General features: G+C 42.4%; 1 long non-coding RNA gene across 1 annotated transcript; it reads left to right on the top strand.

The window, feature by feature from the left end:
• The first annotated feature begins 38,642 nt into the window (after positions 1 to 38,642).
• Positions 38,643 to 40,524, top strand: LOC142708502 (uncharacterized). The gene is made up of 2 exons (XR_012868829.1): positions 38,643 to 38,887; positions 39,170 to 40,524. It is a non-coding gene; the product is annotated as an uncharacterized LOC142708502 (long non-coding RNA).
• The last annotated feature ends 31,565 nt before the right edge of the window (positions 40,525 to 72,089 follow it).

Raw genomic sequence — 72,089 nt, 5'->3', positions numbered from 1 at the left:
TGGTCCATCGTGACCGCAGCTTCTGAGGCGTTATAGAGTGGGGGTGGCGCCCTCTGACAGCTCATCGGCGTCCCCACAATGCGATCGTGGGGTGTCAATGGTTGTCATGGTTAATGAAGGCCCCCAGGACTGCCTTCACTATGCCTCTGTGGCAGGGCTTAACAGAAGCCGGTAAAAATGACTACACACTGCAGTGTTTTATACTAGCAATCCAACGATTGCTGGTTCAAGTCCCCTATGGGGACTAATAGATTGTGTAAAAAAAAGTTACGTTTTTAGCAGTGAATTTTAAAAAAAAAACAATTCAAAGTAAAATAAAAATAAACAAAATTGGCATATCTGCGTCCGTAAAAGTCTGTACTATTACAATATAGCATTATTTAATGTGCATGGTGAACGCCTGTAAAAGAAAAAATATATAAAACGCCAGAATCTCTGTTTTTTGGTCAACTTAGCAGTGAAAAAAATGTAAAAAAGATTGATCAAAAAGTAGTTTCTACTAAAAAAAACCAACAGCTTGTGCCACGAAAAATAAGTCCTCACACCGTTCAATTGACGAAAAAATTAAAAAGTTATGGCTTTCAGAATATGGAGGGAAACAAAATTCTTTCTAACAAATAGATTTTTCTTTGTAAAAGTAGGAAAACATAAAAAAAACAAACCCTATATAAATCTGGTATCACTGTAATCGTAATGACCAGCAGAATAAAGTAGATTTGTCATTTTTGCTGTACGGTGAAAGAAGTAAAAATGAAACCCAGAAGAAAATGGAGGAAACACAGTTTTTCCCAATTCCACTACACATAGAATTTTTTTTTTCATTTCCCAGTTCATTATATAGTACTTTAAATGGTATCAATAGAAACTAAAACTATAAAAAAATAAAAAAAGTTATCGCTCATAGAAGGCAGGGAGTGTAAAATAGAAAACCCCCAAAAACAATGACTTTGACTGTAAGGGGTTAAAGATCATCTTCTGCAATCCTCAGAGCTTGAACGCTTTTTCCTTAAACAGAAGTATTTCGATGAAGGAGAGGGTACCGGCCACTTGTTGGCAACCATCATTAAAGCGCAATAAGGTCTAACCTGTATGGCCTTATTCACACGACAGGGTCCGATTGTCGGCCGATAAAATCGGGCGTTTTGGTCCGTTTTTCACCGGCCAGTTTGCATCAGTTTTGCATCCGTTCCGATTCCGTTCCAGGCCGTGTTGCCGTTTTTAACGGCCGATTTTGACCCATTTTGCATCCGTTTTTTTCCCTGTCCGTTTTAAAATCGGATGAATTTCATTTGTACATTTTTGCCACACACTTCCCTCTGACGATAACGTCATACACTGCCCTCTGTAGATACTGCCACAGCCCCCCTGTAGGTAGTGCCACACAGCCCGCTGTAGGTAATGCCACACAGCCGCCTGTAGGTAATGCCACACAGCCCACTGTAGGTAGTGGCACACAGCCCCCTGTAGGTAGTGGCACACAGCCCCCTGTAGGTAATGCCACACAGCCCTCTGTAGGTAATGCCACACAGCCCCCCCCCACAGGTAATGCCACACAGCCCCCTGCCTAACTGTCTGTAGATAGCGCCACCATTCCAGGAGAGGTCCCTGATTTCAATGTCCTTCAGAAGTGCCGGCCGTCACTGTGTCCATATATGGACACAGCGACGTCAGGGACTTCTCCTGGAGCGGAACCCCCGGCCACATCGCCGGGGATTCCGCTTCAGAAGTCGCTGACGTCACTGTGTCCATATATGGACAATGAAGCCTGGGACTTGTCCTGGAGCGGAATCCCTGGCCACATCACCGGGGATTCCATTTCAGAAGTCGCTGACGTCACTGTGTCCATATATGGACAGTGAAGCCAGGGACTTCTCCTGTAGCGGAATCCCCAATACCCGGCCACAGCGTTGCCGAAGATCCTACAGGGAGCAAAAAACATACCCTCCTCCTCCTCACATGCACTTCGCACTGTGAGGAGGAGAAGGAGAGAGTGAGCGACGGAAGACACGGCCGTCACTTGGAGCACATTCAAGCGATGGCCGTGTATTACCCAGCCCCATAGACTTCTATGGGAGCCGGGCGGCCGGGAGAACGGCCGAAAATAGGGCATGTCCCATTTTTTAACAGCCGGATTTCCCGGGCCGTCAAAAAATCGTTTGTGTGAATAGCCCCATTGGGGGTCTATTGTCTCTACTGCAGCCGTGTGACCGACGTTTTTTGAACGGCCGTCACACGGCCGGGTAACCCTGTCGTGTGCATAAGGGCTCAAAGATACGGTGGGCAGGGAGGTAGAAGAAGACCGGAAGATTCTAACAATCCTCCATGACTTCTACAGAGACACATATTCGTCTCGCTTGACGAATGGAGATCCACAGATAAGGGGATTTCTAGACCAAGTTGCCCTTCCATCTTTAACAACAGCTCAACAGTCTGATCTAGACAAACCGATCTCCATTAAGGAACTAGAGGGCGCTTTAAAAATTGTTCCCATTGAAAAATCACCAGGGATAGATGGCCTCCCCGGGGAATTCTATAGGTTATAGCCGGGCTTATTACTGCTTGAACTACTGGAGGTTTTCAGGGTGGCAGAAAGGGTAGGGAAAGACCAGATTCTATGGGTGAAGAGGTAATAGTAGTTTTTGCGAATGGCAAGTTATCAGAATCCTTTGCTCTGGGGAGGGGGACCCGTCAGTACTGGCCCTTATCCCTATTTCTCTTTACCTTAGGGCTCATTCAGACCAGCATAATACTCGTCTGTGTGCTGTGCGTTGAAATCACTCAATTTAATGGGGCCATTCTCACATGCGTTGTTTTTCATGCAGCGTGTCTCCGTTGCGTGAAGCTCACTGCATGTCCTATATTGGTGCGTTTTCACACAACTTGTCGATCCATTGAAGTCTATGGGTGCATGAAAACCACGGACAGCACACGGGCGGACATCTGTGTGCTGCCTGGGCTTCACGCATAAGTTACATAGAAAAGCAGAGAAATCAATGTTTTAAAAAAATGAAGAAATGCTTGCACGGACGTAAAAAACGTATGCCACACCCAAAGCACACTGATGCCAATACGCAACGCACACGAACATGAAATGTAGAAAAAATGCTGCGTTTTTTTACACAAGCAAATCGGTCACGCTCGTCTGAATGTAGCCTTTGCCATAGAACCTTTGTCTTGCATAGTTAGAGATTACCGCCCTTCCCCCTCTCTACGGGGGTAACCGTCTTTCTCCCCGCCCTTCTCCCCCTTATTGTTTTCCTACTGTGGCTCCACATGTCTAACATTACGGTTGTTTCCCTGAATGCACAGGACCTGAACGTTCCAGAGAAGAGATCCTCCATCCTCCGTCTTCTATGGAAAAAGAAAGCGCATGTGGCATTCCTCCAGGAAACTCACTTCCGGGCGGACGGCATTCCACGGTTTACGGACTCTCACTACACGGAGGGGTATCACAGTACCTCACTGGACTCCAAGACCAAGGGGGTCTCTATCTTGATCTCTCGTTCTCTTCCGTGGGAGCACGTGGAGACTCGTACAGATGGAGCGGGACGGTATATCTTCGTGAAGGGTAGGTTGGCTTACACACTGTTCACATTGGCCACATGCTATCACCCTAACACCGGTCAGGTCGCCTTTTTTGAAGGGGTCTTGACGGAGTTGGATGGTTTTTTGGAAGGCACTCTCATACTAGGGGGGGACCTGAACCTTACATTGGACCCGACTATAGACTCCTCACGCGGACACCCAGGTCGGCACACCGCCGGGTGCGTCGGTTGTTACATGAACACCAATTGATAGATGCGTGGCGGCTTATGCACCCGACGACAAGAGGCTACACCTTCTTTTCGGCCCCCCATAACACATACACCAGACTAGACTACTTCTTCCTGCGCCACTCCCATCTCTCCAACCTCTCCTCAGTTTCAATAGATAACATAACCTTCTCGGACCACGCCCTCTTTACACTCCCTCTCTGTCTCCCTGCAGCCCACCCTCGCTCCTGGCAGTGGCGGTTAAATGATTCGCTCCTGCAGGACCCGACGGTAATTTCAGAAATACACAGGGACCTACGGGAGTATTTTGCTACGAATGTATCCCCAGATGTAAGTCTGCTTAGTGTTTGGGAGACACATAAGTGCGTGATTCGGGGTTCCTTCATCCGGATCGGATCTAAACTTAAAAGGGAGCGGACGGCTCACTTTAGTGAACTGTTATCTCGTATACACCTCCTCGAGCAGTCCCACAAGGCTTCCTTGGACCGGGTGGTGGGGGCGGAGTTGGGGCAATTGCGTGTTCAGGTCCGTTCTCTTTGTCTTGCTAAGGCTAGGGCCTCCCTAGTAAAGTGTAGACGACATTTCTACGAATTCAGTAACATACCAGGTAGGACTTTGGCACGGGCATTGCGGAAAACTAGGTCACGTACCTATGTCCCCCAGGTACAGGTCCCTGGAGCTGGGGATTTGCACCACCCCCAGGACATCTCGGAAGCCTTCCGGGCGTACTACCACTCACTCTACAATCTCCCGCGGACCACTCCTACCGCAGATGGGGAAACTAGACGGGAGCAGATGGAGCCATATCTCCGCTCCTTGGGGATGAAAAGTATCCCGCAGGAAGCTCTAGCGGCTCTGGAAGAGCCGATTTTGCCAGAGGAGTGGTCCTGGGGGGAAGGCGCCAGGCCCGGATGCGCTCCCTATTCAGTACTACAAGGTCTGTTCAGATCTTCTCGCGCCTCATTTCCTGCAGGCCTATAACTCTCTCACAGACGGGTGCTTCCTCCCTCAGGATGCCCTGCGGGCATACATTACGGTTATACCCAAAGAAGGAAAGGACCCCACCAGCTGCCAAAACTACCACCCCATTTCACTGCTTAATGTAGACCTCAAGCTGTTCGCAAAGATCTTGGCCCATAGGCTCACACCCCTTCTCCACAGTGTGATCCACTATGACTAGGTGGGCTTCATGCCCCTTAGGGAAGCTAGGGATAACACCACTAGGGCAATTAATCTGATTTATCACGCGGCTGCCTCGTCTCTGCCCACGCTACTGCTATCCACGGACGCGGAGAAGGCCTTTGACAGGGTAGACTGGGAATTCATGTTGGCCACTTTGCGGCACATCGGGCTGGGTTCCCACATGATGCAATGGATTTCGAGCCTCTACTCATCTCCTTCTGCCAGGGTTAAGGTTAACAGTACCTTATCTTCTCTGCTCTCTATCTCCAATGGTACGCGGCAGGGATGCCCCCTGTCGCCCTTGATTTTTATTTTGTGCCTGGAGCTCTTCCTTTGTCGGGTTCGCTCAAACCCAGACATAGCGGGTGTATCAGTGGGTGGAAGATCCCATAAAGTGGCTGCGTATGCGGACGACCTTCTGTTCTTCCTCACTGCGCCCAGGATCTCCCTGCCCAACCTCATGGCGGAGATGAGTAGATACTCGAAACTGTCAAATTTCAAAATTAACTACAGAAGTCCAAGGCTCTCAACATATCGCTGCCACAGTCCCTAGAGGATGACCTGTCGGGGTCCTCCTCCTTTAAGTGGGCCAGAGACTCGCTTCAATACTTGGGGGTCCAGCTCTCCAGGGATCTCTCTCGCCTTTATGCAGTTAACTATCCTCCTCTCCTTCAGCGTGTAAAGAGCGATTTGGATTCCTGGACGAAGGGTACCTTCACGTGGTTCGGAAGATGTGCAATCTTCCAAATGAACATTCTCCCACGGATACTGTACTTCTTCCAAGCCCTACCGATCCACATTCCCCGCACTTTCTTCCGAGCTCTGTTGTCCTTACTCCACCGCTTCATTTGGGTGGGGAAACCGGCCCGTATAGCCCGCTCCACGCTTTTTCGCTCTAAGAGTGAAGGGGGCGTGAGGCTCCCTGACTTCGTCTCCTACCATCAGGCCTCGCACTTGGCGCGTATCCTCGATTGGTTCCGCCACACGGAGATCAAACAATGGGTGTCGATGGAACAGTCTTCTATGGCTGTCCCCTTGCAGGCCCTGCCTTGGCTGGGCAGGGATACCCCTCTGCCACCAAGGATACACCCGACGATAGGGCCCTCACTGGCAGTGGCGTCGAAGGTCTTCCCTCGGACAGAGATCTCCCCTTCTCCGTCCCCCATGTTTCCAGTCCTGGGCAACCCGGCATTCCCTCCAGGGCGGGAGGGGGTCCATTTAGGAGCTGGTTGCAGGCAGGTAGGGGCCCCGCCTCTCATTACCTGCACGGGGAGTCATGGATGACTGGCCTGCAACTGATGTCTTTGACAGACCCTCCCCCCCTCACTCCCTGGCAGGTCATTCAGCTGAGACACTTCCTGGTGTCCTTGCCTAATCCTGCGGAACATGCTCAGGTCAAAACTCCGTTTGAACTCCTCTGTGTGGGCACTGGCTCGATGCGTCACACACTATCCAGACTATACTCCCTACTGATGTCCCCATCTACCCTCTCCACACCCACATATTTGTTACGGTGGGAAAGGGACTTGGGAATCACGCTCTCGGTGGAACAAATAGATAGGATATACACAACGACACATAAATCGTCCATGGCCAGCAGGTATCAGGAAGCGGGTTTTAAAATTTTAACGCGCTGGTATAGGGTGCCTTCCAGATTACATGCTATGATTCCAGCGGTCTCACCGCTGTTTTGGAAATGTGGTGACCAGGTGGGAACGATACTACATGTCTTTTGGGAGTCCCCGAGGCTGACTGCCTTTTGGTCAGAAGTGTGGCGTATCACCTCCAAATTCACGGACTTCCCACTCTCATGTACACCGGCCTTCTTCAAGCTCCATCTGTGCGAGGTCCCGTTGTTCTCATATCGTCGCTCTGTGGTCCGCCATCTGGTGAATGCTGCCAGGGCCTGCATACCAGCGCTGTGGAGACAATCTTGTGCGCCGTCGCTCAGCATGTGGTTCGATAAGATACAGGAGATCATGAGGATGGAGGATCTCACGGCATCCATGAGAGGTACTCACGCCAAGTTCATCAAGACTTGGTATCATTGGGTCAGGTTTCAATCATCTTTGGAATTCAGGAACATCGTAGCCTCTTGATTTGCACTTTCTACATGACACTTAACAACGGAACTCGTCCCTTCCTTTACCTCCTCTGTCGTTCCTCTTTTCTCCTTTCCTTTTTCATACTTCCTTCTAAGATATGTTTTGCTGTGGGCCTTAATGCATGTCTGCAGGTTCAGGATGCAGGGGATTAGCCCCAATTATTGCTTGACTATACTCTGTTTGTACATCTACCATACAGGATGACCACATATGCCGGCCTGCGTGCCGAAGTACTATATGGTTGCATATTCTTTTGCCATTAACGTGATATGTTTGTTTGTAAAAATTTATAAATAATAGAATTTATAAAAAAAAAAAGAGATTACCAATACATAGTTAAATTTAAATATGGTGGCTTGAAAGAATGTATTGCACTCTATGCAGATGATATGCTGCTTTGCGTAGCAGGTCTCTACAACTGGTTATGCAACGGATTGCAGAATACGGTTGCTAGTCTGGCTTATCCATAAACTGGGACAAATTGGTCATTATGCCACTAGATCCATTATCTAGGGATTTATCAGGGGAGGATACTCAGATCCAGTTGGTATTTAAATATCTGGATATACAAGTATCATCCTGCCCAAGGGAATTCATTACTCTCAATCAGAATCCTATGATGGAGCGAACAAGTGCTAAAGTTTGAGCCCGGTGTAAACTCCCACTCTCAGTGATTGTTACGGCTATGCTATTTTGACCAAAATGGTGATAATGCCCCAATTCTTATACTTACTGCACAACTCATCTGTATGGGTCCCTATGGAGTACGCCTGGAGAATTCAGAGACTCTCTATATCTCAACCAGCAAGAGAGCGTCTGGAGATCCTCCAAAGAGCCAAAGATCAGGGGGTTTGGCGGTACCCAATCCATGGCTTTATTTTTTTAGCAGCACAGGCCCAACAGATCAAGGGATGGGGACAGGCCCATAGCTCATATGTAGCAGAAAAACAGCTGGCTTAGCATAGGGGGAGACCTCCTCTATACCTAAGGCCGGATTCACCCGAGCGTGTTCGGTCCTTGATATGCGGACCGTATGCCGGTAGTATTTCCTGAACCGAACACCTTGCAGGGAGCCGATCTCCTATCGTCATAGTTATGTATGACGCTAGGAGTCGCTGCCTCGCTGCGGAAAACTGTCCCATATTGTAATCATGTTTTCAGTACGGGACAGTTTTCCGCAGTGAGGCAGGGACACATAGTTTCATAGATAACTATAATACTGGGAGCCTGGCTCCCTGCAGTGTGTTCGGTCTGGGAAATACTGCCGACATACGGTCCGTATATCATGGACCAAACACGCTCTTGTGAATCAGGCCTAATGGAGATCGGTGCTATGGGAAGACCACCAGATGAGCTTCCAACGTTATTAATTCTAATCAAAATGTGGGACAAGATTAAAGCCATGCAGGGTTTGGAAGGTTGTAACACATGGACTGGACACCTTTATGGAGAAACCCTAAACTATGTGAAATACAGGCACTGGAGGACTTTCCTCCATAGGAACGATTAGGCATCCATAAGGTGACAACGGTTTTCTGAGGAACACATTAAGAGCTTTGAGCAGCTATGGGAGGAACTTAATATACCACATCACATGTTCTACCAATAGCTCCAGTTGCGCCATGCCCTGGAGGTGCAGACTAGAACGACAAAACCTTACTATTTCCCCTCATCCTATACTTGATATCCTAGTCTCACAACAGACACAAAAGGAATTATTTTGGTAATATATAAACACCTTCTCGATTCTTATCACAAATGGGAAGCAGACGTAGGTCCTTTAACAGATGACCAATGGAATGATATTCCGGCAAATACGCCTGGGTTGTCATTGAGTGAGATATTCCCAAATGCTAATAATCCATAGAGTGTATAGAACACCTGTTTGGTTACACAGGATTGGATTTAGAGGGGATGCAAAATACCCCCGATGTGTTATTGATGGACCTCGCTTACTTTTATGTGGGGGGTTATTATTTGTATATGTTTTACATATGTAAAATGTTCAATAAAAATTATTTGATTTAAAAAACAACACAACTTTGTAGGAACTCTGAATGGTCATCCAAATGCATTTTCAAGCCCAACAAGGATTAGGGTTTGTGCACAAGATCGTATTACAGCTCTGTAAAAGCTCTGAGTCGTATAGAGCTGTAATAAAGCACCCATAGAAGCCTATAGGGCCATACTGTACCTCCCTATGCCTCTGATTTATTATGGAGATATATGGAGGTATTTTTCTCTTGGATTCACATAGACAACATACATTCAATTCTACATGATGGCACTATATGTCGGCACATGGAGCAACTACGGCCCTGTAGTACGCACCCGTAGGGACCTTGCGTGCCGATGTACATGCTCCACACCAATTGCTTTTTTACATAGGTCAATAATTGGGCAAACAGGCGTTCATATTAAAGCTCGTTTCCGATCATTGACCTGTGTAAACAGGGCAACGATCAGCCGATGAACAAGCAAACGCCCCTTCATCGGCTGATCGTATAGTTTATGAAGCATTAAATATTATCGTTGTCAGCAGTTCATCTCCCTGTGTAAACAGGGAGCCGCGCTCCTGACATGATAGAAATGTATGAGGATGAGTGATCGGAGTAACAAAAGCTTGTCCCCATCCATAACTGATCATAGCTCTTTGTGAAAGGAACATACGAGGGACGATCAACGAGCTGTCTCGATCAGCGCTCGTTTTTATGGCCCAAATTGGCCGGTGTAATATGATTTTTAAGGTGGTCTTACATGGCCTGACGGGGTCGTGTAAATAAGCGCCGATCAATGAGACAGCAGGTTGATCGGCGCTCGTTTGCTCCCTGTTTACCCAGGGAGATGTGCTACCGACAACAATATTTTCGGCATTTAAAATTATACAATCAGCCGAAGAACGAGGGTTTGTTCATTCATCGGCTGATCGCTGCCCTGTTTACACAGGGGAATGATCTGTGAACACTCGTTTGCCCGATAATTTGCCCGTGTAAAAGGGCCCTTAGTTGGCTAATCGTCTACCATTAGCTGGCATAGAATTGTACACAGACCTTTGGATTTGTATGTACACCTTGTCCATGTCAGGAGTCCTGGATGAAGATACAGAATAATCAGTATCATCGTATCTTGGTTGCTCACTGGAAGGTTTGCTACGTGGTCTGAAGATTGACTGTCATGGTAGATGACTATGGCTGACAGATCAGAATACAGTTTCTTCTACATTGTTACCGGAATTTTTGTTTGTATATCCCTGGCCATAGTTGGTAGAGAGAAGCAGACAAACTGCAGGTATTGTGCCAGCAAGTCTGATTTATTGTTCATCCTCGGAATGAGGTCTTCCCTTAGATGGACATCACAATGAAGTAAAGAGTTTATTTGATGACGTATAAGGAAGGATCAGATTCCTTTCACAGCAGGTTACGTTGGCAGAAACATAGTGATACTAACACAATCCAAATCATACCTACTGCCTCAGCACAAGCAGCAGGCTCTTCATGGACGGAGCGCACAACTTCTGCATTGTTTACATACAAGTGACAACCATCAATTGACCATGATCTGGATTGTGATGTCAATGTTTTCAGGTTAATTGATAGATTGCCAGGAATATCTCCCAGTATGGCTGCTTCTTTATACTGTAGGAGCGTGAACGCTACGGCTTCCGGCTCATACATGTTGATCTGTACTTACATGAGATTGTCTACTGGAGAGGGAGAAATACTCTGCAGATCTCTTTAGAGGTCATGGTCGATATTCTGCAAATTGTTATTAGAGAAAGTGTAGGGGAGGCTCTGCAAAACATAAAACTATGAGATGGGACAAGTTGACAGATCAATACATTCATTACTTCTGTGCTGGCTCATTGACTTGTGGTTTTACACTTCTAACCCTCTGCACTTATTACGTAAACAGGGATCCATAGAACAGAGTGCTGCTGATAACATAATTCAGCTGTCTGACAGTTACTTTCAGGGTAGCACTAGTAAAGGTTTTATCTCTTGACATCCATATACTCTCCCAGGGGCGTAACTAGGAAAGACTGGGCCCTATAACAAACTCTTGACTGGGCCGTCCCCCAGGTGCCACACGCAGCCCACCTTAAAGATAGTGCCCCCTGTAGATTGTGCTATATAGCCCCCCTGTAGACAGTGCTATACAGCCCCCCTGTAGACAGTGCTATACAGCCCTGCCTGTAGACAGTGCTATACAGCCCGCCTGTAGACAGTGTCACACCTCACCTGTAGATAGCGCCCCCACTTCCCCCTTGTAGATAGTGCCATACAGCCCCCCTGTAGATATCGCCATAAAGCCCCCCTCTATATAGTGTCATACAGCTCCCCCTGTATATAGTGTCACACATCCCCCCCAGTAAATGTGCTACACAGCCCCCCTTAGTAGATAGTGCCACACACAGCCCCGTGTAGATAGAGCCAAAGCCCCCCTTGTAAATAGTGCCATACAGCCCCCCTAGTAGATAGTGCCACACATACCCCCCTTAGTAGTGCCACACAGCCCCATGTGTATAGTGATACACAGCTCCCCCATGTGTATAGTGCCACACAGCCCCCCTTGTGTATAGTGCCACACAGCCCCCCAAGTAGTAGTACAAGGCAATGGCGCATCCGAGAAAGTTAGATCAGCCAGGGGGATGTCACTCAAACATGGAATGGTGGGTTTAGAGGCAGGACTATGCGACTCTTCAGGGTAGCGGCACCAACCCATGACCCTTTAATGAGTAATTAGCATATAGTGTGCACCGTTTTAAAAGTTGATTTTATAGATTTTGCTGCATCTGAAAAAAACATACATTTGGAAATATTGTCAGGTCATGTATTACCGCATGGTGGCGGTTCAAGGGGTTAAATCTACCAGACAGGTTCCCATTAAATATGCAATGAAATGAAAACTATTCCATCTGCCCTGCAATTTTGTTATTTTAAATATATCCTATATAATTACAGCTCGAGAACCAAACTCAGTGTATATATACAGCTCCAGAACCAACCTCATACATATATACAGTACCACAACCGAGCTGAGTACATAAATACAGCACTAGAGTCAAGCTCTGACATATATACACTACCAGAACCGAGCTCAGTACATAAATACAACACTAGAACAAAGCTCATACATATATACTGCACGAGAGCCAAGCTCAATACATAAATAAAGCACCAGAACCAACCTCAGTACATCAATACAGGCCCAGAACCAAGCTCAGTACATATATACAGCACCAGAACGAAGCTCAGTACATAAATACAGCACCAGAACAAAGCTCAATACATAAATACAGCCCCAGAACCAAGCTCAGTACATACATACAGTACCAGAACCGAGCTCATACATATATACAGCACCAGAACAAAGCTCAGTACAAATATACAACACCAGAACAAATACAGCTTAATTTAGTGCAACACCTGTCATATAGGTCTGTACTGCGTAAAACTACAGCTCCCAGCATGGCCTGAACAATGGTAAGGACATGCTGGGAGATGCTGTTTCACAAAATAAACCAAAAACAATCATACCACCCATCATCTCGCTGCAGATCATACAGTGATTACAGTACTGATTGGAGGCAGAATAAATATTTACATTAAGTGACTCACCGGTGACGTCTCAGATTCTAGTTCTTTTTCTCTTTTCTTCTCCCTCCTGTCCAGACCTCTATGATGGATTTCTCCCGGCCACGACCCATTTTTGCAGTTTTCTGCTCAGATGTCTTCAGATTCTCACTTTTAAAACATTTCTGCACCTATAAACAAAGATAAAATTCTCAACACCTCTAAATATAGCGCCATACACGGTGTCCCTGATTATAATAGTACCACACACTGTCCCACACACACACCGTACCCCCTGTAGATAGTGCCCCCATAGCCCCCTTGTAGATAGTGACCCCCATAGATAGTTCCCTCTCTAGATAGTGCCCACATATGGACTCCAGAGCTGAAAGGCAATAGTGCTAACCACTGAGCCACCGTGCTGCCCTACATATAGCTTCCGCTATAGATAGTGCTCCACATATAGCCCACCTCTGTATATAGTGTCCCACATATAGCCCACCCCTGTAGACAGTGCCCTACATATAGCCCCCCTGTGGATAGTGCCCCACAGGTAACACACCCATGTATATAGTGTCCCACATATAGCTCACCCCTATATATAGTGCCCTACAAATAGCTCCCCCTATAGATAGTGCTCTACATATAGCCCACCCCTGTATATTGTTTCCCACATATAGCCCACCGCTGTAGATAGTGCCCTACATATAGCTTCCCCTGTATATAGTGCTCCACATCCCCATATATAGACCTGCCCATGTAGATAGAGCCCCCACTGTAGATAATGCCACTCACAGTTTTAGTAGAAAAAAACCAAAAACTTTACATACTCACCCTGATCCTGTTCTCACACCGTCTGGTGGCAATGCAGATCTGCTCTCTTCTGAGCAGGTCTGCTGGAGCTGAACGATGCAAGCGTGGTGTCGTTGAAAGGCGCTGATTGGCAGGGCAGAATGACTTGCCCCGTCAATCAGCGCCTTACAACCACGCAAGTGGCGCTATGACGTGCCTGTGCTGCCCAGGCCCATAAATGTTATAGACTCGGCGGCGCGGGCCCCGTAATAGCGTCGCTATCTCCGTAGCAGCCATAACGCCTGCTAGCGGCGTCACCGAGCATATGTGGGGGGGCGTGTCGGCTGGCGGCACGGGCACCCTCATGCCACTCTACTGTCCTCTTCTCTAGTGTCTTGTCTTTCCATGTCATCCTAAATCACTTATGGGATCCACCTACTTTTCAAACATTCCAAAACTGCCGTGATTTGCAGTAAAATGATGATTTTTTTTTTGCTCACATGACCGGGGCACTTTAGCTGCTATGTGTGATTTACACTAAAACTGTATAAATATATTGATAGATAATAATAATGTTTATATAGGACTAAAAAAACAAAAAACTGCATTTTTGTAGATAGATATGAGATAGATAGATAGATAGATAGATAGATACGTAGATACATTTTGTCGATAGATAGATAGATAGATAGATACGGATAGATCTATCTTCGGAAACAATAGCGCAGTCGACTACGCTATTGATTCCGTCAAAATGACGGAACCCTTGCACAACGCAGACAAACGGAAACCATTGGCACCGGATTTATCACCATTAAAATCAATGGTGATGGAAAGGCGTCTGTGAGGGCTCCGTTCCGATGGAGGCTGAGATGGAACGTCAGAACGGAGCAATAGTGCAGATGTGAACGAAGCCAAACATAGACCAAATGGATGCTATTTTGGACTATTTTGACCCAGTCTATGTATACGCCGAGCTATACTTTTCAATACTTTTTTGTGTTTAAAAATATATACGCCGAGCGGATAGCACAATTGTGATGTGAATGGGGTCTAACAATCGCAAAATGTTGGAACTAAAAATGATAGGGTGTTTGTATTGCTCAGATGATTTAATTTAGTAATATTGGGTCAGTGTTCACAGGCTACAGCTTAGATAACCAGTGAAACATGATAATTTTTGCGCCATTCCCCATAGCCGCGGCATAACCGGTCTTGATGGTCGGTATGGATTTGAATTCTTTTTTTCCTGGAGTTATATAATGAATACTAACTTTCTTATAAGATGGTATGTGGAGTTGTGTATCTCTAACTTTTAGGCTACCGGATTACGTTTCTATGACATCTGCTCTTCCTCAGGAAGCACAGGTCATTATCTGCAGCCGGCCGATTCCTGCCCTGTTACATCCATTTTCATACTACTATTGTAGCTGAACTAATTTTAAGAATAATTTAATTACGTTTGAGGATTTTGTTACTGTTCTGCAGCCTGTGGGCTTCAAATAACTTATACCGTGATTGAACGTATCTATGGTCCATGTGTTAAGCTCTTTACTTCCAATAGATTGATGTGGGTCATTTTAGTTAGGACACTGGTAATAAGGGCATTGAGACACCCTGGCATTGTATTAATACTAACATATGGGATAGATTAGAATGAAATGACCATCGTGACCATTTGCACAGTGTATTTTATAAAAAATCTCACTGCTTTGTATCCTGTGTTTTATTATATTTGAGATATTTTAGAGACTTTATAATCTGCTATTATCAGTATCTTGGGCAGGCCTCAGCAACCTTCAGCACTCCAGCTGTTGAGAAACTACAACTCCCAGCATGTCTTGACAGCCAAAGACTTTATTATGCCAGCCAAAGGCTGTCAGGGCATGCTGGGAATTGTATTTCACAACACCTGGAGTGCCAAAGGTTGCTGACCCCTGGGGGTTTTCCATTTTATACTTAAGGCTTAAAATGAATGTCCACTTTTGAAAACATTGTGTTTTTTGGTTTGTTTTTTTTACTTTAAATAGGCTCAACATCCAGTGGCGATTCATTTCTCATTATATCTTTATAGTGGTCAGAGCTCCTTTCTTAGACAAAGCTAAATGATAAAATTTGGACTACCTGCAGCCATCACTAGGGGGAGCTTATGAGCTTACTGCATACTGTTTATACAATGAAGCCACTAAAAAAAACCAAAAAAAAACAGTAGCTCCCCCTAGTGGCTGCTGCAGCAGACAGAATTCTATCATTTGAAGTGACTTTATGGAATGGAAGCACCCACCTTAGCCCAAAGTTATACTAGCCTTATCACTGCCTATCTAGAGTTCTATGGGATTCTGGCTGCACGCTCAAGTCCCCGGGAGAGGTTGTCATGAATCTGACTCGCTCAGGAACTTGTGTGGATAAGAAATAAGCATTTGCTGATTATCTTTATTATTTATATTTCTTCGGATCTTAGATTATCAAAGAGAGCCCAGATTAGAAAAACACACAAACTCCATGTTAATCGTGGTTTGGTTGAAGCATTTCTAACAAACACCCCTGTCCTGCCCCAAAGCTTCTTCTACATCTTCTTAGTTCTTGATATTTAGACAATCTTACATAGCATTCACTTTTTAAGAACATTTAAGAGGAAAGAAGAAAAATTCAACCTCAAAACTACTCAACCTAGTCAACACCCCTGACTGTTGGGGAAGGGGGGGGGGGGTAGAAGAGAGGACTAAATTAAAATAAATCGAGTCTCTTACTAGTATCAGCTCATGACACCACATCCCTCCACTCCATCCTGGGATAGAAGGACCTCCTTCCCATAATTTGTTTTACCCCCATTATTCCATCCCTTGTTGAGGACAAGTTTGTATAACCCTGATGGTAGTTCCCTTCCTTCATGTTTCCTAATGTTGCAATGCCTGTGGAGAAACTGTCCATGGTGACAACCTAGTCTGGGCTCCCCTTTAATAGACCTCATAGAAGCCACAGATTCTTCATATATATCTGTAACTACCGTGTTTCCCCGATAGTAAGACACCCCCGATTGTAAGACGTATCGGGGGTTTCAGGGGGGTCGGCTAATATAAGCCGTACCCCGAAAGTAAGACATATGTCTTACTTTCGGGGAAACACAGGGGTATTGCCGCCTCCTGCCCACTTCCGCGCCGCCCCCCTCTCCATACGTCACCGCGCCGTCCCCTGCACTTGTCAATGCCGCCTCCTGCTTAAAATACGGTAATGCACACAGTATTAACTCCTTAACGCCGAAGGACGGATATATCCGTCCTCAGCAGCTGCTAGTTCGCGCAGGAGGACGGATATATCCGTCCTGTGATGGCGCGGGTACTGAGACTGTACCCACGCGATCAGCGGCAGGAGCACGGCTGTTATACACAGCCTGGCTCCTGCTGCAACTGCCGGAATCGAAGCGCGCGCCGATTCCGGCAGTTTAACCCATTTAATGTGTTTGACAGAGGGGGGAGCTCCCTCTATCACCCGATCGGCGCCCCCGCAAACAAATCGCGGGTCGCCGTCGGGTTTCCATGACAGCCGGGGGTCTAACAAAGACCCCCAGGTCTGCCTTCAGCATCTGCCTGTTAGGCGATGCCGGAGGCATGACCTAATAGGTTGCCTGTCAGTTTTACACTGACAGGCAATAATGCTTCGGTATACTAAGTATACCAAAGCATTATATATGCGATCGGCACATCGCATAGTGAAGTCCCCTGGTGGGACTAAAAAAAAAAATGTAAAACAGTTAAATAAAGTTTGTGAAAAAAAAATAAATAATAATTCGACAATTTTTTTCCAATATAAGACATACCCCGAAAGTAAGACATAGTGGGGCTTTTGGGGATAAAAAGAAAGTAAGACACTGTCTTACTTTCGGGGAAACACGGGTAAGAAGTGATACAAATACTTGGTAAAATACAACTTTTTGTCTCCATAGACTTCCCAGCTCCACCCTTACTTGTGTCCCACATTACAAGCATCTTTTTCATAGCCTCCAGTAATATTTTACAAGTCTGCGATTACCACTCCTCTCATTAACAAAACTCCTTTCAGTAATTTAATTTGACACGCATATATTTCCACAATACAAACCGTAGTCAGGTTTATGTAATTCTTGCTTTTTTCATTAGCGAATTAGCCTAATTCATTTAAACTAACCACATACACACTTTTATGGTCAGGAAATACAATTTTCAGTGGAATGCACTTAATCTTCGACCTTGAGGTATTTTCCAGCTGGTTGAAGAAATCTAAGCTAATTTTTGGGGATTTATTTCAATGTAGGTAGCCAGAATTTAGCATTTATTAAGCCTAGGCAACCTATGGAAGTCATCGATAGGAGTAGACTAGAAGGTTTTGAAGAACCCAACACGTGTGTTAATAGTGGTCAACCATATAAAAGGTTTCCTTTCATGGTGTATACAGCCTGTGACATGTAAGATATTATTTTTGGGCTCGATACAGTAAATTATTTTATAGTCCATGAATCCTGATCATCTTAAAGTCTGCAAGACAATCTAGAATCTCAGAAAGTCCAGCAGGAGAAGACTGAGAAGAGGTTAGCAATTATGAGATTTCGGTTATCAAGGGTCTAGTAGCTATAGGGGGTGCATAGGCCGCAGTCGCACGCGGGCCTTGATACCTGAAGGGGTGCAAAGGCGTCTTTGCCATATAAGAAGACACCAGTGTTATAAATGGTACATGGTAGGTACAGGACCCTGTTACAGTTTTTGCAATGGAGCCGTTATGACTAGGATATTTTGTTGTCTATTTTGGCCTGTCTTCTTGAAAAAAGGAAGAGAACACGTCTCAAAAACAACCCATTACGAGTTGTAATAGAGGCCATATTAAGCAACATACAAAATAAATGAAAGCATGGGAGAGGAATAACATTTGGCTAGTATAAGTAATATGTTACCATCCATGCTGTCTGTACTGGAAGGCCACAAATGGTTGCGAACATCCATTATATTGTCACCAGCCATCTAGGGTCACCGTTGTAGAGGTAGAGATGGACATTGTATTTTTGAAGGGATTGTCTCATGCAGACAACCCTGGTCCACATGCCTTGTTAGGACATATGGATGTTATTGTCTCCTGTTTGGGACCTGTCTCAAAGAGCCAGAATGGAGTTTCCAAACTGGTGGACTTGAGCCATCATTCATTTATGGCCCAAGGATTATGGGGTTGTCTGTTTTTGATAATCCCTTTTTTTAGAAGTGTTTCTCAGAAATAAGATGATCAAAGGGTGTTCCAGTTCTGGGACCCCTAGCGATCAACTAATCTGCAGGGAAACCGGGCAACAATTGTTCAATTTCCCTGCAGTGCCACCACAGGACAAATTAAACATTACATGATGCCCATTTTAAACCAATGGACTGTCTCTGTGAGGCATGGACATACTGGGTCCTCCAGAGGGGATGGGAGACGCTCATAGTACCAACGTGATCTCCTTCCTGGCTAATTTATGAAACTTATGAACAAGTGGCAATGATGTTTTTCCAAAAACTCCTAATAGGTTTTTTTCAAATCTAACCCAGACAACTCCCCTAATTTTATGATCTATTTTCCTCTGAGCTAATAGTGTGGTAGGTTTGCTATTCTACAGATTTTACTAAAATAGAAATGCAATGCTGAAATACACCAGAAATGATTAAAAGAAATGTTAAAAGAAAACGACAACATTTTGGAAGTATTAAACTTTAGCTACGCATTTTACACTATTTATAAACTAGATTCATGTGGATTACTGGGATGAAGAAATTGTATTACATTAAAACATCTCATAACATTCTACCTTATTACAACCATCTCAGCTCTTCCTGACACAAGAAAATTGAAAGTATAGGATTTATTGGGAAAAGCGTAGTCTTGGCTGAGTTTTAATTAAAATGGAATAAAATTATGGCTTGTCTGCAATATTTCAGTGGTTCTTACAAATCTTAGTGTTGGGAACCCCAAAAATCAATTAAAAAGTTGACATCTTTAAATTACTGTATATTTTTTTCAAGTTACTTTTCTGAGGTCTAAAGTGGCTTTTAAAACATTCATGAAGCCAACATTGAAATATGCCATAAGATGTAAGAAGTCTAAAGTATGGCAAGATATTTTTTATCATGTCTATCAGGTTTTGTTCCCACTACCGTCATGACTTTCCTTCTTAAAGCATCCATAACCGGTAGGATGAATCTGTTTTCAAGCAATTGAAATGGCCACCGCTACATATACATACCTCCTCACGGCATCCATTTGTTCCAGGTCCGAGCCGCGTACCTCGCTATGTCAGGTCGGCTCGCGGCCTCCATCACAGCCGCTCTCCTTTTGCGCTTCCTAGTGTGCACTGACCCTTGCTGTCTTAAAGGGATAGTGCGCATCAAATATGCTACCCAGCTTGCCCTGGTTATAAAGGGACCACCCTTTTCCTTTACACTTTGCCTGAGCAATTAGCGATTCCCTGTATTATACATTGTAGGATTTGCTATGATTGACCTCTACTTGTTCATTTGACTATCTTTGCCTGCCCTGACCTTTTTCTTGTGACCCGTGACAAACCTCTATTGCCTGCCCTGACCTTTAGCTCTACCAACTGTGAGTGCCCACCTGCCCTGATTTATTCTATACCTGACCTCACATTTTGTTTGCTGATTTTCTGCTTTACCCGTTTATGTTGACTTTTGCCAAAGGAGACTGGGGATCACCGGCAGCAAAGTCCAGATCACTGTATAGGGCTTAAAGGGTGAATACCTCGGGTTCCCTTAGACTCTGCTCCCCGGTTTAGCCCCACATCAAATCTCTTGGTGATGCAGTAGGTTCACACCATCTTCTTTGGGCCCTGTTCATTATCCACGTGTCCCGTGACAGGAATCCCCAACATAAGTCAATGCGATCCATCATGTTTCCTTTGGGGTTCTGATGTTTTTGATGCCAAGAAAAGCGCCACAGACCATACAATCCTTGCCATTAAAAACACCCAACGGAACGGTCAAAAGTTTCACAGACCGCTCTATTCTCTGCCTGACCATAAAATGAACTGTGTGGCTTATAAATCACAGATACGAAGGTCCACAAATGTAACTATATATTCCTTCCTTACCACCAGGGATGTTACCATTAATACACCAGACCACCAGGGATGTTACCATTAATACGCTAGACCACCAGGGATGTTACCATTAATATACTAGACCACCAGGGATGTTACCATTAATACACAAGACTACCAGGGATGTTACCATTAATACACTAGACCACCAGGGATGTTACCATTAATACACTAGACCACCAGGGATGTTGCCATTAATAAACTAGACCACCAGGGATGTTACCATTAATATTCTAGATTTAAATGAACCTTATGACCACTTAGTATTTTGTTACGGTGGTATTATTTGGGCATTGACTTGCACTATTATGTGGGTGCTTTATACAAGTATTAATTTGGAAAGTACATTTTATTTGACATCTATAGGATGGTATTATGTGAGCACTTTATGGGAGTATTATTTGAATATGGTATAGATGGCCCTCAAAGGCCCTATGCCTCTTGCCCAGGGCCCCATTTTGTCTAAAACCAGCCCTGCACAGAATACATAATATAATGTAATGTAGAAGATGTGCCTAATCGATATGATAGGATACAATACAATATCAGACAGGGTCTCCTTGGGCCCACCAGAGGAGATGATCCTGAGGGCTCCTCCATCTATACAGAATATGTGCATGTCCACTTTAAATCTTTGTTGTTATCATCGTACACACAGGACACATCATCAATGAGATCTAATAGGTTATTACTGAATCATCCCATAAAAAATAGACCCTACTAACAAGTGATTGCTCCAAAGTCAACTCCAAATGGGATTGTCTTTTGCTGGATCATTGGGGCACATTACTGTGTCCAAGGCCCACCCGGCATCCCCTGGTGCCCTTGTGGGCCAGTCTGACCCGGATATGATGTGTCGGATTACTCCTACACAAACACCTTTGAGGTTATTCTTGTGGCTATATCTATGTCTCTTCTTTATATATGTCAAGCTTTTGTTTCTTTTTAACGTTAGAAGACAAGCACTTAAGAACATGACAGATGGTCATTGTCACCTCCTGGACTCGCTTACCCCCCACGGGAAGATATAGGACACAATAATAAATAGGATGTTTTTTTATAGTGATAGCAGATGCCCACTTGGTTACGCCAGACATAAGAAGGTTCAGGGTTTTAGGTTGCATCCGTAAGGAAGGGAAGGGCCGCATCAGAAGACCAAGCTTTCAGGCCTTACAAACAGAAGATGGATCTCTTGTAAAAGCCAAAAGCGGCTGCTCAGAAACCCAAGCTTTAAATATCACTGCTTGTCACTGGATATCCTTAATCTGATATCCTACAGAGCCACACTCTCTAATGTCTCTGTGTCGGAACAATCTCCTTAATCTCAGCGCAGGAAACCTGAGAAGTCGTCTCTGGAACAGAACAAACCGGCAAAGCCTATCCTGAAAACCTATCCTGACGTATGCAAAAAGGATATTTATGAATTTCTGCTGATAAATGGGTCCAGGAAAAATATTCCCTCAGTGCTCCTGTGCATTAGGCCTGGATTATTTCAGGTTGGGTTGTCTGTGTCACGGCAGATTTAGGAGCTGATTTTTAACACTGGGTGTTTTTGTGTGATTACATAAAGGTCAGAGACCTCGCCAGGCAGCCACCCGGGTTGTCAACCCAAATAAACACTCAAGGGTCTATTCATCAAAGGTTGACGCGCAATTTGCCCCATGATTTTGTGTATGTTTTTTTATGTGATGTTATAAGGGAGCGAGTTTATTTTTTCCTGTTGAAAATGGTTTATTGTACATATGATACAACTTTATATGCTTTATATGACATACAACCTGGAGGCGACATGTTTTTGCTTTTCTTAGAGAAGTTGATATAAACCATGGACACATTTGAAGGTTTCCATTTAATAGACATGTGATATAAGAAAAAAATGAGAACAGTAGCTATTAAACAAAATTAAAAGGATTTTACAGAAGTAGAAAAATATAGCTGATTTCTTGCAGAAACAGCGCTACTGCTGTCCACAGGTTGGGTGTGGCATTGCAGCTCAGTCCTATTCAATTTAATGGAACTCAGCTGCAATACCAGACACAATCTATGGACAGGCGTGGCACTGTTTCTGGGAAAGAAGCAGCCATGTTTTTCTACTTCTGTATAGACACTTTAAACTCTGGCCCGAAGACATAATTAGGCTCCGTTCACACTAGTGTTATGGCTTCTGGTATTACGGGAGTCATGAAAGCTATGACAGATCTGTTGTGTAATAGATCCTAACAGTCAGGCCCCATAGCAAATTAAAGGGGTTTTCCCAGAATCATGAATTATCACCGTATAGGTGATAATTTTTTGATCACAGGGGGCCCCACCGCTTGAACCAGGTAAGACCGTGAGATTGGGGGTCCCAAACTCCCCATTCCTCCTCACTGCTCAACCGCACTGAGGAGGACATTGAATGGAGCGGCATCTTGAACAAAGTCTATGGGAATGACGGAAACAGCAGAGTACAGCGCTCGACTGTTTCGGTCACTCTCATAGACAGTGATTGGAGCGGAGGACTCATGCTCGACCACCGTTCAACAACTCCTCACTGCAGGGGTTGCAGTGAGGAGGATTTGGGGGTTAATTATCCCCGATATTACGATCCTGTGGATACGTAATAATTTATTATTCTAGAAAAACACCCGGTCAATACGCAATTCTGTAATTGGTTGAGGCAGGGAGATTCTGAGCATCCTCAAGATTATGTCCAGAGGGAGTTCAGATTTGTCTTATCTACTCTTATAGGTGGTAATAATTTCAACGCTGTATGAACAGTGGTAGATCAGGACAGGTTTTCAGACCTTCACGTTAAAGGAACAATCTGAACAAGCTGATCTATTACATGCAGGGCCTGAGGGGGCGGGGAATGACACGTGCATTTACAGAACAACATAGAGAGGATATTTGTTTTTCATGTAAAATTATTTAGGTAATTAAAAAACTTGACTCACAAAGACAATCCCTTTAAATTGAGAGTCCGGCTCCTGACTTTTCTAACAATTTTGCCACAGAAACTGGCGCCAGGCAGACATTTCCCCCTGTAGTGGCCAAAGTAGTATTGCATGGTGATCATTTAAAGGGCTGTCCATGTAATACATAAGTGAGCCAAGCCCACCAGAGCAAGAGCCTCTGCTCTCCTCTCTGGTCCATAGGGGGGTCCCGAATAGCAACTCAGGCAACAGTTCTCATGAGATCCCCGAAATATTTGAAATAGCTTGTATAGGCAAAAAGAGTGGTGATGCCTGTAATGTTCTTGAAGACCATATGCACCTTGTTTGTTGGCACTGATCCCGGGAAACAGGAACGGTTGGCAGCTATGTGAGGTCTTGCTGGCATCTAACATAGACGTGCCTAAAGAAGACGTTTTTAAAGCCACAAAATATGGCAGTCAGATGTGGAATCATTTCCATAATGATGGTGGGGATACAGCGCGGTTTCACAATATGAGAATTGGAAGGATGAGGCTTCCTGTTGATGTTTCCTCTTGATTAATAAGATTGTGCATCCAAAATTATGCTGCCAAAAAAATGGTCATCATCCCAGATAGGGCGGACTCATAAAAGTATGAACATGCAAGAACACATGCTTTATAATAGCATGTAGACAGCATGTCTGCTTCCACCAACACACTGGCAGGCTTCTGGACTAGAAGAGCACACTGAGGGTTGTAGTTCCATCTGTATAGAATCAGGCTTAATTTTGCAATAATAAAAAACTTATATTAGGGCCCAACCACTTCAATTGTTCAAAATCTGTGACTGTGTCCTGGTCATGTGATGATCTCTCAGGTGCCTTGTTCGTTACAGTAGCTATCAGGGTTTTGTCATGTGACAAGCTGCGCACCTTGTGATTAACAAATCAGGACAGGTTTACAATGAAGGTTCGCATTCAGTGATTGCAAACAGAGATCTCGCGTGAATACACAAATAATAATTGCTAATGACATATCCTTTCATTATACAATGAATTCGCTTTTTTTTTGTTAAGTCTGGAATAGCAATTTAATGAGAGATGCACAGAATCAAGCAGCAATCAACTGTATCTCATATGAAGTGATGTCATCGCACCTGTGTAGTGACATCACTAATCCTCTCCAAGGTGTTCGAGATCTGTCTGCTTGTATAAAACTCAAAATATATTCTAAAACTGACCTGTCCACGTCTAAAACACACCCAGAAATGTCATACTTGTCATAAAGCTTAACCCCATTTTTGCAAGTTGCAAAGCATAGTGGTCAACCAGACTTTGAAAGTCCCAATGTCAAGAATCTGAGTAGGTTGAGATCAACCTACTAAGTAACAGCTCTCTGCTATCTTTCACGGAGCCCTTGACCAGATTTGGGACTAGAATTTAGTGGAGCCTTGTGTATACATTGAATTCAATAATAATATCACAGTATGCAGTAAGCTCCCCCTAGTGGCAGCTGCAGGCGCACAGAATTTTACAAATTATGTCTATGCAACTATGCCTGTGGAGATTTGTCTTTATGGGCAGTAATAAAGATATAATAAGAAATTAATCAGCACAGACCAATGTATACAGGGTTGGACTGGTCTCTGGAAGTTCAGACCATAAAATAATTGGGTCCCAAAGGTCCAGGAGAAGACAACCCCGTTTGGGGCTGTCTTGGGAGCCAATCATTTGTCACCAGTGGTGTAACTACCGCCGTAGAAGCCGTAGCGGCTGCTACGGGGCCCGCGGCATGAGGGGGCCCGTGTCGCCCGCCGGCACAGGCCCCCACCATGGCCGGAGGCTCCGCTTGCTGCCGCTATGGCTACTACAGCGCGACGCCACTAAACACTATGGCAGAGCAGGGAGGTATCTCCCCGCTCTGCCATTAAACAAAAGACATGTATCCCCTATCCACAGGATAGGGGATACATGTGTGATTGCTGGCATTGATAGGGAGAACGGGGGACTACGGCAGCTCCGTAGAAATGAATGGAGCGCCCGTCGCGCTTGTGCACATGCATGACCAGTGCTCCTTTCATTTTTATTGAGCTGCGCAGACGCCGGAAGTCAGAGATTAGTCATGGAGAACTTCGGGGGACTTTCGGTCCCCCGTTCTCCCTATTGCTGCCAGCGATCACACATATATCCCCTATCCTGTGGAGATACATGTCTTTTGTAGGACACACTGTAGGTTGGATTATTTTTGGGGGCTGCATGGCGTTACCTACAGGGGGGCTGTATAGCGTTACCTACAGGGGGGGACTATATAGCGTTACCTACAGGGGGGGGCTGTATAGCGTTACCTACAGGGGGCTGTATAGCGTTACCTACAGGGGGGGGGCTGTGTAGCGTTACCTACAGGGGGGGCTGTATGGCGTTATCTACAGAGGGAGCTGTATGGCGTTCTCTACAGTGGGGGCTGTATGGCTGTAAAAAAGGCACTATCTACAAGGGGGGGTTGCTATGGGGCCCAGTCTTTCCTAGTTACGCCCCTGTTTGTCACTAGAGTCAATTTCTTATGGGATGATTCACAAATAACCTATTAGACCTTATTGATGATACGCACATATCCGCACTGTGTGAACATAGCCTAATAATATCTGTCTGAAACAGGAGGGGTTTCCAAAATATTGCCTGGCCACTAACACAGCGGTCATCACTATTATCCAACAACCTTAGCAAAAAACATACAACAACCACAGCAAAATGATATGTCCCCTCGCTTCTCCCATAGTGATGAATACTCCTTCCTATGTCTGCCCTGTTCTAGAAAGAAATCTCTTCTTCTCCTTCCTGGAATATTCCGATCAGCCAAACCATTTCTTTAAACACAGCTGCATCATGCAAAGCAAGCAAACCACGTGGCCACATTGTGCAGCAAATTACGTTCTTGGCTTGTACTCAACATCCGTTTTGAGTTAGTAGATTGGCGATCCATCCCTTATGGGTTAATAACGCACTCCTGCATTTCTTTTGTTCACACGTCTGCAGTTATAAAACCATGTAATAAAAAATTCAGGAGCGAGGGCCGCTGTGCGCACAGCGTTGTCAATAAAACCTGCAGAATCCTGTCTCTAATGCACATTAAGAGAGAATTATACTATAGTTTCAACTTGTCCAATGCGAAAACTATTACACTGAAGATGCGGACTTCTCCATTTGGCACGAGCACTGTTTATAATATTATATTATTAATGCTGCTGCAGTGTTAAATCTCTGCTGAGGTTGCAGCCTTCCCTACAGGCTACACATAGCCCCATGCAGCTGAAAGGGACATAAATCCCGACATAGGGTCACGGGATGAGGGGGGTGTTGAGTTGACAGTTATGTTATGTAAACCAAATTCTAACATCTCCAGGTAATAGGATTGACTACATACAATGCAGATAGTTAATGGCCTGAACCAGTATTTAGGATGGCAAAAATGTATTTTCTATATACCTCATAAGCAGGGCTGTACTAATGTACCATATAGGCCAACTTGGCTTGTGTCTAAGGGCAGCATTACATTTATTAAAGGCCATGTACACCTTTTAAAGAGTGTTGTTTATTATAAAAATGTCTATCATTGTATTTGGTGCAACTTTCTAAGTACTTTCTTAAAAATTATTTTTACTTTTTGAGATACAGCTGCTTTGTATCCTGTATACAGAGTAGCTGTATCGTTCGTGGAATCCTGTACCTGTCAGATCCGCGGGACTGATGGGTTTAGTGTCAGCGAGTCCACGCAGGATTGAGCTGCTATCGATCACATCTAAGTTCATAACTTAGATGTGATAGATTACAGGTGGATCCAACGTGTCACAGACACGTAGGACCCGCTCACAGTGAAGACGGCAGGTCCGCGGGACTGACGGATTCAGGTCTTAGCAAAAGATACAGCTGCTCTGTATGCAGAACACAAATCTGCTGTAGCTGAAAAAGTAAAAATAATTTTTAATAAAAAATATTTAGAAAGTTGCATCAAACACACTGATACCAAAAATATCTAAATGTTGTATTGCTGTAATCGTGCTGACCCACAAAATAAACATCTAATTTTTACAGCACGGTGAACGCCGTAAAATGTCGCTATGTCGACGGAAAACCAATAAAAAGCTCTTGGAAGGCAGGGATGAAAAAACTAAAATGAAAAAACTAAAAAATGGCTAAGGGGTAAAGTGCAGGTGACATGTTATTTTCCCAAGTCAAGTATATCCTGACTAAAGTGCCTGGTAAGGGGCCCATGACCTTTAATGCCTGGGGGCCCCAGATCATTTTTAGTCCGCCTCTGAGTGAAGGTCTGTTAACAGGAACTTCCATTGATTTCCTGCAGAAACGAGTCCTGGCACTTGGGAAATTAATCTACTCCATCACCTTTGGTGGAAGACTTTTCGATTCTCAGACTGCTTGTATGGTCATTGTGCCACAATTATGGAAATTGGATTTGACTGAATGTTGGAACCCCTATTTTCAGAAAGAGGTCCCAGCACATGGACTACCACAGAGACGTAACTTGAAGCTCATGGGTCCTAATGCAGAATGTGTAACAGTGCCCCCTTGACCTTGCTATGAGCAGCTTTGACTTCTAGTTACGCCCCTGTTCCCTTGGGTTATAAATGGGTTGATAGATGTTCTTCCGAGAGAAAGCAACTAAGAACCTACTGCTTTTTCGACATGATATTACAGTCTATATTATGGCCACCTTATTCTTTCAATTGGAGGCTTTTTTTTATTTTTTTTTCTGGAGAGAACCCCATATTCGAGGGAGTCCAATCATGAATGACATGTCAGGTAGATACTTTTGAAGAAGTTTAATGACTATGATTCACATCTGTAGACTAGTCTCCAAATCTGAATGGATGGCTATCTACATACCAGTCAGTACAACACGGGCCACACAGCTCGTAGCCAAACTACATGCGTCATTTGTTATGGTTAGGTCGATAAAGTTGGGCTTTCTTGTTAAAAATTGACTTTCGGGGGAATATAAAACACATTGAAGGTGTTTTGTGGGGCTCTAGATCATCACATGGAGGTTATATTTAGGTTTCTATAATGGTAAGATCTATATGTTGAATTGTCATATAAGGGCATTAGTCATACCCTACTACAGTACCGACGACCATGATGAGCATCATTATTATTATTATTCATAATAGCAAGAAAACAAGCAAGGGTTAATGTTTGACTTTTCCACTTCAGGTGTTTTTAGTAAGGACATGCACAGTCTTAGAAGTTTATAGGTAATTTAAGTTGCGGGATTTTTGCATTGCAGGCTACCCTATGACTCCTATAAAAATCTATTCGGAGGCTGTTTCTAATAAACATTAAAGCATTTTCTCATGCCCCTGCAGTCCTATACTCTTATACTCATTAATCCTAATTGTGCCAGATTTTTCTAACAAACAACATAAAAGTCCTATTTAAAAGAATCTGGATAAAGTTTTGGTTTAATAAACACAATGTTTGCGCTTAGATTTGCCTTTAACCGTGAGAAAAAATGGGAAAGAATTGTGAGCAGAGCCGAAAATTACAAATTACACTAAATGCTATGTTACAGAGTTTTACAGCATCCATTTATCTTATTGGACATATTGTCACTATTGAGTGAATGAGGGATTATGGATAAGTAAAAAAAGTTTAAGTTTCAAAACATTGATTTTTGAGATACAGTGTGTATTTTTAATTTTTTGACAATTTTCAGTTGGTCAGACACTTAATGGGGATGTCCACTTTGAACAATGCGTTTTTGTTAGAAGTGTCCCCTAACCATAAGGGGGTCATGCTGCTGAAGCCCTCAGCGATCAGCTCTATTCTATGAGATAACCTAGCAACAAGCATTCAATTCCCCTGCAGTGTCTCCACAGGGGAAATTAAGCATTACACAGTACCCAATGAAATCAACGGTTATCCATGTAATGAATGGATGTACCAGGCCCTCCAGAGTGACAGATACTCTTTGTAGCCACTATCTACTCTGGCTACCTGATGATTCCAAACAAGGGACCCCCCTCTATTTACACCCCCTCTATTTACACTCCCTCTATTTACACACAATACAGTAGTACCAGACAACCCCTTGAAATGTAAACCTAATCTAAAAAATAAAATTCCACCTTTATCCTTGGTTAGAATTAGACGATAATGAGATTGATTCACACAAATTATATTACATTTATGAAATTAGTTTCTTATATTGAGAATGCCACTAGTTCCCTTCTACCAGGGAACTCATCAGGAAAAACGAATACACTGTGTTATGTCTAGAGCAGATCACGAGGGGGCGGAGCATGACACAGGGATTTTCTCTTTGATGTTCTTTGAACCACCCCCTGAGGCCGGGCACTAGGCATAACATAGTGTATTTGTTTTGCTTGTAGCAGGGGCGTAACTAGGAAAGACTGGGCCCCATAGCAAACTCTTGACCGCCCCCCCCCCCGGGTGCCACAAGCAGCCCCCCTTATAAATAGTGCCCCCTGTAGAATGTGCCATACAGCCCCCGCGTAGACAGTGCTATATAGCCCCGCCTATAGACAGTGTAACACCCCATTTGTAGTTAGCGCCCCCACCTCCCCCTTGTAGCTGTTTCAAAAAAAAAAAAACATACCACCCATCATCTCACTGCAGATCATACAGTGACTACAGTGCTGATTAAAGGCAGAATAAACATTTACATTAAGTGACTCACCGGTGATGTCTCAGATTCTAGTTCTTGTCTTCTCCCTCTGGTCCAGACATCTATGATGGATTTCTACCGCCCATGACCCATTTCTGCAGTTTTCCACTCAGATGTCTTCAGCTTCTCATTTTTAAAACATTTCTGCACCTATAAACAAAGTTAAAATTCTCAATACCTCTAAATATAATAAAGCACCATACACTGTGTCCCTGTGTAATGTCGGGGTAGGGAGACGGACAGGTGAGCCCTAATCTACCCGCCACTCAATCACTGCCTACTTGTACGGCCCGTCCTAGGCGACGGCGTACCACTGGGTGACGGTCCCTACGCTCAATAAGTTCACGACAGACAAACAGACAAGGGTACACAGAAGCTAAGGGAAATGGGGCAGTTGCCCACGGCAACACCGTGAGCAACAAGAGTAGTGAACGAGCCGAGTCAAACCAGGAGTGTACGAGGTACCAAACGCAGAGCAGGAGCGTAGTCAGTAAAGTCAGGGTCAATTTGAAGCAGAGGTCAATAGTACTAGCAGGAACAGCAGAGCCAGGAAACCAGACAGAATCACAGGCAAAGGAAGAGCAGGAAATGAAGGTATAAATAGACCGAGGGCGGGAGCTAGCGCCGTCTGGCCAGGCTGTGTTAGGTTCTCCCACTTGTCAGCCTACCAGCCTGAGTGGTAGCAGATCGAGTCACACTATCAGACCTAGGAGCAGATGCAGACTGATTAACCATGGGCGTCGACACAGAAGCTGTGTCTGGAAGATCTTTTACACCCTGATTATAATAGTACCATGCACTGTCACACACACACACACACACACACACACACACACACACACACACACCGTGCCACCTGTAGATAGTGCCCCCATAGCCCCCTGTAGATAGTGACCACCATAGAGCCTTTGTAGATAGTGACCTACATAGAAGCCCCTGTAGATAGTGTCCTACATAGAAGCCCCTGTATCAAGTGCCCACATATGGACTCCAGAGCTGCAAGGCAATAGTGCTAACCACTGAGCCACCGTGCTACCCTACATATAGCTTCCCCTATAGATAGTGCTCCACGTATAGCTCACCTCTGTAGATAGTGTCTCACATATAGCTCCCCCTGTATATAGTGTCCCACATATAGCCCACCCCTGTAGACTGTGCACTACATATAGCCACCCTGTTGCTAGTGCCCCACAGGTAACCCACCCCTGTATATAATGTCCCACATATAGCCCACCCCTATAGAAAGTACCCTAAAAAAATAGCTCCCCTGTAGATAGTGCTCTGCATATAGCCCACCCCTGTATAGTGTCTCACATATAGTGCCCCACATATAGACCTCCCTGTAGATAGTGCCCCACATCCCCACATATAGACCCCCCCTGTAGATAGTGGCCCACATATAGAGGCCCACATATAGAGCCCCCTGTATATAGTGGCCCACATATAGAGCCCCCTGTATATAGTGGCCCACATATAGCGGCCCACATATAGAGCCCCCTGTATATAGTGGCCCACATCCCCACATATAGACACCCCTGTACATTGTGCCCCACATTCCCACATACAGACCGCCCCTGTAGCAAGTGCCCCACATATAGACCCCCCTGTATATAGTGCCCCACATATAGAGCCCCCTGTATACAGTGGGCCACATATAGATCCCCCTGTATATAGTGGCCCACATATAGACGACCCCCCCTGTAGATAGAGCCCCCACTATAGATAATGCCACTCACAGTTTTATGAGAAAAAATATATAAACTTGACATACTCACATGATACCGTTCCCACGCTGTTCTCTGGCGATGCAGATCTGCTCTCTTCTGAGTGGATCTGCTGGAGCTGAACAAGCGTCGTCCAATGACACTGATTGGCAGGGCAGAATGACTTGCCCCGTCAATCAGCGCCTTTCAAGCATGGAAATGGCACGATGACGTCATCGCGCCGCTAGCCAATCAGCGTCATTGTAAGGCACTGGATGGTCGGACATGGAACATGCCCGGCCATTCAGTGCTAATGCATGTATTTGGCTGTCGCTAGCACCGGGGCCCCCTCCGGTGCTAGCGACACCTATAGGCATGAGAGGGCTGTGTCGCCCGGCCCATACTTGTTTGAGGCTCGGCTGCGCGGACCCCATAGTAGCGGCGCCACCGCTGTAGCAGCCATAACGGCTGCTAGCAGCGCCACCGTTAATATGGGGAGGGCGTGTCGGCTGGCAGGATGGGCCCCCTCAAGCCCCGGGCCCCGTAGCAGCTGCTACGGCTGCTTCCGCGGTAGTTACGCCACTGGCTTGGAGTGTTTCTTTAATACCCCTAATCATTTCAGAAAACCTGGACTTTGAAATTCACTTTAGTCTGACATTTAGTCTAACCAACTATCCCTTAAGGCAGCGATCTCAAACTTGTCGCTCTCCAGTTGTTATGAAACTATAACTCCCAGCATGCCCTGACAGCCGCAGGTAGTACTATGCTGGCAGTCAATCTGATACATACAGTATTTGATAATCGTGTCACTATCATCTGTGTTCTATAGAAACCTTGTGAAATCAATAATGTGACCCTATAACACCCTATAGGGTGACTCTATATAACAAAACCCCCTGATCATCAATAGAGAGCAATGGAATCATTAGCTGAAGACCTGTCATAGTAACAAGAACTGTTTGTAGATAACAAAAAAATATCTCATGTTATAATTCTGTAGAAAAATTCAACTTTCCTAATGTATATTTTATAAAGAATCTACTGTAAGTTATTACATTATTAATTACAAATTGAATCATGATCAAGAAGCTGACTCACAAGCCAGATCCCAGGCCAAAAATAGATGATGAAGAGAATATTACCTATATTTTGTGTAGTTATTTGCTCTAACCCTGGAAACCCAGTTTTGAGTCTGCATAGGTGGAAATCCTAGAAAAAAAATCTAGTTTCCCATGTGACCGGTCACCTGTAACCGTGATGTCTGCTGCCACTGATGTCTCTCGTAGGTTCCTGAATAAAATATCAGGCCGAATGTGTTGTACTGAATCTCCTTCAGGCTGTTTCCTGTAGATTATGTGCTATTACCAACCAATCTTCTCTTTCCCTCCCTGCAGTGGGCTGGAGTTTGTACACTGCCTGTGACATACATGCTGCTGCACAAGGCACAGTCTAAAGCCTCTCCTGTGCCTTAGGCTTACATCTGTGTCTCTTCGGCATTCTGCTCACAATTTGGAATTAATTATATAACTGATAAATGTGATCTAGCGATATGTGATGGCTGGGCAAGCCATGATGGGACATGTAGCTACTGAAGAACAAAAAGCCTAGTTACTGCTCTGTGTGGTGGGCATGATTTAATTTGTCTACTGAAGTATTTCTTTAACGTACAATAGCCATACAGTTTTTTTTATATTGAGATCTGTCCAACATTGACACAGTATCTAACTGATGTTGTACCTGTAGGAAATATTAAGAAACTGCTTCTTGTTGAATAAATATCCGGAGAGGCAGAGAATGTGTTTATTGAATGTAGCACCTTTATGGTCAGATGTCATAGATCTCCGGCTGGGAACCTAATTATGTCCATGCCTCCTATACAATTCTTACATGATCATATCACATACAGGTCATCTTGTTAGAAAGCCCAGCGACCCCTAATAATTGTTCCATCAAGCTTTGACACCTGAATGTTTCCAGACTTCTTCTTTGGTCTCCAGGCTTCTCCATATTATATTAATGATTTATGTAATTGCCTCCCAACATCTCATTGTGCTAAATCATATTCATCGGACGTATTCTCCAGACTTCAATTGTCTTTTGATTGAGCTGGTTCTTCTCATTTCTTCTTTAAAGAGGCTCTGTCACCAGATTTTGCAACCCCTATCTGCTATTGCAGCAGATAGGTGCTGCAATGTAGATTACAGTAACGTTTTTATTTTTAAAAAACTAGCATTTTTGGCCAAGTTATGACCATTTTTGTATTTATGCAAATGAGGCTTGCAAAAGTACAACTGGGCGTGTTTACAGTAAAAGTACAACTGGGCGTGTATTATGTGTGTACATCGGGGCGTTTTTACTTCTTTTACTAGCTGGGCGGTAGGAATGGGAGTGTATGATGCTGACAAATCAGCATCATCCACTTCTGTTCGTTAACACCCAGCTTCTGGCAGTGCAGACACACAGCGTGTTCTCGAGAGATCACGCTGTGACGTCACTCACTTCCTGCCCCAGGTCCTGCATCGTGTCGGCCACATCGGCACCAGAGGCTACAGTTGATTCTGCAGCAGCATCAGCGTTTGCAGGTAAGTAGCTACATCGACTTACCTGCAAACGCCGATGCTGCTGCAGAATCAACTGTAGCCTCTGGTGCCGATGTGTCCTCGCTCGTCCGACACGATGCAGGACCTGGGGCAGGAAGTGACGTCACAGCGTGATCTCTCGAGAACACGCTGTGTGTCTGCACTGCCAGAAGCTGGGCGTTCTGAAGAGAAGTGGATGATACTTCTCGTCAGAACGCCCAGCTAGTAAAAGAAGTAAAAACGTCCCGATGTACGCACATAATACACGCCCAGTTGTACTTTTACTTTAAACACGCCCAGTTGTACTTTTGCAAGCCTCATTTGCATAAATACAAAAATGGTCATAACGTGGCCAAAAATGCTCGTTTAAAAAAAATAAAAACGTTACTATAATCTACATTGCAGCGCCGATCTGCTGCAATAGCAGATAGGGGTTGCAAAATCTGGTGACAGAGCCTCTTTAAATGTTAGGCTTGGCTTAATACGTTCAATGATCTTCTTGTTGGATTTCCCTTCTATCCGTGGTGCTCTCAGAGGTCATTGCCAAAACCAAGTTTCAAAGACTTCCATCGCCGGGACAATCTATTAATATTGTTAAAAGCTAATGAACTGGGTCTTCCCATTGGGTCAATGATAGGAGGAGATATAGGGAGAAGTTATATGGAGTAATAGGAGGCGATATAGGGAGAAGATATATGGAGTAATAGGAGGAGATATATGGGAGGGTATATGGAGTAATAGGAGGAGATATAGAGAGAGGTTATATGGAGTAATAGGAGGGGATACAGGAGAGGATATATGGAGTAATAGGAGGAGATATAGGGAGATGTTATATGGTGTAATAGGAGGAGATATAGGGAGAGGTTATATGGAGTAATAGGAGGTGATATAGGGAGAGGTTATATGGAGTAATAGGAGGAGATATAGGGAGAGGTTATATGGAGTAATAGGAGGTGATATAGGGAGAGGTTATATGGAGTAATAGGAGGAGATATAGGGAGAGGTTATATGGAGTAATAGGAGGAGATATAGGGGAGGTTATATGGAGTAATAGGAGGAGATATAGGAGAGGTTATATGGAGTAATAGGAGGAGATATAGGAGAGGTTATATGGAGTAATAGGAGGTGATATAGGGAGAGGTTATATGGAGTAATAGGAGGAGATATAGGGAGAGATTATATGGAGTAATAGGAGGAGATATAGGGAGAGGTTATATGGAGTAATAGGAGGAGATATAGGGAGAGGTTATATGGAGTAATAGGAGGAGATATAGGGAGAGGTTATATGGAGTAATAGGAGGAGATATAGGGAGATATTATATGGAGTAATAGGAGGAGATATAGAGAGAGGTTATATGGAGTAATAGGAGGAGATATAGGAGAGGTTATATGGAGTAATAGGAGGAGATATAGGGAGAGGTTATATGGAGTAATAGGAGGAGATATAGGGAGAGGTTATATGGAGTAATAGGAGTAGATATAGGGAGAGGTTATATGGAGTAATAGGAGTAGATATAGGAGAAGTTATATGGAGTAATAGGAGGAGATATAAGGAGAGGTTATATGGAGTAATAGGAGTAGATATAGGAGAGGTTATATGGAGTAATAGGAGGAGATATAGGAGAGGTTATATGGAGTAATAGGAGGAGATATAGGGAGAGGTTATATGGAGTAATAGGAGGAGATATAGGGAGATATTATATGGAGTAATAGGAGGAGATATAGAGAGAGGTTATATGGAGTAATAGGAGGAGATATAGGAGAGGTTATATGGAGTAATAGGAGGAGATATAGGGAGATATTATATGGAGTAATAGGAGGAGATATAGGGAGAGGTTATATGGAGTAATAGGAGTAGATATAGGGAGAGGTTATATGGAGTAATAGGAGTAGATATAGGAGAAGTTATATGGAGTAATAGGAGGAGATATAAGGAGAGGTTATATGGAGTAATAGGAGTAGATATAGGAGAGGTTATATGGAGTAATAGGAGGAGATATAGGAGAGGTTATATGGAGTAATAGGAGGAGATATAGGGAGATATTATATGGAGTAATAGGAGGAGATATAGGGAGAGGTTATATGGAGTAATAGGAGTAGATATAGGAGAAGTTATATGGAGTAATAGGAGGAGATATAAGGAGAGGTTATATGGAGTAATAGGAGTAGATATAGGAGAGGTTATATGGAGTAATAGGAGGAGATATAGGAGAGGTTATATGGAGTAATAGGAGGAGATATAGGGAGATATTATATGGAGTAATAGGAGGGGATATAGGGGGAGATTTTATGTCCCCAACGTGTTCTAACCTCTTTAAAAGGTCATATGATAGCTCAGGCGCCATTTTCTTGGGGAATCCCTTGCCGTCTAATAGCGACGCTTCTGCAATTACGGATGGCTAAGAAAGCACATGAGTAGCCGTCCGCAATTTTGCACACGCACATAGACTTCTATGGGCGAGTTCATGCTGCATTTGCGGACAGGAATAGGAAATGTTCTATATTTTGAAGATAATTTCTACGGCCCGGAAACACATTCGCAAATATACAGAAAGGTGTCCGTGGAATATAGAAATGAATGGGTCTGCAGATTAGCCGTAATTACGAATCTTTAATTACGGATAAAAACTATCCCCCCCAAGAAAAAGACCTCAATAAATGATATACCCCAAAATTGTTTTTTATTAAAAAATATGACTCGTCATTGAAGGAAAAATAAAACAGTAATGGTCCATGAAATGCTGAAACATAACAATGATATTTTTTTTCCATGAATTGTGCTATTAATGTGCAAAAGTAGTAAAACATAAAAAATTTATACTTATTTGGTATCGCCGTAATTATATTGACCCAAAGAATAAAATAAACATGTTTGTCATGCAGCATGGTGAACGTGTAATGATGAAACTTAAAAATGGTGGAATTGTGAGGTTTTTTTTATCCATTCCCCTACAAATAAAACAAATTTTAAAGTTTCTTTATAATAACACATGCCTAAGAACGATGCCAATAAATACAACTGGTCCAGCAAAAAAAAAGTCCTCGTATGTCTACATCGACGGAAAAATTAAGAAGTTATGGCCCACAGAATGCAGTGATAAAAAAAATAGCTGTGTACTCAAGGCCCAAAATAAGTGTCCTAAAGGGGTTAAAGAGGCTCTGTCACCACATTATAAGTGCCCTGTCTCATACATAAGGAGATCAGCGCTGTAATGTAGGTGACAGTAATGCTTTTTATTTAGAAAAACGATCTATTTTTACCACTTTATGAGCGATTTTTAGCTTTATGCTAATGAGTTTCTTAATGCCCAAGTGGGCGTGTTTTTACTTTAGACCAAGTGGGCGTTGTACAAGAGTGTATGACGCTGACCAATCAGCATCATGCACTTCTGCCCATTCATTTACTCTGCAGATAGCGATATAGTTATGTGCAGCCTCATACACACACACTAACATTACTGCAGTGTCCTGATAATGATTATACATTACCTCCAGCCAGGACGTGATGTGTATTCAAAATCTTGACCACTTCTGAATCTTTTCTGTGAGATTACAGCAAGGCAAATGTAATCTCGTTTGAAATGACAGGTTACATCATAATCTCGCGAAATTACGCTTGCCTTGCAGTAAATCTCACAGAGACGCTACAGAAGTGACAGGATTCTGAATACACATCACGTCCTGGCTGGAGGTAATGTATATTCATTGTCATGACACTGCAGTAAAGTTACAGTGTGTTTATGTGACTGCACATAGCGATATAGCTATATCACTATGTGCAGAGTAAATGAATGGAGAGAAGTGCATGACGCTGATTGGTCACTGATTGGTCAGCGTCATACGCTCCTCTGTACAACGCCCACTTGGTCATATAGTAAAACACGCCCAGTTGTCCATTAAGAAACTCATTAGCATAAAGCTAAAAATCGCTCATAAAGAGGTAAAAATAGATTGTTTTTCTAAATAAAATTCACTGCTGTCACCTACATTACAGCGCCAATCTCCTTATATAGGAGATAGGGCACTTATAATGTGTTGACAGAGCCTCTTTAAGGACCCTGCACTGCAAGGAAGCAATGATAACCAATGTAATAAGTTACTATCAATACAATGAATAGCAGGAGATGTCCATTCTGGTCATATTTGTGACATCATCAGTACAGGCGACCATTGTTACCTCACTGCATGATGTCACAATGACTCATTCTATGGAAACTGGGGATCAGGGGGCAACTGCTCCGTCCAAGATAAGAAGATGAGTAGAGAAGACACAAGATAATTCATCAGCAATCCGGAACACTGGAAACAAAAAACACCATACACTCGACGCATGGCGGGGCGAGAACAAAATGGCACCTGGGGCCGTGGCTTATACACACGGTAATAGGAGGTTCTGCTCTTTACTTTCAGGTTTTGGAGACAATAAAATTAGGAGGAAAATCTGCCGCCATTATGCCACCAATCTCCAAACATTTAGGTATGTACATAATGTATACTTTCATTTAATCTGAAAATTTAGGATATAGGCGGGAGTTATACATTACGGCCCAGGTTTACTAAGCAGGTTTTACCAGTTTTTTTGTGTAATCAGAGCCAAACAAATTCACAAAAGTGATGGGCAACAAATTTGGTCACTTGCCAAAATTAAAAAGTAACAAGAAAAGTGGTCGTAGTTTCCAGGAGACGACGCTTAATCCGCATTTATTAAAGCAAACTACATTAAAATGGCGCAAATTTTTCCCTTATTATTTCATTGCAGGGAGGAGATCTGGATGGCGGCTGAAGATGACAAGAACTGTGAGATTCATCAAAATCGTATGTAACGAGACAATTCTTTAATTTTACATTTGGCGCTTCTGATATCATAACACACGGATTATACAGGTCAAGGTAAATATGTAGAATCAATGCGTTATGACTTTAGCAAGAGCCTTGTTTGATGTCCTCCTATAACTCCTCCGTGTCACACATGCAAAGACTCCTTAAAAGTTATGCCACAGCAAAAGTCCTTCATGACCATAAAACACCTCCAGGAGGAGGTTAATAAAATGGGTCTAACAGGGAACAATGTTTTCCCAAAGTTCGAAGAAAAGACCGAACGTCTAACGAATGCAATTTACAGTGAGCGCCTGTGACTTACTGGTCAATAGCTGGCCTCAGAAACAGCCAGAGAAGTCAAAGAAAGTGCTTCTGAACCGGCTGCCAGGCGCAGAAACGAATGCAAACAAGATCAAGCGCCTATGACTTACGGGTCAATAGCTAGCCTCAAAAACAGCCAGAGAAGTCAAAGACTATGCTTCTGGACTGTCTGCCAGGCGCAGAAACTAATGCAATTTACAGCGAGCGCCTATGACTTACTGGTCAATAGCTGGCCTCAGAAACAGCCAGAGAAGTCAAAGAAAGTGCTTCTGAACCGGCTGCCAGGCGCAGTCTGCATGTTACAGGTGACCTAGAAGGAGAAGCAAAACTCCAGGAGGGAGGACATCAAATGTGCCAAAAATGGCTTCCAGACCAAAGGCCTAATCCCTGCCCTCCTGGGATGGCCATTTGCTTTATACCACATAAAGGACCTGGTATAATACAAATGGCCGTCTCCTGTGACATAGGAGGGCAGTGTTCTCTTTCTCTTTCACAGCTGAGATGACCATAATCCTGCTGTGATCTTCAGAGTCCGATCAGTAGAGGTGCGGCCGGCATGATACCGGGACATCGAGGACAACAACCGGATTGGACAACTTCTCTTTCTCTTTCACAGCTGAGATGACCATAGTCATGCTGTGATCTCCAAAGTCCGATCAGTAGAGGAGCGGCCGGCATGATACCGGGACATCGAGGACAACAGTTGGGATTGGACAACTTCTGGATATGCCGTATACGTAATGATATCAGTTACTATATAATACAATGTCAATAGCTATCAATGAGATGTGTTTAGTTAGTTGCATTACAAGCTCTGATCCTGGGTTCTCGGACTGATCGCCTTTTCTCGGGGTCAACAAGGAATTTTCCCCTGTGGCACAAATTGGCTAAAAGTGCGCAGGGTTTTTGCCTTCTTCTGGATCAGTAGCTTTAGTTAGGAATTTTCGTTAAATAAATTGTATTTTAGAAATGAAAGTTCTGTCTCCACGTCATTTCTCAATATTATATAGCCGGTCAGGTATTAGTATATATTATGATAATCCAATATGGCTGTATCCATGATGTATTGGATAATATACACATACAGAAGAGATATACATTATATGAGCCATATAAATGATACCACTTTAGAGGACACTAAAGGTAGAAAATACATAAAAATAAAAACAATCCACTTGGCCCTATTTTGTCTGAGAAATTCTTCCGTGTGAGTCCTAGATCAGACATTTTCCGCTCCTCCTTCTCACAAGTCTGTTGATGTATACAGACGCTGGTTATATAAGAAGACCCCCCCCCCCCCCACTGCCCTGTCTGCAATATGAGATCAAGAAAGTTAAGCCCCACCCTTTCTCTAAGCCACACCCTCAGCCGTCTACCAGCTAACATGGAAGCGATCAGGTGGAACACGAAGAGGTTGTCGAGGTTGCTGAGAACCCCAGCGATCAGCTGTAATCCATGGAGGAACCCAGAAGCAAGTGTTTGATTTCACTGCAGCGCCACCACCGCAGGGGAAATAAAGAATTACACAGAGGAACTCTATAGGCTTTCGGTGTAATGCATGGACGTGCGGATCCTCCAAATTGTCTAAAGTTATTTCAATTCCTCACCATTTTCATGGCCATACATGATCTGAACAGCGTTTTAATATTTTTTCTATTGAATATGCAGGTTATTAAAAGGGCCACACCCTACAAGATAACTAATACAAAGGGAATTATGTTCCTTATAGAAAATTATTTTCACTTTTGCAGATGTCATTACTACATTGTTGTATTTGTTTTCTCTCAAAAATCTTCAGTTTATTTAGGAAAAAACTATTACAAATGTAAAGCACGTCCTAAATCCGTATCAACCAATGGAACAACTTTCTATATATGGGAAATTACTCTTTTAGTAACATGACCAATAGTTCTTAACCCCTTCCCAGGCTCCTGCTGAAACCTTCAATCTCAGCCGTTTAACCCATTAAATGCTGCTGTCAATAGTGACCGCGGCATTTAAATCTTTTGACAGAGGACGGGAGCTCCCTCTGTCACCCTTCAGCGGCCCGCGAATCAGATCGCCGGCCGCCGATGGGTTGCCATTGCAGCCGGGGGTCTAATAAACCCCCCAGGTCTGCCCCTGCCCTGGCTGTATGCCTATTAGGCCGTGCCAGAGGCATGGCCTAATAGATTGCCTGTCAGTTTTACGCTGACAGGCAATAATGCTTTGGTATACTAAATACAACAAAGCATTATATCTGTGATCAGAAGATCGCATGGTGAAGTCCCCTAGTGGGACTTAAAAAAATAATTAAAAACAGTTAAATAAAGTTTTTTAAATAATTAAAAAAAAACCTGAACAGTAAAAATAAAATAAAACCATTTTTTTTCTGCAAAAACTGTTTTTATTTAATAAAGTATAAAAAAAACATGAAAAGTACACCTATATGGTATTGCTGCGATCGTAACGGCACAAAGAATAAAGTTGACACATTTAATCAACTCTATAGTGAAGGCCGTACAAAAAAAACGCAAAAAACAACGGCAACATCTTTTTTTTTTCTCTCCATTCCCCCACCAAAAAAATATAATAAAAGTTAATCAATAAATCCCATGCACCTCAAAATAGTAGTGATGAAAACTACACCTTGTCCCGCAAAAAATAAGCCCTCATATGGCGATATCTACGGAAAAATAATACAGTTATGGCTCTTGGAATGCGGTTATGCAAAAATGTATTATTTCTGTTTAAAAGGTTTCTAATTGTGCAAACATAGTAAAACATAAAAAACCTATACATATGTGGTATCACCATAATCGTACTGACCCATAAAATAAAGGTTACTCGTTATTTATGCCGCAAAGTGAACACAGTAAATTTAGAATGTGAAAAACAATGCAGGAATAGCATATTTTTTCCAATTCTCTCCCCCTAAAAAAAATAATAAAAGTTACCGTAATCAATATAATACATGCACCAAAAAATGGTGCCATTGAAAAACTTCTACCACTTGGAATGTGAAGATGAGAAAAATAAAAAAGAATGCTTGGTCATTACGGCCAAAATAAGCCTGGTCGTTAAGGGGTTAAAAGCATTGTCAAGGATTACAAGAAAAGGTAGAAAATGTGCTTCCAGGGGTGGGATTTAAATTTGTATTAACAGGAACCCTATTTGGCATCTGGGATGTCCGCGGTGTGTGGTACTGCAGAAAATTATTCCTACTCTAAGGGCGGCTTTACACGAGCGTGTGCGTTTTGCGCAAGCAAAAAAACGCTGCGTTTTGCGTGCGCAAAAGGCACTTAACATCTCTGTGTGTCATGTTCATATGGTGCGTGGCTGCGTGCTTTTCACGCAGCCGCCATCATTATGAAACTCCGTTTGAATGTTTGTAAACAGAAAAGCACGTGGTGCTTTTCTGTTTACATTCATTCTTTTACTGCTGTTGCGCGAATAACGCGCGTCCCACGGAAGTGCTTCCGTGAAGTGCGCGTGATTTTCACGCACCCATTTACTTCAATGGGTACGTGATGGGCGAAAAACGCAGAAATATAGGACCTGTCGTGAGTTTTACGCAGCGGACTCACGCTGCGCAAAAATCACGGACAGTCTGCACGGCCCCATAGACTATCATAGGTCCGTGCGACGCGCGTGAAAAGCACGCGCGTTGCATGGACGTATTACACGTTCGTGTAAATCCGCCCAAATAATGAAACATACAAATTGGCAACTCAGGATAACACCTGCTATGTCACCTTCACAAACAAGAATGGTCACATCCATCACTGCAGATCTTATAAGTGAACCCAGTTCTGATCTGACACAGTCAGAGGAAGAATAAACAATATTGCCACACACTGTGCCCCAGAATACAATACTGTCGCCCACTGTGCTCCTGAATATATTACTGCCACATACTGTACCCCTGAATATCATACTTCTACATACTAAGGCCCCATGCACACGAACGTAAAAACGCCCGTAATCACGGGCCCATAGACTTCTATTGGCCACGGGAACCTCCCCGTATGCTTACGGGAAGGTGCCCGTGCCGTTGAAAAATATAGAACATGCCCTATTTTAGGCCGTAATTACGGCACGGGCAGGCCCATAGAAGTCTATGGGGCTCTCGTAATTACGGGTGACTACGTGTGTGCACCCGTTATTACGGGAGCGTTGCTAGGCGACGTCAGTAAATAGTCACTGTCCTGGGTGCTGAAAGAGTTTAACGATCGGCAGTAACTGTTTCAGCACCCTGGACAGTGACTTCCGATCACAATATAAATCAATGTGTAAAAAAAATAGAAGTTCATACTTACCCAGAACTCCCTGCTTCTTCCTCCCGGGATGACGTTTCAGCCCATGTGACCGCTGCAGCCAATCACAGGCCAATCACAGGCCAATCACAGGCTGCAGCGGTGACATGGACTGCCACGTCATCCAGGGAGGTCGGGCTGGTTGTCAAGAGAGGGACACGTCACCAAGGCAGCGGCCGGGTAAGTATTAATTTCTTTTACCTCTGAAAGGGCTGCCCCTTCTCTCTATCCTGCACTGATAGAGAGAAGGGGCTGCCGATTAGTACAGTGCAATTTTGCAGCGAAAACGTGCCCGTAAATACGGGTGGAATACTGGTGACACCGGACCCATATTTACGGGCACGGGTCCGTAAATACTGGTGCAATACGGGTCGAATACGTGTGACACCGGACCCGTATTTACGAGAGGACAAAAATACGTTTGTGTGCATGAGGCCTTACCCCTGAATATCATACTGACACACACTGTGCCTCCTCAATATATTATTGCAGTATATTGTGTCCCCTGAATATTTTACTATTTTATGTGCACTTGACATTCACCTTCAACACAAAGCCCCCTAAATATATTACTGCCACACACTGTGCCCCCTAAATATAATATTGCCATAAATTGTACTGACTTAAATACAAAAATGCCACAAGATGTGTCCACTGAATATATAAATGGCACACAGTGTCTCCAGAAAAAAGCGCTACACATTATGCCCTGTAAAATAGGTCCCACACATGGTGATCTAAAAACATAAATAATATACACTGTTACCACTAAAAACAGCATCCTAAGAACGTGGATACAATTGATACCAAGAAGAACTTGGGGTCCCACTTTTTCTGGGTACGTGGAATCGGCTTTTATTTTAACAACCGGTTCAAAAGAAGCAGCCGAATCCCACCCCTGTGTTATAGGGGGTAATAGAAGGAGCTATAGGGAAAGATTATATGGTTTAATAGGCGAATATATAGAGGAGGTTATATAGAGTAATATGAAAACATATAGGGAGAGATTATATGGAGCAATAGGAGGTTATATGGAATAATAGGAGGAGATATAGGAGATGTTATATGGAGTAATAGGAGGAGATATAGTAGAGGTTATATGGAGTAATAGGAGGAGATATAGGAGAGGTTATATGGAGTAATAGGAGGAGATATAGGGAGAGGGTATATGGAGTAATAGGAGATATAGGGGAGGTTATATGGAGTAATAGGAGGAGATATAGGGAGAGGTTATATGGAATAATAGGAGGAGATATAGGAGATGTTAGATGGAGTAATAGGAGGAGATATAGGGAGAGGTTATATGGAATAATAGGAGGAGATATAGGGAGAGGTTATATGAATTAATATGAGGAGGTATAGGGAGAAGTTATATGGAGTAATAGGAGGAGGTATAGGTAGAGGTTATATGGAGTAATAGGAGGAGATATAGGTAGAGGTTATATGGAGTAATAGGAGGAGATATAGGGGGGTTATATGGGGTAATAGGAGGAGATATAGGGGGGTTATATGGGGTAATAGGAGGAGATATAGGGAGAGGATATATGGAGTAATAGGAGGAGATATAGGGAGAGGTTATGTGGAGTAATAGGAGGCGATATAGGAGAGGTTATATGGAGTAATAGGAGGAGATATAGGGAGAGGTTATGTGGAGTAATAGGAGGAGATATAGGGAGAGGTTATATGGAGTAATAGGAGGAGATATATGGAGAGGTTATATGGAGTAATAGGAGGAGATATAGGGGAGGTTATATGGAGTAATAGGAGGAGATATAGGGAGAGGTTATATGGAGTAATAGGAGGAGATATAGGGAGAGGTTATATGGAGTAATAGGAGGAGATATAGGGGAGGTTATATGGAGTAATAGGAGGAGATATAGGGAGAGCTTATATGGAATAATAGGAGGAGATCTAGGGAGAGGTTATATGGAGTAATAGAGGAGATATAGGGAGAGGTTATATGGAGTAATAGGAGGAGATATAGGGAGAGGTTATATGGAGTAATAGGAGGAGATATAGGCTAGGTTATATGGAGTAATAAGAGGAGATATAGGGAGAGCTTATATGGAATAATAGGAGGAGATCTAGGGAGAGGTTATATGGAGTAATAGGAGGAGATATAGGGAGAGGTTATATGGAGTAATAGGAGGAGATATAGGGAGAGGTTATATGGAGTAATAGGAGGAGATATAGGGGAGGTTATATGGAGTAATATGAGGAGATATAGGGATGGTTATATGGAGTAATAGGAGGAGATATAGGAGAGATTATATGGCGTAATAGGTGGAGATATAGGAGAGGTTATATGTAGTAATATGAGGAGATATAGGGATGGTTATATGGAGTAATAGGAGGAGATATAGGGGGGTTATATGGGGTAATAGGAGGAGATATAGGGAGAGGTTATATATAGTAATAGGAGGAGATATAGGGAGAGGTTATATGGAATAATAGGAGGAGATATAGGGAGAGGTTATATGGAGTAATAGGAGGAGATATAGGAGAGGTTATATGGAGTAATAGGAGGAGATATAGGAGAGGTTATATGGAGTAATAGGAGGAGATATAGGGGGGTTATATGGGGTAATAGGAGGAGATATAGGGAGAGGTTATATGGAGTAATAGGAGGAGATATAGGGAGAGGTTATATATAGTAATAGGAGGAGATATAGGGAGAGGTTATATGGAGTAATAGGATGAGATATAGGGAGAGGTTATATGGAGTAATAGGAGGAGATATGAGAGGTTATATGGAGTAATAGGAGGAGATATAGGAGAGGTTATATGGAGTAATAGGAGGAGATATAGGGAGATATTATATGGAGTAATAGGAGGAGATATAGGGAGAGGTTATATGGAGTAATAGGAGGAGATATAGGGAGAGGTTATATGGAGTAATAGGAGGAGATATAGGAGAGGTTATATGGAGTAATAGGAGGAGTTCTAGGAGAGGTTATATGGAGTAATAGGAGGAGATATAGGGAGAGGTTATTTGTAGTAATAGGAGGAGATATAGGGAGATGTTATATGGAGTAATAAGAGGAGATATAGGGAGAGGTTATATGGAGTAATAGGAGGAGATATAGGGAGAGGTTATATATAGTAATAGGAGGAGATATAGGTGGGTTATATGGGGTAATAGGAGGAGATATAGGGAGAGGTTATATGGAGTAATAGGAGGAGATATAGGGAGAGGTTATATATAGTAATAGGAGGAGATATAGGTGGGTTATATGGGGTAATAGGAGGAGATATAGGGAGAGGTTATATGGAGTAATAGGAGGAGATATAGGGAGAGGTTATATATAGTAATAGGAGGAGATATAGGGAGAGGTTATATGGAGTAATAGGAGGAGATATAGGGAGAGGTTATATGGAGTAATAGGAGGAGATATAGGAGAGGTTATATGGAGTAATAGGAGGAGATATAGGGGGGTTATATGGGGTAATAGGAGGAGATATAGGGAGAGGTTATATGGAGTAATAGGAGGAGATATAGGGGGGTTATATGGGGTAATAGGAGGAGATATAGGGAGAGGTTATATGGAGTAATAGGAGGAGATATAGGGAGAGGTTATATATAGTAATAGGAGGAGATATAGGGAGAGGTTATATGGAGTAATAGGAGGAGATATAGGGAGAGGTTATATGGAGTAATAGGAGGAGATATAGGAGAGGTTATATGGAGTAATAGGAGGAGATTATATGGAGTAATAGGAGGAGATATAGGGAGATATTATATGGAGTAATAGGAGGAGATATAGGGAGATATTATATGGAGTAATAGGAGGAGATATAGGGAGAGGTTATATGTAGTAATAGGAAGAGATATAGGAGAGGTTATATAGAGTAATAGGAGTAGATATAGGGAGAGGTTATATGGAGTAATAGGAGTAGATATAGGAGAGGTTATATGGAGTAATAGGAGTAGATATAGGGAGAGGTTATATGGAGTAATAGGAGTAGATATAGGAGAGGTTATATGGAGTAATAGGAGGAGATATAAGGAGAGGTTATATGGAGTAATAGGAGGAGATATAGGAGAGGTTATATGGAGTAATAGGAGGAGATATAGGGAGATATTATATGGAGTAATAGGAGGAGATATAGGGAGAGGTTATATGGAGTAATAGGAGGAGATATAGGAGAGGTTATATGGAGTAATAGGAGGAGTTCTAGGAGAGGTTATATGGAGTAATAGGAGGAGATATAGGGAGAGGTTATATGGAGTAATAGGAGGAGATATAGGAGAGGTTATATGGAGTAATAGGAGGAGATATAGGAGAGGTTATATGGAGTAATAGGAGGAGATATAGGGAGATATTATATGGAGTAATAGGAGGAGATATAGGGAGAGGTTATATGGAGTAATAGGAGGAGATATAGGGAGAGGTTATATGGAGTAATAGGAGGAGTTCTAGGAGAGGTTATATGGAATAATAGGAGGAGATATAGGGAGAGGTTATTTGTAGTAATAGGAGGAGATATAAGGAGAGGTTATATGGAGTAATAGGAGGAGATATAGGGAGAGGTTATATGGAGTAATAGGAGGAGATATAGGGAGAGGTTATATGGAGTAATAGGAGTAGATATAGGAGAGGTTATATAGAGTAATAGGAGGAGATATAGGGAAGGTTATATGGAGTAATAGGAGGAGATATAGGGAGATGTTATATGGAGTAATAAGAGGAGATATAGGGAGAGGTTATATGGCGTAATAGGAGGAGATATAGGGGGGTTATATGGGGTAATAGGAGGAGATATAGGGAGAGGTTATATGGAGTAATAGGAGGAGATATAGGGAGAGGTTATATATAGTAATAGGAGGAGATATAGGGGGGTTATATGGGGTAATAGGAGGAGATATAGGGAGAGGTTATATGGAGTAATAGGAGGAGATATAGGGAGAGGTTATATATAGTAATAGGAGGAGATATAGGGAGAGGTTATATGGAGTAATAGGAGGAGATATAGGGAGAGGTTATATGGAGTAATAGGAGGAGATATAGGAGAGGTTATATGGAGTAATAGGAGGAGATATAGGGGGGTTATATGGGGTAATAGGAGGAGATATAGGGAGAGGTTACATGGAGTAATAGGAGGAGATATAGGGGGGTTATATGGGGTAATAGGAGGAGATATAGGGAGAGGTTATATGGAGTAATAGGAGGAGATATAGGGAGAGGTTATATATAGTAATAGGAGGAGATATAGGGAGAGGTTATATGGAGTAATAGGAGGAGATATAGGGAGAGGTTATATGGAGTAATAGGAGGAGATATAGGAGAGGTTATATGGAGTAATAGGAAGAGATTATATGGAGTAATAGGAGGAGATATAGGGAGATATTATATGGAGTAATAGGAGGAGATATAGGGAGATATTATATGGAGTAATAGGAGGAGATATAGGGAGAGGTTATATGTAGTAATAGGAAGAGATATAGGAGAGGTTATGTGGAGTAATAGGAGTAGATATAGGGAGAGGTTATATGGAGTAATAGGAGTAGATATAGGAGAGGTTATTTGGAGTAATAGGAGTAGATATAGGGAGAGGTTATATGGAGTAATAGGAGTAGATATAGGAGAGGTTATATGGAGTAATAGGAGGAGATATAAGGAGAGGTTATATGGAGTAATAGGAGGAGATATAGGAGAGGTTATATGGAGTAATAGGAGGAGATATAGGGAGAGGTTATATGGAGTAATAGGAGTAGATATAGGAGAGGTTATATGGAGTAATAGGAGGGGATATAGGGAGAGGTTATATGGAGTAATAGGATGAGATATAGGGAGAGGTTATATGGAGTAATAGGATGAGATATAGGGAGAGGTTATATGGAGTAATAGGAGTAGATATAGGAGAGGTTATATGGAGTAATAGGAGGAGATATAGGGAGAGGTTATATGGAGTAATAGGAGGAGATATAGGAGAGGTTATATGGAGTAATAGGAGTAGATATAGGAGAGGTTATATGGAGTAATAGGAGGGGATATAGGGAGAGGTTATATGGAGTAATAGGATGAGATATAGGGAGAGGTTATATGGAGTAATAGGATGAGATATAGGGAGAGGTTATATGGAGTAATAGGATGAGATATAGGGAGAGGTTATATGGAGTAATAGGAGTAGATATAGGAGAGGTTATATGGAGTAATAGGAGGAGATATAGGGAGAGGTTATATGGAGTAATAGGATGAGATATAGGGAGAGGTTATATGGAGTAATAGGATGAGATATAGGGAGAGGTTATATGGAGTAATAGGATGAGATATAGGGAGAGGTTATATGGAGTAATAGGAGTAGATATAGGAGAGGTTATATGGAGTAATAGGAGGAGATATAGGGAGAGGTTATATGGAGTAATAGGAGGAGATATAGGGAGAGGTTATATGGAGTAATAGGAGGAGGTATAGGAGAGGTTATATGGAGTAATAGGAGGAGATATAGGAGAGGTTATATGGAGTAATAGGAGGAGATATAGGGAGATATTATATGGAGTAATAGGAGGGGATATAGGGGGAGATTTTATGTCCCCAACGTGTTCTAACCTCTTTAAAAGGTCATATGATAGCTCAGGCGCCATTTTCTTGGGGAATCCCTTGCCGTCTAATAGCGACGCTTCTGCAATTACGGATGGCTAAGAAAGCACATGAGTAGCCGTCCGCAATTTTGCACACGCACATAGACTTCTATGGGCGAGTTCATGCTGCATTTGCGGACAGGAATAGGAAATGTTCTATATTTTGAAGATCATTTCTACGGCCCGGAAACACATTCGCAAATATACAGAAAGGTGTCCGTGGAATATAGAAATGAATGGGTCTGCAGATTAGCCGTAATTACGAATCTTTAATTACGGATAAAAACTATCCCCCCCCCCCCCCCAAGAAAAAGACCTCAATAAATGATATACCCCAAAATTGTTTTTTATTAAAAAATATGACTCGTCATTGAAGGAAAAATAAAACAGTAATGGTCCATGAAATGCTGAAACATAACAATGATATTTTTTTTCCATGAATTGTGCTATTAATGTGCAAAAGTAGTAAAACATAAAAAATTTATACTTATTTGGTATCGCCGTAATTATATTGACCCAAAGAATAAAATAAACATGTTTGTCATGCAGCATGGTGAACGTGTAATGATGAAACTTAAAAATGGTGGAATTGTGAGGTTTTTTTTTATCCATTCCCCTACAAATAAAACAAATTTTAACCGGTTAAGGACTAGGCTGTTTTACAGCTAAATGACCAGAGCAAATTTCACAATTTTGCTATGCGCTTCTTTAGATGACTATAACTCTGTAGGTGAATAAAGTTCATCTTTGAATTTTACACTCTTTTTAAAGGACAGATAGGGCTTTGTTTTAGTGGCATTTGTCAGTATATATCATTTTTATTTTTTTCTCTAAAGTGGGCAAAATTGGAAAAAAATGCAAGAATTTAGCAAATGCGTCAGTTTAGGCTAGTATTTTTCACACACGGTATAGTCCACGGACAAAATTAATCTCCTTTCACATTCTTCCACTTCTCCCGTGCATGGGGATACCAAATATGTGTGCCTTATTCACTGTGCGGGCATGTGCCAGGGCTTGGCATAAAAGGAGGCTTTTTGGCCTTTTCGGTCCAGGAATTTTGCATTTGATTTTAGAGCCGCATACTGTTTTCTGGGGGGCCTAATGCTGCTGAAACATTAGAAACACCCCATAAATGACTTCATTCACACAAGTAGACCCCACAAGGTTTTCTTCAAGGGGTTTATCATATTTTTAGACAGTCCAGTTTTCTTCTGAAAGTTTCTTGAATAAGATGGAACAAAATAAAATCAGCACTTTTTTAGCAAATGCGTCAGTTTAGGCTAGTATTTTTCACACACGGTATAGACCACGGCCAAAATTCATCTCCTTTCACGTTCTTCCACTTCTCCCGTGCATGGGGATACCAAATATGTGTGCCTTATTCACTGTGCGGGCATGTGCCAGGGCTTGGCATAAAAGGAGGCTTTTTGGCCTTTTCGGTCCAGGAAATTTGCATTTGATTTTAGAGCCGCATACTGTTTTCTGGGGGGTGTAATGCTGCTGAAACATTAGAAACACCCCATAAATGACTTCATTCACACAAGTAGACCCCACAAAGTTTCCTTCAAGGGGTTTATCATATTTTTAGACAGTCCAGTTTTCTTCTGAAAGTTTCTTGAATAAGATGGATCAAAATAAAATTAGCAATTTTTTAGCAAATGCGTCAGTTTATACCAGGATTTTTCACACACGGTATAGACCACGGTCAAAATTAATCTCCGTTCACATTCTGCCACTTCTCCCGTGCACGGGGATACCAAATATGTGGCCTTATTTATCACATAGAGATGTAGGAGGGCGGAGGATAGAAGAAGATTATTTCACATATCTCTTTTTTTCAAAGCTGGTTTTACAAAACTCAACAGAGTTTCTATAACACTTCCAAAATATCTGGTCTTGAAGCAGAAATCCCAAAATATTCATCTAGGGGTATAATGGGAATTTATTTTTTGGGGTTTTCTAAAATAAGAAATTGCAGGTTAATGCAAATGGAGCTCTCCAGCAGATGAACTTTAGAAAACATCAAACATGACATCCACCCCCCACCCATTCCCTCCCTCACCCTTGGAGTAAAATCAGGGGAAAAATAAAAACGTAATGTAGGGCAAATATATTTTCAACAAATTAACTAAAATCTAATAATTCAGAACAGTGTGGTATTTTTTAAAACATGGCTCAATGCACAGGCCTGGTTGCGAGGGACATGAGGGACAGAAATATCGGGAATCTTTGCGGTGCCCGTCTTTTCTGCAGACGCGGCAGTTTTTCTGGGGCTTGCTTCTGGTTGCTGTTGGGGGAATCCGACTGATGAAGTGTCTTTCAGTCAGTCGCGTGACATCCTCAGACTGGGGGCATTCTCGGGTGTCCTGAACATCAAAAATGAGGCCTTCAATAATTTTTTCCTGGAAATCCAGGTATGTGTCTCTGCCTCTGTTTTTTTTATACAGCACAAATGAGTTGTGGATGGCCACCTGTAACAAATAAATGGCCACTTTTTGTACCAGGTTTTAGTTTTGCGTTTTACTAAATAGGGCTGTAAAACCTGGTCGCTTAAATCCACCCCCCCCATGTACTTGTTATATTCGGACACGCTCACTGGTTTGTGCTTGTCCGATGTTGCCCCTCTTTCCCTCACTGCCACTGTTCCTGCGGTATGAATCGTGCTTAGCACATACACGTCTTTGCGATCCCTGAACTTGACCGCCAGCAATTCTTCAGATGCATAAGCACAGGAGTCCCCCTTTACCATGCGCTTCCCCACTAATTGCTGTGGAAAACCAATTCTGTTTTTGCGCATGGTACCACATGCCCCAGTCCTTGCAGCATGCAAATGCCTAAACAGGGGCACACTCGAATAAAAATTATCACAGTACAGGTGGTACCCCTTGTGAAGCAGAGGCTGCATTATCTCCCACACGATCTTACTGCTGGTGGAAAGATCAGGGGGGCATCCAGGAACATTTATTGTGCGGTCCCGCCCTTCATAAATTCTGACGGCGGTGGTATATCCTGACCCGCTTTCACACAATTTGTAGAGCTTAACGCCATATCTTGCCCTTTTGGAAGGTAGATATTGGCGAAAGCTAAGTCTGCCATGAAAGTTGAGGAGGGATTCGTCCACACTTACATTCTGCTCAGGGGTGTAGAGTTGCAGAAATAAATTATTCAGGGAATTTATTAGCGGTCTTATTTTGAACAACCGATCCCGGTTTGCATCGGTACTTGGGGGGGGGCCTGTGCGTTGTCATTGAAGTGGAGGAACCTCATTATTGTCTCATAACGAGACCTGGGCATTACTGCAGAATATACTGGGGTGGCTTGGGCGGGTCTTGTTGACCAGTAAGACCTAATGGAGGGCTTTTTGACAATACCCATATTTAGGGTGAGCCCCAAAAATTTTTTTAATTCCTGCAAATTGGTGGGCGTCCAATCTCTGGCATGGGTGGATGAAGGTTTCTGCCTTATATATTGCGTGGCATATAAATTTGTTTCGTGGACAATCTGATTTAGGATGTCGTCCGTTATAAATAAATGGAAGTAATCCATTTGGACAAAATTTGTATTGTCCACGGTTATGCCAGGAGTGGCCGTAAATCCGTGGATTCTAGGCCCAAAAGATGGGGCAGGTGCCCATACAAGAGCCTGGACTGGAGGGACCAGGCTGTCCCGTGCTACAGCGCTACTTGGCCCTGCGCTTTCATGTTCTGCAGTTTCGACTGCATCAGGGACAACGTCCCCTGAAGATGAACCTGAAGTGACGCTGTCATCGTCACTACCTAAAACAGGTTCCATCTCGGACGCCATCTCTGATGCGGTCTCCGACTCAGACCACAGCATGGCGTATGCCTCCTCGGCGCTAAACAACTTCCTCGCCATAACGTAACTAACACTAACACTAACTAAACAAATTTTTTTTTTCTTTTTTATAAAACACACAAACTAACTGCTATATATATCTACACTACCGCTAACAAAAAAATAAACCGCTATTGCTATATGTATTATATATATGTGGATATATATATAATTATATACTCCCTACCTGCCTATTCTAATAGAATAAAAGATAGAAAGGTAGATAAATAGATAGAAAAAAAGATAGATGGATAGATAGATTGTATAGATAGATAGAAATCTATCTATACAGAGAATGTTTTAGAGTGTAACTGTATTTTTTTGTAACTGTAACTGTATTCTTCTGGCAGCAATTCTCCCGAGTCTCTTCTTCTCCTCAAACTGAAACAATGTTTGAGGAGAAGAAAAGAGGCAGGAGATTTACTGCCAGAAAAGTCAAAATAAAACAAATGTGGTCGCTGTGATAGGTTTTCACAGCGACCACATGTTCAGGGACCATCAGATTGGTCCCTGATACTCTGCCCAGTGCCCAGAGCTGTTGGTAACAGCGAGGGCACAGGGCTGTGTGCACGCGATCGCGTGCACACTGTTTTCTATGCAGAAATGCATGTGATCGCTGTGATTGGTTGTCACAGCGATCACATGTTCAGGGGCCAAAAGATTGACCCCTGACATTCTGCCCAGTGCCCATGGCTGTTAGCAACAGCCAGGGCATAGAGCTGTGTGCACGCGATCCCGCGTGCACAGTCTCTGAAGTGCGGCCGTATATATACTGTACGCCGGACTTTAGAGACCCTGACCGCTGGCCGTATAAATACGGCCAGCGGTCGGGAACCTGTTAAAGTTTCTTTATAATAACACATGCCTAAGAACGATGCCAATAAATACAACTCGTCCAGCAAAAAAAAAGTCCTCATATGTCTACATCGACGGAAAAATTAAGAAGTTATGGCCCACAGAATGCAGTGATAAAAAAAATAGCTGTGTACTCAAGGCCCAAAATAAGTGTCCTAAAGGGGTTAAAGAGGCTCTGTCACCACATTATAAGTGCCCTGTCTCATACATAAGGAGATCAGCGCTGTAATGTAGGTGACAGTAATGCTTTTTATTTAGAAAAACGATCTATTTTTACCACTTTATGAGCGATTTTTAGCTTTATGCTAATGAGTTTCTTAATGCCCAAGTGGGCGTGTTTTTACTTTAGACCAAGTGGGCGTTGTACAGGAGTGTATGACGCTGACCAATCAGCATCATGCACTTCTGCCCATTCATTTACTCTGCAGATAGCGATATAGTTATGTGCAGCCTCATACACACACACTAACATTACTGCAGTGTCCTGATAATGAGTATACATTACCTCCAGCCAGGACGTGATGTGTATTCAAAATCTTGACCACTTCTGAATCTTTTCTGTGAGATTACAGCAAGGCAAATGTAATCTCGTTTGAAATGACAGGTTACATCATAATCTCGCGAAATTACGCTTGCCTTACTGTAAATCTCACAGAGACGCTACAGAAGTGACAGGATTCTGAATACACATCACGTCCTGGCTGGAGGTAATGTATATTCATTGTCATGACACTGCAGTAACGTTACAGTGTGTTTATGTGACTGCACATAGCGATATAGCTATATCACTATCTGCAGAGTAAATGAATGGAGAGAAGTGCATGACGCTGATTGGTCACTGATTGGTCAGCGTCATACGCTCCTCTGTACAACGCCCACTTGGTCATATAGTAAAACACGCCCAGTTGTCCATTAAGAAACTTATTAGCATAAAGCTAAAAATCGCTCATAAAGAGGTAAAAATAGATTGTTTTTCTAAATAAAATTCACTGCTGTCACCTACATTATAGCGCCGATCTCCTTATATAGGAGATAGGGCACTTATAATGTGGTGATAGAGCCTCTTTAAGGACCCTGCACTGCAAGGAAGCAATGATAACCAATGTAATAAGTTACTATCAATACAATGAATAGCAGGAGATGTCCATTCTGGTCATATTTGTGACATCATCAGTACAGGCGGCCATTGTTACCTCACTGCATGATGTCACAATGACTCATTCTATGGAAACTGGGGATCAGGGGGCAACTGCTCCGTCCAAGATAAGAAGATGAGTAGAGAAGACACAAGATAATTCATCAGCAATCCGGAACACTGGAAACAAAAAACACCATACACTCGACGCATGGCGGGGCGAGAACAAAATGGCACCTGGGGCCGTGGCTTATACACACGGTAATAGGAGGTTCTGCTCTTTACTTTCAGGTTTTGGAGACAATAAAATTAGGAGGAAAATCTGCCGCCATTATGCCACCAATCTCCAAACATTTAGGTATGTACATAATGTATACTTTCATTTAATCTGAAAATTTGGGATATAGGCGGGAGTTATACATTACGGCCCAGGTTTACTAAGCAGGTTTTACCAGTTTTTTGTGTAATCAGAGCCAAACAAATTCACAAAAGTGATGGGCAACAAATTTGGTCACTTGCCAAAATTAAAAAGTAACAAGAAAAGTGGTCGTAGTTTCCAGGAGACGACGCTTAATCCGCATTTATTAAAGCAAACTACATTAAAATGGCGCAAATTTTTCCCTTATTATTTCATTGCAGGGAGGAGATCTGGATGGCGGCTGAAGATGACAAGAACTGTGAGATTCATCAAAATCGTATGTAACGAGACAATTCTTTAATTTTACATTTGGCGCTTCTGATATCATAACACACGGATTATACAGGTCAAGGTAAATACGTAGAATCAATGCGTTATGACTTTAGCAAGAGCCTTGTTTGATGTCCTCCTATAACTCCTCCGTGTCACACATGCAAAGACTCCTTAAAAGTTATGCCACAGCAAAAGTCCTTCATGACCATAAATCACCTCCAGGAGGAGGTTAATAAAATGGGTCTAACAGGGAACAATGTTTTCCCAAAGTTCGAAGAAAAGACCAAACGTCTAACGAATGCAATTTACAGCGAGCGCCTGTGACTTACTGGTCAATAGCTGGCCTCAGAAACAGCCAGAGAAGTCAAAGAAAGTGCTTCTGAACCGGCTGCCAGGCGCAGAAACGAATGCAAACAAGATCAAGCGCCTATGACTTACGGGTCAATAGCTAGCCTCAAAAACAGCCAGAGAAGTCAAAGACTATGCTTCTGGACTGTCTGCCAGGCGCAGAAACTAATGCAATTTACAGCGAGCGCCTATGACTTACTGGTCAATAGCTGGCCTCAGAAACAGCCAGAGAAGTCAAATAAGGTGCTTCTGAACCGGCTGCCAGGCGCAGTCTGCATGTTACAGGTGACCTAGAAGGAGCAGCAAAACTCCAGGAGGGAGGACATCAAATGTGCCAAAAATGGCTTCCAGACCAAAGGCCTAATCCCTGCCCTCCTGGGGCGGCCATTTGCTTTATACCACATAAAGGACCTGGTATAATACAAATGGCCGTCTCCTGTGACATAGGAGGGCAGTGTTCTCTTTCTCTTCACAGCTGAGATGACCATAATCCTGCTGTGATCTTCAGAGTCCGATCAGTAGAGGAGCGGCCGGCATGATACCGGGACATCGAGGACAACAACCGGATTGGACAACTTCTCTTTCTCTTTCACAGCTGAGATGACCATAGTCATGCTGTGATCTCCAGAGTCCGATCAGTAGAGGAGCGGCCGGCATGATACCGGGACATCGAGGACAACAACCGGATTGGACAACTTCTCTTTCTCTTTCACAGCTGAGATGACCATAGTCATGCTGTGATCTCCAGAGTCCGATCAGTAGAGGAGCGGCCGGCATGATACTGGGACATCGAGGACAACAGTTGGGATTGGACAACTTCTGTATATGCCGTATACGTAATGATATCAGTTACTATATAATACAATGTCATAGCTATCAATGAGATGTGTTTAGTTAGTTGCATTACAAGCTCTGATCCTGGGTTCTCGGACTGATCGCCTTTTCTCGGGGTCAACAAGGAATTTTCCCCTGTGGCACAAATTGGCTAAACGTGCGCAGGGTTTTTGCCTTCTTCTGGATTAGTAGCTTTAGTTAGGAATTTTCGTTCAATAAATTGTATTTTAGAAATGAAAGTTCTGTCTCCTCGTCATTTCTCAATATTATATAGCCGGTCAGGTATTAGTATATATTATGATAATCCAATATGGCTGTATCCATGATGTATTGGATAATATACACATACAGAAGAGATATACATCATATGAGCCATATAAATGATACCACTTTAAAGGACACTAAAGGTAGAAAATATATAAAAAATAAAAACAATCCACTTGGCCCTATTTTGTCTGAGAAATTCTTCCGTGTGAGTCCTAGATCAGACATTTTCCGCTCCTCCTTCTCACAAGTCTGTTGCTGTATACAGACGCTGGTTATATAAGAAGACCCCCCCCCACTGCCCTATCTGCAATATGAGATCAAGAAAGTTAAGCCCCACCCTTTCTCTAAGCCACACCCTCAGCCGTCTACCAGCTAACATGGAAGCGATCAGGTGGAACAAGTGTTTGATTTCACTGCAGCGCCACCGCAGGGGAAATAAAGAATTACACAGAGGAAATCTATAGGCTTTCGGTGTAATGCATGGATGTGCCTATCCTCCAAATTGTCTAAAGTTATTTCAATTCCTCACCATTTTCATGGCCATACATGATCTGATTAATATTTTTTCTATTGAATATGCAGGTTATTAAAAGGGCCACACCCTACAAGATAACTAAAACAATGGGAATTATGTTCCTTATAGAAAATTATTTTCACTTTTGCAGATGTCATTACTACATTGTTGTATTTGTTTTCTCTCAAAAATCTTCAGTTTATTTAGGAAAAAACTATTACAAATGTAAAGCACGTCCTAAATCCGTATCAACCAATGGAACAACTTTCTATATATGGGAAATTACTCTTTTAGTAACATGACCAATAGTTCTTAACCCCTTCCCAGGCTCCTGCTGAAACCTTCAATCTCAGCCGTTTAACCCATTAAATGCTGCTGTCAATAGTGACCGCGGCATTTAAATCTTTTGACAGAGGACGGGAGCTCCCTCTGTCACCCTTCAGCGGCCCGCGAATCAGATCGCCGGCCGCCGATGGGTTGCCATTGCAGCCGGGGGTCTAATAAACCCCCCAGGTCTGCCCCTGCCCTGGCTGTATGCCTATTAGGCCGTGCCAGAGGCATGGCCTAATAGATTGCCTGTCAGTTTTACGCTGACAGGCAATAATGCTTTGGTATACTAAATACAACAAAGCATTATATCTGTGATCAGAAGATCGCATGGTGAAGTCCCCTAGTGGGACTTAAAAAAATAATTAAAAACAGTTAAATAAAGTTTTTTAAATAATTAAAAAAAAACCTGAACAGTAAAAATAAAATAAAACCATTTTTTTTCTGCAAAAACTGTTTTTATTTAATAAAGTATAAAAAAAACATGAAAAGTACACCTATATGGTATTGCTGCGATCGTAACGGCACAAAGAATAAAGTTGACACATTTAATCAACTCTATAGTGAAGGCCGTACAAAAAAAACGCAAAAAACAACGGCAACATCTTTTTTTTTTCTCTCCATTCCCCCACCAAAAAAATATAATAAAAGTTAATCAATAAATCCCATGCACCTCAAAATAGTAGTGATGAAAACTACACCTTGTCCCGCAAAAAATAAGCCCTCATATGGCGATATCTACGGAAAAATAATACAGTTATGGCTCTTGGAATGCGGTTATGCAAAAATGTATTATTTCTGTTTAAAAGGTTTCTAATTGTGCAAACATAGTAAAACATAAAAAACTATACATATGTGGTATCACCATAATCGTACTGACCCATAAAATAAAGGTTACTCGTTATTTATGCCGCAAAGTGAACACAGTAAATTTAGAATGCGAAAAATGCAGGAATAGCATATTTTTTCAATTCTCTCCCCCTAAAAAAAATAATAAAAGTTAATCAATATAATACATGCACCAAAAAATGGTGCCATTGAAAAACTTCTACCACTTGGAATGTGAAGATGAGAAAAATAAAAAAGAATGCTTGGTCATTACGGCCAAAATAAGCCTGGTCGTTAAGGGGTTAAAAGCATTGTCAAGGATTACAAGAAAAGGTAGAAAATGTGCTTCCAGGGGTGGGATTTAAATTTGTATTAACAGGAACCCTATTTGGCATCTGGGATGTCCGCGGTGTGTGGTACTGCAGAAAATTATTCCTACTCTAAGGGCGGCTTTACACGAGCGTGTGCGTTTTGCGCAAGCAAAAAAACGCTGCGTTTTGCGTGCGCAAAAGGCACTTAACATCTCTGTGTGTCATGTTCATATGGTGCGCGGCTGCGTGCTTTTCACGCAGCCGCCATCATTATGACACTCCGTTTGAATGTTTGTAAACAGAAAAGCACGTGGTGCTTTTCTGTTTACATTCATTCTTTTACTGCTGTTGCGCGAATAACGCGCGTCCCACGGAAGTGCTTCCGTGAAATGCGCGTGATTTTCACGCACCCATTTACTTCAATGGGTGCGTGATGGGCGAAAAACGCAGAAATATAGGACCTGTCGTGAGTTTTACGCAGCGGACTCACGCTGCGCAAAAATCACGGATAGTCTGCACGGCCCCATAGACTATCATAGGTCCGTGCGACGCGCGTGAAAAGCACGCGCGTTGCATGGACGTATTACACGTTCGTGTAAATCCGCCCAAATAATGAAACATACAAATTGGCAACTCAGGATAACACCTGCTATGTCACCTTCACAAACAAGAATGGTCACATCCATCACTGCAGATCTTATAAGTGAACCCAGTTCTGATCTGACACAGTCAGAGGAAGAATAAACAATATTGCCACACACTGTGCCCCAGAATACAATACTGTCGCCCACTGTGCTCCTGAATATATTACTGCCACATACTGTACCCCTGAATATCATACTTCTACACACTAAGGCCCCATGCACACGAACGTAAAAACGCCCGTAATCACGGGCCGTAATTACGGCCCGTAATTACGGGCCCATAGACTTCTATTGGCCACTGGAACCTCCCCGTATGCTTACGGGAAGGTGCCCGCGCCGTTGAAAAATATAGAACATGCCCTATTTTAGGCCGTAATTACGGCACGGGCAGGCCCATAGAAGTCTATGGGGCTCTCGTAATTACGGGTGACTACGTGTGTGCACCCGTTATTACGGGAGCGTTGCTAGGCGACGTCAGTAAATAGTCACTGTCCAGGGTGCTGAAAGAGTTAAACGATCGGCAGTAACTGTTTCAGCACCCTGGACAGTGACTTCCGATCACAATATAAATCAATGTGTAAAAAAAATAGAAATTCATACTTACCCAGAACTCCCTGCTTCTTCCTCCCGGGATGACGTTTCAGCCCATGTGACCGCTGCAGCCAATCACAGGCCAATCACAGGCTGCAGCGGTGACATGGACTGCCACGTCATCCAGGGAGGTCGGGCTGGTTGTCAAGAGAGGGACGCGTGACCAAGGCAGCGGCCGGGTAAGTATTAATTTCTTTTACCTCGGAAAGGGCTGCCCCTTCTCTCTATCCTGCACTGATAGAGGGAAGGGGCTGCCGATTAGTACAGTGCAATTTTGCAGCGAAAACGTGCCCGTAAATACGGGTGGAATACTGGTGACACCGGACCCATATTTACGGGCACGGGTCCGTAAATACTGGTGCAATACGGGTCGAATACGTGTGACACCGGACCCGTATTTACGAGAGGACAAAAATACGTTTGTGTGCATGAGGCCTTACCCCTGAATATCATACTGACACACACTGTGCCTCCTCAATATATTATTGCAGTATATTGTGTCCCCTGAATATTTTACTATTTTATGTGCACTTGACATTCACCTTCAACACAAAGCCCCCTAAATATATTACTGCCACACACTGTGCCCCCTAAATATAATATTGCCATAAATTGTACTGACTTAAATACAAAAATGCCACAAGATGTGTCCACTGAATATATAAATGGCACACAGTGTCTCCAGGAAAAAGCGCTACACATTATGCCCTGTAAAATAGGTCCCACACATGGTGATCTAAAAACATAAATAATATACACTGTTACCACTAAAAACAGCATCCTAAGAACGTGGATACAATTGATACCAAGGAGAACTTGGGGTCCCACTTTTTCTGGATACGTGGAATCGGCTTTTATTTTAACAACCGGTTCAAAAGAAGCAGCCGAATCCCACCCCTGTGTTATAGGGGGTAATAGAAGGAGCTATAGGGAAAGATTATATGGTTTAATAGGCGAATATATAGAGGAGGTTATATAGAGTAATATGAAAACATATAGGGAGAGATTATATGGAGCAATAGGAGGTTATATGGAATAATAGGAGGAGATATAGGAGATGTTATATGGAGTAATAGGAGGAGATATAGTAGAGGTTATATGGAGTAATAGGAGGAGCTATAGGAGAGGTTATATGGAGTAATAGGAGGAGATATAGGGAGAGGGTATATGGAGTAATAGGAGATATAGGGGAGGTTATATGGAGTAATAGGAGGAGATATAGGGAGAGGTTATATGGAATAATAGGAGGAGATATAGGAGATGTTAGATGGAGTAATAGGAGGAGATATAGGGAGAGGTTATATGGAATAATAGGAGGAGATATAGGGAGAGGTTATATGAATTAATATGAGGAGGTATAGGGAGAAGTTATATGGAGTAATAGGAGGAGGTATAGGTAGAGGTTATATGGAGTAATAGGAGGAGATATAGGTAGAGGTTATATGGAGTAATAGGAGGAGATATAGGGGGGTTATATGGGGTAATAGGAGGAGATATAGGGGGGTTATATGGGGTAATAGGAGGAGATATAGGGAGAGGATATATGGAGTAATAGGAGGAGATATAGGGAGAGGTTATGTGGAGTAATAGGAGGCGATATAGAAGAGGTTATATGAGTAATAGGAGGAGATATAGGGAGAGGTTATGTGGAGTAATAGGAGGAGATATAGGGAGAGGTTATATGGAGTAATAGGAGGAGATATATGGAGAGGTTATATGGAGTAATAGGAGGAGATATACAGGAGGTTATATGGAGTAATAGGAGGAGATATAGGGAGAGGTTATATGGAGTAATAGGAGGAGATATAGGGAGAGGTTATATGGAGTAATAGGAGGAGATATAGGGGAGGTTATATGGAGTAATAGGAGGAGATATAGGGAGAGCTTATATGGAATAATAGGAGGAGATCTAGGGAGAGGTTATATGGAGTAATAGAGGAGATATAGGGAGAGGTTATATGGAGTAATAGGAGGAGATATAGGGAGAGGTTATATGGAGTAATAGGAGGAGATATAGGGGAGGTTATATGGAGTAATAAGAGGAGATATAGGGAGAGCTTATATGGAATAATAGGAGGAGATATAGGAGATGTTATATGGAGTAATAGCAGGAGATATAGTAGAGGTTATATGGAGTAATAGGAGGAGATATAGGATAGGTCATATGGAGTAATAGGAGGAGATATAGGGAGAGGGTATATGGAGTAATAGGAGATATAGGGGAGGTTATATGGAGTAATAGGAGGAGATATAGGGAGAGGTTATATGGAATAATAGGAGGAGATATAGGAGATGTTATATGGAGTAATAGCAGGAGATATAGTAGAGGTTATATGGAGTAATAGGAGGAGATATAGGAGAGGTTATATGGAGTAATAGGAGGAGATATAGGGAGAGGGTATATGGAGTAATAGGAGATATAGGGGAGGTTATATGGAGTAATAGGAGGAGATATAGGGAGAGGTTATATGGAATAATAGGAGGAGATATAGGAGAGATTATATGGAGTAATAGGAGGAGTTATAGGGGGAGGTTATATGGAGTAATATGAGGAGATATAGGGAGAGGTTATATGGAGTAATAGGAGGAGATATAGGGAGAGGTTATATGGAGTAATATGAGGAGATATAGGGAGAGGTTATATGGAGTAATAGGAGGAGATATAGGGAGAGGTTATATGGAATAATAGGAGGAGATATAGGAGAGGTTATATGGAGTAATAGGAGGAGATATAGGGAGAGGATATATGGAGTAATAGGAGGAGATATAGGGAGAGGTTATATGGAATAATAGGAGGAGATATAGGAGAGATTATATGGAGTAATAGGAGGAGATATAGGGAGATGTTATATGGAGTAATAGGAGGAGATATAGGAGAGGTTATATGGAGTAATAGGAGGAGATATAGGGAGAGGATATATGGAGTAATAGGAGGAGATATAGGAGAGGTTATATGGAGTAATAGGAGGAGATATAGGGAGAGGATATATGGAGTAATAGGAGGAGATATAGGGGAGGTTATATGGAGTAATAGGAGGAGATATAGGGAGAGGTTATATGGAATAATAGGAGGAGATATAGGAGATGTTATATGGAGTAATAGGAGGAGATATAGGGAGAGGTTATATGGAATAATAGGACGAGATATAGGGAGAGGTTATATGAATTAATATGAGGAGGTATAGGGAGAAGTTATATGGAGTAATAGGAGGAGATATAGGTAGAGGTTATATGGAGTAATAGGAGGAGATATAGGGAGAGGTTATATGGAGTAATAGGAGGAGATATAGGGAGAGGTTATATGGAGTAATATGAGGAGATATAGGGAGAGGTTATATGGAGTAATAGGAGGAGATATAGGGAGAGGTTATATGGAATAATAGGAGGAGATATAGGAGAGGTTATATGGAGTAATAGGAGGAGATATAGGGAGAGGATATATGGAGTAATAGGAGGAGATATAGGGAGAGGTTATATGGAATAATAGGAGGAGATATAGGAGAGATTATATGGAGTAATAGGAGGAGATATAGGGAGATGTTATATGGAGTAATAGGAGGAGATATAGGAGAGGTTATATGGAGTAATAGGAGGAGATATAGGGAGAGGATATATGGAGTAATAGGAGGAGATATAGGAGAGGTTATATGGAGTAATAGGAGGAGATATAGGGAGAGGATATATGGAGTAATAGGAGGAGATATAGGGGAGGTTATATGGAGTAATAGGAGGAGATATAGGGAGAGGTTATATGGAATAATAGGAGGAGATATAGGAGATGTTATATGGAGTAATAGGAGGAGATATAGGGAGAGGTTATATGGAATAATAGGACGAGATATAGGGAGAGGTTATATGAATTAATATGAGGAGGTATAGGGAGAAGTTATATGGAGTAATAGGAGGAGATATAGGTAGAGGTTATATGGAGTAATAGGAGGAGATATAGGTAGAGGTTATATGGAGTAATAGGAGGAGATATAGGGGGGTTATATGGGGTAATAGGAGGAGATATAGGGGGGTTATATGGGGTAATAGGAGGAGATATAGGGAGAGGATATACGGAGTAATAGGAGGAGATATAGGGAGAGGTTATGTGGAGTAATAGGAGGCGATATAGGAGAGGTTATATGGAGTAATAGGAGGAGATATAGGGAGAGGTTATGTGGAGTAATAGGAGGAGATATAGGGAGAGGTTATATGGAGTAATAGGAGGAGATATATGGAGAGGTTATATGGAGTAATAGGAGGAGATATAGGGGAGGTTATATGGAGTAATAGGAGGAGATATAGGGAGAGGTTATATGGAGTAATAGGAGGAGATATAGGGAGAGGTTATATGGAGTAATAGCAGGAGATATAGGGGAGGTTATATGGAGTAATAGGAGGAGATATAGGGAGAGCTTATATGGAATAATAGGAGGAGAGCTAGGGAGAGGTTATATGGAGTAATAGGAGGAGATATAGGGAGAGGTTATATGGAGTAATAGGGGGAGATATATGAGAGGTTATATGGAGTAATAGGAGGAGATATATGAGAGGTTATATGGAGTAATAGGAGGAGATATAGGGAGAGCTTATATGGAATAATAGGAGGAGATCTAGGGAGAGGTTATATGGAGTAATAGGAGGAGATATAGGGAGAGGTTATATGGAGTAATAGGAGGAGATATAGGGAGAGGTTATATGGAGTAATAGGAGGAGATATAGGGGAGGTTATATGGAGTAATATGAGGAGATATAGGGATGGTTATATGGAGTAATAGGAGGAGATATAGGAGAGATTATATGGCGTAATAGGTGGAGATATAGGAGAGGTTATATGTAGTAATATGAGGAGATATAGGGATGGTTATATGGAGTAATAGGAGGAGATATAGGAGGAGATATAGGGAGAGGTTATATGGAGTAATAGGAGGAGATATAGGGAGAGGTTATATGGAGTAATAGGAGGAGATATAGGGAGAGGTTATATGGAGTAATAGGAGGAGATATACGGGAGGTTATATGGAGTAATAGGCGGAGATATATGGAGAGGTTATATGGAGTAATAGGAAGAGATATAGGGGAGGTTATATGGAGTAATAGGAGGAGATATAGTGAGAGGTTATATGGAGTAATAGGAGGAGATATAGGGGAGGTTTTATGGAGTAATAGGCGGAGATATATGGAGAGATGTTATATGGAGTAATAGGAGGAGATATAAGGAGAGGTTATATGGAGTAATAGGAGGAGATATAGGAGAGGTTATATGGAGTAATAGGAGGAGATATAGGGGAGGTTATATGGAGTAATAGGAGGAGATATAGGGAGAGGTTATATGGAGTAATTGGAGGAGATATAGGGGAGGTTATATGGAATAATAGGAGGAGATATAGGGAGAGGTTATATGGAGTAATAGAAGGAGATATAGGGAGAGGTTATATGGAGTAATAGGAGGAGATATAGGGAGATGTTATATGGAGTAATAGGAGGAGATATAGGGAGAGGTTATATGGAGTAATAGGAGGAGATATAGGGAGAGGTTATATGGAGTAATAGGAGGAGATATAGGGAGATGTTATATGGAGTAATAGGAGGAGATATAGGGGAGGATATATGGAGTAATAGGAGGAGATATAGGGAGAGCTTATATGGAATAATAGGAGGAGATCTAGGGAGAGGTTATATGGAGTAATAGGAGGAGATATAGGGAGAGGTTATATGGAGTAATAGGGGGAGATATATGAGAGGTTATATGGAGTAATAGGAGGAGATATATGAGAGGTTATATGGAGTAATAGGAGGAGATATAGGGAGAGCTTATATGGAATAATAGGAGGAGATCTAGGGAGAGGTTATATGGAGTAATAGGAGGAGATATAGGGAGAGGTTATATGGAGTAATAGGAGGAGATATAGGGAGAGGTTATATGGAGTAATAGGAGGAGATATATGGAGAGGTTATATGGAGTAATAGGAGGAGATATAGGGGAGGTTATATGGAGTAATAGGAGGAGATATAGGGAGAGGTTATATGGAGTAATAGGAGGAGATATAGGGGAGGATATATGGAGTAATAGGAGGAGATATAGGGAGAGCTTATATGGAATAATAGGAGGAGATCTAGGGAGAGGTTATATGGAGTAATAGGAGGAGATATAGGGAGAGGTTATATGGAGTAATAGGGGGAGATATATGAGAGGTTATATGGAGTAATAGGAGGAGATATATGAGAGGTTATATGGAGTAATAGGAGGAGATATAGGGAGATGTTACATGGAGTAATAGGAGGAGATATAGGGGAGGATATATGGAGTAATAGGAGGAGATATAGGGAGAGGTTATATGGAGTAATAGGAGGAGATATAGGGAGAGGTTATATGGAGTAATAGGAGGAGATATAGGGAGATGTTATATGGAGTAATAGGAGGAGATATAGGGGAGGATATATGGAGTAATAGGAGGAGATATAGGAGAGATTATATGTAGTAATAGGAGGAGATATAGGGGAGGTTATATGGAGTAATAGGAGGAGATATAGGGAGAGGTTATATGGAGTAATAGGAGGAGATATAGGAGAGGTTATATGGAGTAATAGGAGGAGATATAGGGAGGTTACATGGAGTAATAGTAGGAGATATAGGATAGGTTATGTGGAGTAAGGGTATGTTCACACGGCCTATTTACGGACGTAATTCGGGCGTTTTTTGCCCCGAATTACGTCCGAAAATAGCGCCTCAATAGCGCTGACAAACATCTGCCCATTGAAAGCAATGGGCAGACGTTTGTCTGTTCACACGAGGCGTAATTTACGCGCCGCTGTCAAAAGACGGCGCGTAAATAGACGCCCGCGTCAAAGAAGTGACCTGTCACTTCTTTGGCCGTAATTGGAGCCGTTATTCATTGACTCCAATGAATAGCAGTGCCTAATACGCCCGTAATTGACGCGGCGTTCAAGCGCCTGCACATGCCGTTACGGCTGATCTTACGGGGATGTTTTCAGGCTGAAACATCCCCGTAATTTCAGCCGTTACGGACGCCCTCGTGTGAACATACCCTAATAGGAGGAGATGAGAGGTTATATGGAGTAATCGTAGTAATTAACAGGTTTTTAGGATGATTATGAAGAGTTATACTGACTTTAATAATTTTTGTTAATATTTAAATATACAAGTCCCTTGTGTTCCCCTTTAGTGAACCTCACTCTCTTACCTTATTTATCTTTTCTTACAATGAGCAAATCATGGATTAAGTGAACGTTTCCCAGTTTAAGCAGATAATCCTTTTATAACCTCTAAATACTTAATAACACAGAATAATTACGTTGTTAACCTTTTGATGTGTGCTGCAGGATATTAGCTACATTCCTGAAAATTTAGATTCTCGGTTGTGGCACCCAGTTTCATGGAGTGGCCACATCTACCTTTGTAGGTCGAAAAGATATGTTAATTTAAAATTACTTTTTTCCTACTGGGGAACATTTAGGAGATTTTCAGTTTAAATGGCCCCTGAGGAGCTTGTTATTGAGAACGTTTGCTTGGAAAGTCACAATCTAAATCTACAGGAGCCTTGGTGTAGTAAGACCATAATCTGCTCATTTATAACAATCAGCCACTTTTATTCCCGATTATTTCTGATTATTTCCATCACAAGTTTCCAGGTTTATTTAGGAATATTTTCTATGTGAATACTATTGATTTGGGTTAACAGAATCAAAACAGAATTCCATCTCAATGTATCTCCAGATGCATCAAGTAGAACCAGAGGTCGCCATTAAAATCAATGGCACTGCCTCATGAGAATGTGTGAAGGAAATCTTCTAGCAATTTTAGTAGTTCTAGCTGATGGGACCCAACCAGGGTTGTATGTACCAATGAGGCGGCCCATGTAACGGCTATGGGGTTCCAGAGGAACTGCATTGTTTTTAGACAACTTGGTAGGGAATTGGCGCAAGGACTATGAAAAGGGCATATGGGGAGGGGGGCAGGACACAAACACCAGGCCATGGTATAGGGGGGACTGATTTTGATCTTTGATATGAGGCCTCCTCTCTACTATGTACATCATGAAACCCAACTAATATCATCTTCTAGCACGTCACTATATAACTTAGGATGGTTATGAAGATATGGTATGGTGTTTCGCCTCCTGGCAACAGAAATTGCGCTCTATCAATCAGTGAGTAGCTGACAGATCTAATACACTGCTCTAAGCATGTAGCGCAGGGTATTAGAATTGCGATCAGGGCCTCCTGCCTTCATGTCCCCTAGTGGGATAAAATAAAAAAAGTTTAAAAAAGTTGTATAACAATATAAAAGTTTAAAAGTAATAAAAGTCAAAATCCCCCTTTTTCCCTTACCAGTCCTTTATTATTAAAAAATAATAATAAACTATACATAATTGGTAACGCCACATCCGTTACGGCCTGAACTACAAAATGATTTCATTATTTATCCCACGCGGTGAACGCCGTAAAAGAGAATAATAAACCGTACCAGAATCATCATTTTTTGGTCACTTCATCTACCAAAAAATTGAATAAAAAGAGATCAAAAAGTCGAATGTACACAAAAATGGTACTGATCGAAACTACAGTTCATAACGCAAAAAAACAAGTCCTCGCACGGCTTTCTTGATTGAAATATAAAAAAGTTATGGGTCTTAGAATAAGGCAACACAAAAAGTAAATGATTTTTTATAAAAATTATTTTATTGTGCAAACGCAATAAGACATAAAAAAACTATAGACATCTGGTATCGCCGTAATCGTATCGCCACGCAGAATAAAGTGAATATGTCATTTATAGCGCACGGTGAACGCTGAAAAAAAAGGAATAAATAACAAGAGTAGAATTGCTGTTCATTAGTCACTACGCCTGTTAAAAAATAAAATAAAAACTGATCAAAATGTCGCATGCACCCCATGAAAACAGCAAAAAATATATATTCTAATTCATTGAGAAGGACTAGTATATATATATATATAAATAAAATCTTGCAGTTTTTACTCTGGGCACTGAGCCTCACAATAGTCTGATCCTTCCTGTTCTGTCGAGATCACTTCTCAGCAGTCATCTCATTACCATCACAGCCAGGATTATAATGAAAGGTAATTCCTCTATATATAAATACCACAGGATCCACCATTGATGATAGGTGATGAACGCAGCTCCTCTCCCAATGACCTCTGCACAGGTCACAGAGCATGCCTAGAAAACTCTCCCATAGAAGTCAATGAACATCGGTTCCCCTGATCCATGTGTTGCTGCTGTAAAGCATATCTCCAAATGCTGTTAACAGCAGCTCAGGCGGCTGTCCCCATAATCATGGGAAATAAAACATTTGAAATAAACAAAATTTTTTTAAATTCCTACAGTCAAAAAATAAAAACAGATTAGAAAAAAAAAAAAGATTACTACTATTCAGTTTTAATGATTAAAAAATATAGGTGATACATTTCTTTAATTATAATTAAATTGTAAAACTTTTAGTTGTATCAATGGTTTCCTAAGTAGTCAACGCCTGAAATAAGCCCAGACCCCCCCCCCCCATTACTAGGCCAACTCCTCCCTAAATGCCCAGACTCCACCCATTTGGGAGTGATATTGAAACTAAATCAGGCTTTTCATTGACAACCATTTGCACTTTTGGCAGCGACTTCAACGCTTTACTTTTTACTGAGCTCCGATAATGGATTTGCCTGCTCTGATCCAGAAGCGATTACGAGTTCAGATGTGGCCCCAGTAGATTTATCCTCATTTGCTTTGCGGTATTCCTTAGGGACACCATGAAAAACTGTAGACAGTCTAAAACTACAACAACTGACCTTAATATTATCATTTGTACTCCCCCCTATAGTTTTTCAAACAAAAAGTTTGTGAATTTTGAACTTTTTGCATCCACAATTTCCATTTAACCCCCTGTCCTCCTACCATCATTTACTGCAGACAGTAATGCAATGAATTTAGAAGAGAGTTATTTTATTTTTATGTTGGATGTTTTTAGGTTTGGTTCAGTCCCATATGCTTTCACTCTCCGAGTGACCTTTTGTCTGGGTGACAACTCTTATCTCTATGTCTGTGTCTGCTCTACGGCTTTGCTCTATTCATTCCTTTCAGTCGCATGCAACTTCTCCCTTTCTCATGTTCTCTTATTTTTCAGCTCCCTTTCATATTGTCCCATTCGATATCCTATTCATCTGCCCCCTTTCCTAGTAGCTGCCCACCCAGCACTCACCAGCAATGTGCAACAGCATAGACAGCTGCCCCCCTCCCATGGGACGCTCATCAAGTCCCCCTATACACACCATAATTAGTGTCATTAGAACAAGAAACCGTGGGGACGAGAAAGAGGTGGCGTCAGTGTACGAGACTCGTCTCTCGCCCTTTGATAATTGAACACTGGGTCTGATGAATGAGAAGCTTAATGGAAAAAAGGAATGTTATTCATTTAAATTAGCGAGGGGATGCGGAAATGTAAGG

The sequence above is a fragment of the Rhinoderma darwinii genome, unplaced genomic scaffold (genome assembly GCF_050947455.1).
Source record: "Rhinoderma darwinii isolate aRhiDar2 unplaced genomic scaffold, aRhiDar2.hap1 Scaffold_3994, whole genome shotgun sequence".
Lineage (NCBI taxonomy): Eukaryota > Metazoa > Chordata > Amphibia > Anura > Rhinodermatidae > Rhinoderma > Rhinoderma darwinii.
This window is presented reverse-complemented; position numbering and strand designations above follow the sequence as displayed.